This window comes from Brachypodium distachyon, chromosome 5, assembly GCF_000005505.3.
Source record: "Brachypodium distachyon strain Bd21 chromosome 5, Brachypodium_distachyon_v3.0, whole genome shotgun sequence".
NCBI classification, from domain to species: Eukaryota; Viridiplantae; Streptophyta; class Magnoliopsida; order Poales; family Poaceae; genus Brachypodium; species Brachypodium distachyon.
In genome coordinates this window covers 7,221,334-7,293,422 of record NC_016135.3, presented here as the reverse complement: position 1 = coordinate 7,293,422, position 72,089 = coordinate 7,221,334, and the positions used below count along the sequence as shown (strand labels likewise).

The window sequence follows — 72,089 nt, the reverse complement described above, 5'->3', positions numbered from 1 at the left end:
CGATCTCTGTGCTTACTGTGCTAGTCCCTGGATCGACTCACTAGCACACACAGTTTCATGATGAAATATACATAAGCAAAGGTGAAAAGTACATTATTACATCGCATCATCTAGGATTTAAATAGTACTTACAACCTCGCATGACCTCTTGGGTCAGCATAAAGCAAATACTGTTTGAACATCATAAAACAATGTTTCAAAATACTGCAGCGGAAAAGGGTAGAACATAAGGGCCACAAGTACTCCAAGGTGAGAGCATGTTGGAATGTAAGCACATGACCCACAACATAACGACGAACCTCACTCATCGTCGGATCCACCTGCATTGTTAATTGCAGCCCCTACGTGGTCGATACATTTGAATTTATTGGCAAGTTCACCAGAGTTATAAAGGACCTACCAAGTACATGCATAATTTGGCTAGGAGGGTTTGGCTAGTTGCATAAAAGCATCATTATTCAATCCTATCATTTTTAAACAAATAGTTTTGAATTCTATTGGACACGGGGTAGAAACACCCATGCTCCTATTAACCTAGGCACATTGAGTACATACATCAATGCTCCTCTTAACCTAGGCACATTGAGTAGATACATCAATGCTCCTTCCCAGTTCAATCCATTCATTTTATTAGGAAATTGGAATGAGTGAGACCTTCCTTACAGCCCAATATCTAGTTGCTCATAATTGTCCGTAACCGGGGACAAGGCTAAGTACTTAGTTTGACACTCTCGAGAGGTGGTACACTTTACCCACAAGAAATCGACGTGTTAATCCCTTGCTGTCCTAAGGGTAGAGTAGCAACGGCATCGATTACAGGAATTTTCAGAACATATTCCCCCAAACCACCTGAGGGACGCGTTCCGACCTACACTGCTACATACCGATGTCACCTCGGATCCAGGTTCATATTTCTTACGTCCATCCTGGCAGAGCCCATAATACCATGTGGTTGTACTGGAAGCTACTAAACAGGAAACTAGTCCAGTCTCTGGTTACCCCGGGTGGCATTCCACATTGTGACGCAAGCGCTCCCCGAATCTCACGGGGAGACGACCATGGACGCTCCCCGAATCTCACGGGGAGACGACTCAGTGGGCCCCATAGAAATGGACCTAACGTCACGACATCCGAAAACTCAAAGCCGCCCACCCAGAACGATTCATTGAATTACTTGTTTTGCCATACACTAGGAAAATCATATTGGAATTCAATAGTATCACATTGTAATAATACCACCCTTGTATATTATCATAGCATGGCATTTTACTACGACGATGGCAATTGGTGGTAAGAACATGGCAAAGGTATCCGATACTACTAAGAGAGATCATAGCTAGCATAGATACCATAATATTCCGAACAATGCAACTAATAAAATCTAGTGCATAATAAAATAATGGGATGATGGTCAAAGTGAACTTGCCTTGGTAGCGGTTGGAGTTCAAACACTCGTCACAATCACAAGGTTCGCTATCCGAGAAAACTATTCAAATACAAACAATGGATACATAAACACAAAATTCACATCATGGCAAAAGAAAATATCCTATGATGTGATGCAAGCATGTGACATGATTGGGTTTATTTTATTTGGATGATCAACTGATCCCAAGCATTGGTAATTAAACATTAATGCATTAGGGTTTTAAACAAAAGGCAAAAACAATTTACCAAAACCCTAAATTTTAGTTTTATTGGCATCAGCCAAATAATTTAGTTCAAAACATTTGGTGCTCTGTCCCAATGGACAGAGGATAAAAAAACAAGTTTTTGGGCACTGGTTTCATTTAAAAAGGACTTCTAAATAATTAGTTATGATTTAAATGGCACTAAACCCTATTCTGTAAATTGACTGTGATTCAAAAACTCAAATTTGAAATTGCACAGTGCCAAAAAATTATACATTTCTTAATGATTCCAGAAAGGTGTGGATCGTCAAATTTGGCCAAACAGATTAAAAAATATGATCATTTGAAGTTTCGAGGGCTTTTCTGCAAAAGTGCCATTTCTAATTATTCTGGGAATTAAATTACATTTTTTGTTTTATAAAATAGGTGCCACGTGTCACAATCTCATTGGACGATAGCGGTTCGTTTTAAAGGGCGCGAGGGCTTCTAATCTTAGCCGTTGGGATGAAATGGACGGCCGAGATGCGCCAGGGTTTACCTGGCGGTGGCGGCGGTCACCGGAGACGGGGGGGACCGCGGCGCAGGCACGGGCGGCAGCGGCACGGGCGGTTCCGGCGACGCGGGCGGCTCAGGGAAGACATGGGTGCGCACGGCGCGATGAGGCGAAGACCGTGACGCGGTCCGCACGACGAAACGAGGTCGAGGGCGACGTCTAGGACTACGGGGACTCTCGACGGCGAGGGCGCGGGCTCCGGCGAGGACGTCGGCACTGCTCCGGCTGCTAGGGCGCACCTAGGACAAATCCGCGCGTGTCAAAATAGGCGCGAGGACGATGCAGTCCAGAAATTGCAAGGTTCGGGCGAAGAGGCTCACCGGTGGTGTCGACCCGAAGCAAAAACGGCGGCGGGGGGGACTCCTTGCCCCGGCAAGGTATTCCGGCGGCCTGGCGGCGTGGTGGCGAGGGGGTTTAGGGGAAGAGAGAGGAGGCGGTGGCCTTTATATGGACGCGGTCGGGGCTGCGAAATCAGGAAGGGGGGGGAGGAGATTGCGGCGGAGACGGCACGCGGCGGCGAAAACGGCAGGCGGCGGCGCGGGCGGCGGAAATCCGGGGCTTTCGCCGCGGAGAAGACGACCCCGACAGGTGGGCCCCACCTGTCGGTGGCTCAAGCGCGCGCGCGCGGCGCTGGGCGGGTCCGGTTCGGGCGGGCTTGGCCGAAGCGGGGCCGGTTCGGCCCAAAACGGCGGGGCCGGTCCGGTTTTCCCCTTTTTTTTTCTTGTAGCCTTTTCTTTTTCTCTTTTTCTTATTTCTTTGATATCTTTTGATTTTGAGCCCCAAATTGGTCCAAATAAATTCCAGAAAATTTGTAAAATCATGTTTTATCATGATACAACTTTTGGGAGTAATTTCCCCTCAAAATAAAATATCTAAAAATACATTTTCCCTATAAATGCCTTTACGGCTATATAACTATTTAAATAAAATAGTTTTTCAACTCCAAATAATTATGGGATGGCTTATTTATGCAATAAACCCCTTTTATAAATAAACCCTATTGGTTTGAAGATCCAAAGCTCAAATGGGTGTAAACCCTAGGGTTTAAATTGAAATAAAATCTTTCCGAAGCCTTTTGAGATTCAAATTTGAATTCAAATATGCAATTGTGGCATGATGCTTATGGATGCAATGCACATGTAAAAGTTTGAAATTTTTGGGATGTTACATGTCTCTTCCGATCAAAATCAGCATGCTTGCACGCCTCCATATTCACACGCTCTTGACTTGGAAGTGGCAGCAAATCAACTGGCGTAATGGGTTTGAAACTATATACCACCTCAAACGGACAAAGCTGCGTTGATGAATGTACTGCCCTGTTATATTCAAATTCCACATGCGGCAAACACTCCTCCCATGCACGCAGGTTCTTCTTGATCATTGATCGCAGCAACCTTACCGGTGACCGGTGGAGGAAGACGTCGACGTAGCCGGCTGTACAGAGGTTTAGAGGCGAAGCTTTCCACATGGGAATGGGAGAGGAGAGGCAAAGGCTCAAAGTGATGCGCGTGGAATCCTTTTATATTGGTCGAGGAGGGAGATCGGGCGTGGATGTCGACGGGCGGCATTCGGAGCGCCTCTTTTGGAAACTGCGATTATGAGAGGAAACTTCAAATTGATTGCCTGAATCGGTTCCTGGGATGGTGAGAATTGATGGGGTGGTTTCCTTTCAAAGAGAGACGCACGGGAAGGAAAAAAATCAAAGGAAGAAAATATAGAAGGAGGGGTTTCCTTCTTGTGGAGAGGAGGAAGAACACGATGGGCCAGCCTAGTTGGGTCGGTCCATTCTTTCTTTTTTTGTTTTCCTTTTTTTTTCCATTTCTGTTTTTATTAATAACTTTTGATTCCTAACTCCAAATAAGTCCAAATAAACTCCAGTAAATTTGTAAATTCAAATCCTCCAAACTGTGAACTTTTGGGACTTGAATCCTTTCAAAATAAAATAAGTGAAAATATTTTTTCTTATATAAATGTCATTAGGGCTTTATAAGTAATAAATAAAATAGGTTTTGAAATCTATTATGAAATCTTTGTTTCATAAATTAGTTTAAACTCCAATAAAATATTGGAGTGGCATACTTTGCAGTAAAACCCTTCCTTAGCTAAGTACCTCATTGGGTTGAACATCAAATAAAATCCTATAATATTTATATGGTTCACTAAATTCCCAAATAGCTTTATAACACCAAATCACAAATCATCTAAACCATCGCAGATGTTTTCAACCATATATATATTTGGGAAGTCACGTTATCCCACTCTCAACGACGGAATAAATGTTCGAATAACATTTGCACATGAGGATGTCACGTTATCCTCTTCTCGAATATTTGATAACTTCTTATCAAAAACAATATTAACATGTCAAAATAAAAATTGAGAAAACATAGGTGCATCATTAAATATGTTTCCAACCTTATAACTAGGAAAGTCATATTATTCCCTCTCTTTATTATTTAGATAAAAGTTGGAGAACATTTCTAATCAATTTAAATATTCCAACGATGCTCTCAAATGGTCATGGCATCCAAATTGGAAACTTAGTGTGCTAATAAATCCTTAAAAAGGAAAATAGGATTTATTAAGATGCGAATAATAGTCCGATAAAATCATAATATGCAAATGGTTCCAAATAAAATACTTTGAACTTATATAAATGATACGGGTGCGGGTGGCCCGATCTTTCGATGAGATTGGTAACTCTCGATTTGGGTAGAAGGTGACGTTGACGATCCGACTACGGCCTAGGAGGCAGCGCCTTAGCAATCGATACACCAACTCCAGAGGGTTATTGATCACGCGGGGGCACGATCAACCTGACCACGAAGGTCTTTGTTCCTGCAAGCAATCAAAGAACAAGCAAGAACAAGATAAATAGCAGATGCAATCTAAAATTGCGAATATACTATATCAAACCAATGTCTCAATGAGACGATAAGTTGGAGTCTTGACGATAAAACAGGTGGTCTAACCGACACACGCGATTACACGAAAGTAGCAAAGATGGCTAAACTTTATCTAATCAAAACCCAAAGCTCCTTAGGGGGTTCATGGGGTATATAAAGGAGGAGGGAGAGATATTTTCGTCCACCTTGATTAAGGAGTCCGAAATCCAACTCTATCTCTAACTTTCCTAACAAACTACAACTCTTTAGGAAACAGAAAAACAGATCCGTCAGCTTGTTTTGTCCGCCACGGTCAGCACGAGTCGAATCTCTTGATGGGGCCAGATCCGTTGGAAAGGTCTTGTAATTAACTTTCCAACAAGTACTTTTTTGCTTGATTTGGACTCCAGATGCGGCCTGGGTGATTAAAACAAATTCGGGTCTCCTGACAGCTCGGACCCGAATCGGATTCAACTTTAATTCGTGATATCTTTCTCTAGCAAGCTCCGAATCATGTGCCGTTTGATTTGTTGGAAAGTAGACTTGATAGGCTTCACTTTGAATCTCCCTTTGCAGGCTATAACACTTCATCTTCACTTTGGACTTGTAAAGTTCAATAAGATGCCTACATAATAAGATTACACAAGATAGTAGCTCCGCCTCTTTGCAAGTAACATATTGAAAACATTTTGTAATTGAATTCACCTGATTATAATTATTAGAGACACCAACAATTAGGGTTCTAATGGTCGTATCCATGGTTAGCATGTCCATATCATCCTCCCTTTCTTGAAAGGAAAGCCGTCCTCGGCGTCGTTTATGCTGAAAATATGCAAACAAAAGGGACAAGGTATGCGCATGGTATATGTATATATCGTTATTTTTAACTCCACTCCCATGTTGCACAATTAATGTTTTATAACACAATCTCATGAGATAATTAGTCACACAATCATCATGAATATCATTCCAGCAAGAAGATTGACAATATGTTTTGCATATATAAGTGAAACAACATCTTGTATTTGGTTTGCACCGCTCACCATTATACCATCCCAACACTGGAGAATAATAATTAATAATGTTACCCAAATTAGTTACTACAAGATGCTGAAATTTAGAGCATGTCAAAGCACTAATATTCGAACAATCGTGTAAAGAACTAATTGGCAAATAATCAACACCAATATTGGAGGTCATATCAAAATGGTTAAGCATATGCAACATATTATTTTCTCTCAAATCAAGAAAGTTATCACAAGCAATGCAAATCTGATGCACCCAAAATTTATTGTTCACGTCATGTTCTCCAATTAATTGAATAGTGTATCCATGGGCATTAGCAAAAGATTTTGAAATTGTTAACTCGGAACCTTTATCCATTGCATGTGACAAATATATAGGTGCATCAAGTTTAATAGAACACAGAGAATTATTAGGCGGAACCATAAGAAACACTTCTTCATGTTTAATTAATTCAATGCAACATAAATCAAATTTAATCATCCCGTCACAAGTCTGTTCCAAAACAGCAGATAACTCATCACATAAATCATTATCAATTGAATCAATGGGTGCGCTCAAATCGGCAAGTAAATCAACAATTTTACAAGGGGCAGCATGTTCATCAAATATCTCATTTATTTCAATACACGTCATATTTAGTTCAGCAACACAAACCTCTGTAACATTACCTTGTGGGCTCGCCTCATTTGTATTATACCTTCTTTCTAACTTTCTCTCAGCTTCACGAGCAAGATTAAGCAAACACAATAGAGAGTCGTAATCCCCATATTCAATCACGTAAGAAATTTCAAAATTAAGCCCAGAATAAAACCTATCCATTTTTCTTTGTTCGGTTTCATCTAAACCAGATCGCAAGGTTAAAATTTGGAACTCATGGTAGTAATCATCAACAGTTTTATCATCTTGTGTCAAACGTCGTAATTTGGAACGCAACTCATAAGCATAACTTGGAGGAACATATTTTTCTCTCATGATTTTCTTCGTATCAATCCAAGTGTGAGGTATTTTGTTTTCTCTAACTATCTCACTCCACCATGATAATGCATCAAAACGAAATCTACTACTAGCAATTTGGACCTTACGACTATCTAGTACATGGAAGCATGTGAATTGCTCAATTAGAGCTATTTCCCAATCAATATAAGCTTCAGCATCATTATTTCCATCAAAGAAAGGTCCAAAACAATTAATGTTGAGGGGGTGATATAAGGATTGTGTGGTTTGGTGTTTAGTAAACAGGTCAATCACCTCACTTAGTAGACGCTTCTCATCCTCTACTTAGACGTTGTTAATAGAGTGTCTCTCTAGATATTGTTGCTGCTGCATAACCCCACTTTACCCTCCTTTGAGACATGTTGCATACTAGCATAGATCTCCCCGTAAGTCTTGCGAATACTTTGTACTCAGTTGCTTTGCAACATTGTTTTCTTCACAGGTTTCAGTAGAGCAGGTGAGCCGCTAGCTTCTTCGTGGAGCACGACGTTGGATTCGATGTTTAGCCAGGAGATCCAGATCAGGGTTCTGAGACTCGTGGCGGGTTTCCTTCCAGCTTCCAGCCTCTTCAGGTCATGTTGTATTCTTGTCCGTACTCGGGCATAATTCGACTTCCGCTGATGTAATGATGTAATGTTGGGACATGTGTCCTCTCTTTATAATATTTGTTATTCTGCTCCTTGTATGAGCTTTGTAATTACTCTCTTCTGTAGAGTTTTGGTCATGATATTCATGTTGCAAAATCCTGCGATGAGCACATTAATGCGTGTATGTATTGAAGTGTTTATCGTAGGTTAAGAACCTGACTCTTGAATTATGCAAAGGTTAGTAATGTTGGGCTAAATTTTATAATTCTGGTCCCGGGGTCTTACAACGGAGCACTTAGACATCTAGGATTTTTCCCCTTCTTCTTTTTCTTACAGCTCAAGGAGCGCCATTGTATAGCTTGTCTATCCTGGCTAATACAAGAAAGCAGGAGTAGGAGTCTTACCTCGGCAAGAGGGCTCCGAACCTGGGTAGGATCCTCGCGGAACTCTCTCAAATCTGATTTGGTGGCTAGCATTACTAAGGAATTCTCTCCCTCACTGTTCTGTTTACCACTCAAATTTGGCTTTTGGTACTCACTCACCGAATGTGGAGTCCCTCGCCTATCTAATCTCTCACGCTCATTCTCACGATTTACTTCAACTTTTTGATGAGATTCATTAACAATCTGTTGTGGTGTCATAGGACATAAGATCACCTCCTTGCCATGCCAATGGAGACTATAAGTATTAGCTCGCCCATGATGACGAACATCTCGATCTGATTGCCACGGACGTCCCAAAAGCAAATGACACACCGTCACAGGAACCACATGGGCGGCCTATAAATAGAACGTTACCCCTCTGTAGAGAGGGACGGAGCACTTAGACATCTAGGATTTTTCCCCTTCTTCTTCTTCCTCAAGAATACAGCTCAAGGAGTGCCATTGTATAGCTTGTCTACCCCGGCTAATACAAGAAAGCAGGAGTAAGAGTCTTACCTCGGCAAGAGGGCTCCGAACCTGGGTAGATCTGTGTGTGCTTGTGTGATTTGTGCGTGTTTCCCTTCACATTCTCCCTCCTCCGGATCCTCCATCGTCCATCGGCCCCAAGTTAACCCATCCTATGGCATCTGCCGTGTCACCACCACGATAGTTGGCGCCCACCGTGGGGCCTGTAGCGGCGCTGGCTGGAGTCTTCCTCCGGACGGGAAGCTTCCTCGTCACCGGAGAGCGCGTGGTCTCCGGTTTGGTCCAGAGATTCGGCTCTCTGGGCTTCATCGAGAACAACGCGGGCTGCTTCAACGACACACCGCTTCCCTGCGTGGGCCGCTTCATCAACTTCGGCATGCACGAGGTTTATGTTGATACTAAAAGCCCTTGCAAGTACCCAGAGCAGGGGGTTGGTCATCGAAGACCCCCCCGCCGTCCGCACGGTTCGCGGCCGGCATGTCAACTGTCCCGCTGACCGTGTGGAGGTCATGGTGACGACTCATGGTGCTAATTCTGGAAGGGACGCTGCAGGAAGTGGCACGGCCCCAACCAAATCCGGCAGAACGGGGAAACTCCCCTTGGAGAAGCCGAAGAACATCACCGCTCAAGCCGGCACGTCGGCCCTGCCGCCGAAGCTGACCCAGCTCCAAGCCTCCATCGAACGGCTGACTACGCCGGTGGCGTCGAACGCTAACCCGACCCAGTTGCAGGCAGAGTTGGAGTTGGAGCGACAAAAGCTGCTGAAGGAAGCTGTTGACGTCGCTCACACTCGGCAACAACTGGATATTTCACTCCGTGAGTATAACAAAGCCCATGGTCTTAGTTCTACGTCGTTTACTAACCCTAGCCGAGTTGGGGAGGTGCGTAACCGTGGAAATAAGAGATTCCCACCATATCATAAGATTCGCGTTCTTGAAAATCGGCACTTCTCCAAATCCGGAAGACAGACGGAATTCTAGGATTATCCTTTTGGGCAAAGACTTTTATGCATACTTCTTCTGGGTTATCTATGCCATACTGTATTCTCGTAAGATGATACACGCTAGCTAAAGATCCACCGGGTGCTACATCATAAGCACATTGGGAGCGTAAATAATTGTAACCATATACGTATAAAATGACAGCAATGGAATCCCAATCCCCCGCTTTTATTTGTAAAGTCTCTATTCCTCGGTGATCAAAGCCCAAAGATCTATGAACCACCTTATGTTTGACTAGCCAATTAGATAACCAACCCTGCTGCATTGTCTTGATCTCTCCCTCTTTGTTTTGTATAAATATTTCACATTTCGGATGCAAGTTTCAAAGATTGCCTTGCTTTTTATTTTTCTAGACAAAAGAACCCCCCTCCTAATTCACTAATTTGTAGGAAGGTACTATACTTTTGGATTTGTAAAAATTTTCAGAAGATATATCTAAAGTAGATGGTGATTGATAGAGCAATTCTTGCTCGTAAGTTCCAGTATGAGTACTGCGCCGAACATAAAGCTTGTGACTGGTAGTAAAACATCGGTTTTTATTTTGAGATCGAATTCGATCCTCAACTATTTCTCGCGATATCTTCTTACGAAGTTTTGTTAGGGCATCTATAACCGCCTCCGATTTAGGTGGGCAACCCGGCAAGTAGACATCCACAGGAATTAACTTATCAACTCCTCGAACAGTACTATAGGAATCCGTACTGAACATTCCCCCTGTAATAGTACAAGCTCCCATAGCAATGACATATTTTGGTTCAGGCATTTGCTCGTATAACCTCACTAAAGAAGGAGCCATTTTCATTGTTACTGTACCAGCTGTTAAAATTAGGTCCGCTTGCCTAGGACTTGATCTTGGTACCAATCCATAACGATCAAAGTCGAATCGCGAGCCTATTAATGAAGCAAATTCAATGAAACAACAACTGCTACCGTATAGAAGGGGCCATAAACTGGAGAGTCTTGACCAATTTGAAAGATCGTTTGGTGTAGTTGAAATAACAGAATTGGAACTTGTTTGGTCAAGTAAAGGAAACTCAATCAAACTCATAACTGTCTCAATGGAATCTTTTTCTTCTTTTTTTTCTTCTAAATATTCAGTTAAGACCATTCCAAGGCTCCTTTTCGCCATGCATAAACTAAACCAACAACTAGGATAAGCACGAAAATGAAAGCTTCGATAAAAACGGATACACCCAATACGTCGAAACTCATTGCCCAAGGGTAGAGAAAGACGGTTTCCACATCAAAAATAACAAAAACTAGCGCAAACATGTAATAGCGTATTCGGAATTGTAGCCAAGCCCCTCCCATGGGTTCTATACCCGATTCATAACTAGAAAGCTTTTCGGGTCCTTCACTAATCGGGGCTAAAAGCCCTGAAATCCAAAATGCCAAAATCGGAATAAGGCTTGCTATTATTAGAAATGTCCAAAAAATATCATATTCGTGAAGCAGAAACATAATGTACTCCCATTAATGTAGAATAGACGAGACTTAAATTAATCAATTCAATTATGCATTGTCAATTCATCCAGAACTTATCTCTTTTCCTCGGTGAAACAAGAATCTGTTTTGTTCAAACAAAATCGCTTAGTTTAGCCTTTGTTTTCTCTGTGCTGTGTCTTCTTTAAAGATTCATCCAATGGAATCCCAACTCCCCTTCTTTTTTTTCCATTCTATTTAGATATGGTATAGATCTAATTCTTATATAAAAAATACTTTATCCCTTCACTTTATTTTGCTTTCTCTATAATCTTTAGAACCTAATTAACATAAGAGGACTAGTCTATGCAGTAGACTGAGAAGTAATACTATAAAAAAATAAGGAACTCTATTTCAGAACTATGAGACATAATATTCTGTTTTCTTATTTACTCTTTACTTTAATTCTTTCTATATTTTTTTCTATTTAGGATTTTAAGTAGATCTATTTAGATAATGTATATATAAGCAAAGTAATATACTTAAAACAAAGTATAAATTCGCAAGATGGAGAAAATCATTGCAGTTTTTATAGGGAAGTCTAGAGATACCCTATTTGAAGAAGGGCGGGATTCAAATCAGGGAAGGGCTCTTTTCTTCTATTGATTTGATAGAAATCACTTTTTCGTTTCCTATCTCTATGATTTTTGATGAATGAGCCTGTGGTAATGCTTTTACGCCTATTCTATGTCGCAGGCGCCCGCCCAGTCTATAAACAAGTACTAATGTGAAAATAAAAGCTATACTAAGGAAAACATAGGATATCTATACTAAAATCCAAAAATAGGACATATTAGGGCTATACGGATTCGAACCGTAGACCTTCTCGGTAAAACAGATCAAACAGATTATTATCGAAATGATTCGAACTATTTCAAAGACCCAACATGCATTTTTTTGCATTGGGCTCTTTCATCAACTGATTTAAAGATCAGTTAGTCCACCATAGTTTTTCTTTACGGAAAGATAATGAGATGGCTCCCTGTGCTCTGATTGATTATTTGTATTATGGTCTATCTAGGAGCAATACCAAAGTGTTTCAAAGGAGGATTACCTTGACTTAGGTCTGCCTCCGGCCTAAATTAAATCAACCTAAGTGAAATGGAGTCTCTATCGTTCCACTGCAAGAGTTAACTATGAGACTTCATACACCTTAAAGTTCATAGAACGAAAGGAAGTTTTTTGGAGGCCCTTATCCTCATTATGCCTAGCATTTAGTGGGCTGGATATTTACCTTATCAACTAGCAAATCCATAAGGGTTCGATTTGATTAGGCACCAGAATGGGGACCTGAATCGGACTGAACTGACTCTTTGTCAGGCTACTGTTCTCCTATTCTGTCGAATCTATGAAGTAAGACATTGATTTTGCAATAAGATCCATTATATTCATTGCATAATAAGCTCCTTTGAAAAGCATTGGCGCACGTGTAAACGAGTTGCTCTACCGAACTGAGCTATAGCCCTTATCAGAGATATCTTAACATATAGATAATTTATTGTCAAGATGAATATTCTCTAATGCCAGAGGGTATCTCTTTAAATATGTATCTGTTTAGTATATAACATACCAATAAGGAAGCGTTATTGCTTAGAAAAGGGATTCGATATATAATCGATCGAAGTAATGGGTCTTCCTTTGTGATCATAAATTGCCTACTTAACTCAGTGGTTAGAGTATTGCATACGGCGGGAGTCATTGGTTCAAATCCAATAGTAGGTAGGTAGGTAGAAAAATTACTAGATAGCATTGGGCTTATTTCGCTTCGCTATCTAATAACTTTTTCTACCCCTCTTCCCTTTATCTTTGTATCAACTATAAACCATTGGATTGTCTTCAATTGGATGGGGGAATCCAATTGACAGCCTCGATTCGTATCCTAGCTCGTCTGAGAGCTAGTTTCGCTTCAACCAATTCTTTCGTACCCTCAGCTTTACTCAAGTTATCTTCGGCTATTTTAAGTGCCTGTTGAGCTTCTTCCGGATCAATATCACTACCCAGTTCCGCATCATTTCCTAAAATAATGATCTCATTATTAACTTCGCAAAACCGCTCCACAGAACCGCCGTTAACCATTGGTCGTTGAGGAGGCGTATTCTCAAAGGACCCATATCTACTGCTATATTAATGGGGGCATGGTTTAGTAATACCCCAATTTGACCACTATTAGTGGATAAAATGATTTCTTTCACTTCACAATCCCAAATAATTCGCTTAGGAGTCAGTACATAAAGATTTAATTTCATTTCTTCGATTTGTTCTCCTCTTCTAAGGTTATAGCTTTCGTGCTAGCTTCATCGATGTTACCCACCAAATAAAAAGCCTGCTCGGGTAGGCCATCTAATTCTCCGAAAGGATTAGTTGAAATCCCCTAATTGTTTCTGCAAGACCAACATACTTTCCTGCAGAACCAGTAAAAACTTCTGCTACAAAGAACGGTTGTGATAAGAAACGCTCAATTTTTCGCGCTCTTGCTATAGTTAAACGATCCTCCTCCGATAATTCATCCAATCCAAGAATTGCGATAATGTCCTGAAGTTCCTTGTAACGTTGTAAAGTTTCCTTAACTCTTTGCGCAGTTTCATAATGTTCGTTGCCAACGATCCGAGGCTGTAACATAGTTGAGGTTGAATCTAAAGGATCTACTGCTGGATAAATACCCTTGGAAGCTAATCCTCTGGAAAGTACGGTAGTAGCATCCAAATGGGCAAATGTTGTGGCAAGAGCAGGGTCAGTCAAATCGTCCGCAGGTACATAAACCGCTTGGATCGAAGTTATAGATCCCTTTTTAGTAGAAGCAATTCTTTCTTGCAAAGAACCCATTTCTGTACTAAGAGTAGGTTGATAACCCACCGCGGAGGGCATTCTCCCTAATAAAGCGGATACCTCCAATCCTGCTTGAACAAAACGAAAGATATTATCGATGAATAAAAGCACGTCTTGCTTATTAACATCTCGGAAATATTCCGCCATAGTTAGGGCAGTTAAACCAACTCTCATATGAGCTCCCGGTGGTTCATTCATTTGGCCATAGACTAGAGCTACCTTTGATTCCTCAATATTTTTTTCATTAATTACTCCGGATTCCCTCATTTCCATATAAAGATCATTTCCTTCACGAGTCCGTTCCCCTACTCCACCAAATACGGATACGCCCCCATGAGCTTTAGCAATGTTGTTGATTAATTCCATGATGAGTACTGTTTTACCTACCCCAGCCCCCCCCAAATAGTCCTATTTTTCCTCCACGTCGATAAGGAGCTAAAAGATCGACGACCTTAATACCTGTTTCAAAGATGGATAATTTCGTATCTAACTCGATAAAGGCAGGCGCAGATCTATGAATAGGGAACGTTGCACTACTATCTACAGGACCCAAATTGTCAACAGGCTCCCCAAGAACGTTGAAAATTCGCCCGAGAGTAGCTCCGCCGACCGGAACACTGAGAGGAGCTCCTGTGTCAATCACTTCCATTCCTCTCATCAACCCATCTGTAGCACTTATAGCTACAGCTCTAACTCGATTATTTCCTAATAATTGTTGTACCTCACAAGTCACATTAATTTGCTTATCGGCAGTGTCTCTACTCTGGACTACCAAAGCGTTATAAATATAAGGTAACTTACTGGGGGGAAAAGTGACGTCCAGCACGGGTCCAATAATTTGATCGATACGGCCTGTACTTTTTTCTTCAATTGGGGAAACCCCGGGACGAGAAGTAGTAGGATTGGTTCTCATAATTATCACATAATAAAAGAAAAGGATTTTGTCAAAAAATTTAATTTTTTCTTGTTGAATAATACCAAATCCAAAAAAATATCCAAAAATCCAAAAGTAAAAAGGAAATCAATTAGTTAATTCAATAAGAGAAAAAAGGGGAACAGGACTTGATTTCGTTGCCCAAGCGAATCCCTTTCAACCCTTTACTCATGGAATGAGGCCGTTGGAAAGTTCAATCAATCTTTTTTTCATAAGATAGATTTTTCCTTTTGTGGAGGATCCGTGCCTACTCTACTTTCCTATCTAGGACTTCGCTATACAAAATATATACTACTGTGAAGCATAGATTGCTGTCAACAAAAAAATTTCTTAGTATTTAGTTAGGTATTTCTTTTCAAAATAAGAAAGGGGCCCTTTAATAATTTGTAAAAAAAAAGGTTAAGGATTGATTTGGGTTGCGCTATATCTATCAAAGAGTATACAATAATGATGGATTTGTTAAATCAAATCCTTGGTTTAATAACGAACGGTGTTAACTTACCATAACAACAACTCAATTCCTATCGAATTCCTATAGTGAAATTCCTATAGGATAGAACATACACAGGGTGTACGCATTATATATGAATGAAAAATATTAATTAACTTAAGCATGCCCTCAATTTTCTGTAATGAGTTGCTATTAATTGAATATCTCTTTTTTTTATGAGATTTTTGCTAAAGTTTCATTTACGCCTAATTCACATCGAGTAGAACTTGTTATTGTGAGAATTCTTAATTCAAGAGTTGTAAGGAGGGACTTATGTCACCACAAACAGAAACTAAAGCAAGTGTTGGATTTAAAGCTGGTGTTAAAGATTATAGATTGACTTACTACACCCCGGAGTATGAAACCAAGGATACTGATATCTTGGTAGCATTCCGAGTATCTCCTCAACCTGGGGTTCCGCCCGAAGAAGTAGGGGCTGCAGTAGCTGCCGAATCTTCTATTGGTACATGGACAACTGTTTGGACTGATGGACTTACTAGTCTTGATTGTTACAAAGGACGATGCTATGACATCGAGCCTGTTCCTGGGGAAGACAGTCAATGGATCTGTTATGTAGCTTATCCATTAGATCTATTTGAAGAGGGTTCCGTTACTAACATGTTTACTTCCATTGTAGGTAACGTATTTGGTTTCAAAGCCCTACGTTTCCTTTTCCTAGTTCTTCTTCCAAGCGCAGGATAACCCCAAGGGGTTGTGGGTTTTTTTCTACCAATGGGGGCTTTCCCTTCACCGCCCCCATGGGGGTTCATAACTACCCCTCTTACTATGGGGCGTTTACCTAGCCAACACTTAGATCCGGCTCTACCCAAACTTTTTTGGTTCACCCCAACATTACCCACTTGTCCGACTGTTGCTAAGCAGTTTTGGGATACTAAACGGACCTCCCCAAATGGTAATCTTAAAGTGGCTGATTTACCCTCTTTTGCAATAAGTTTCGCTACAGCACCTGCTGCTCTAGCTAATTGGCCACCCCTTCCACGTGTGATTTCTATGTTATGCATGGCCGTGCCTAAGGGCATATCGGTTGAAGTAGATTCTTCTTTTCTCTCAAAAAACCCCTTCCCAAACTGTACAAGCTTCTTCCAAAGCATACGGCTTTCTAGATGTATATGACGATCTCTAGACAGATGGATCTTATATAAATCATATGATGAAGTACCACATGAGTGGATATATAGGAAAGGAATCCAAATCTGCCGAATCGCTCATGTTAGGATCTTCCACATCCTAGGTCTCCGCGTTCCGTCATCTGGCTTATGTTCTTCATGTAGCATTCAGATCGAATGACTCTATGAAATTACGTTGATACTTCCACATATTATGGGTAACGTAGGAGACATCCCTTTTTTCCCCGGGGGTCTTAATTACCACTGCTTAGCTTTCAATTCGCCTCTGACCATCAAATTAAATGTGAATAACCCGTCCTACTCTCTTTGAAACAAGGGGCGCTTCCGGTTTTGTGCGTGCTTCAAACAATTTTGTCTTCTCCATATTACCATATCTCTAGAGTCAATAATTTTCTATGAGGAACTACTGAACTCAATCACTTGCTGCCGTTACTCAACAGTTTTCTGTTAAGGTCTATCCCGTAGAGATAGTCAAATTGGATCAGTGATCGATTTCTAGGTTTCGTCGTAAACCTAATTGGTTACTTCCAATTACGTAAATCAATAGTTCAAACCGCACTCAAAGGTAGGGCATTTCCCATTGTTATAAGAACTTTTGTACCAGAAACAATAGTATCTCCAATTATAGCCCCTCTGGGATGTAAAATATATCTCTTCTCACCATCCCCATAGTGTATGAGACAAATGTATGCATTTCGATTAGGGTCGTATTCTATGGTTACGATTCTACCAGATATGTCTTTTTGATTCCGTCGAAAATCGATTTTACGGTATAGGCATTTATGACCTCCCCCTCTATGCCTTGCGGTAATGATTCCTCTGGAATTACGACCTTTACCACAACGGTGCCGTCCATGGATCAAATTATTTCGTGGATTGGATTTCACTTGCCTGTCTACGGTTCCCTTGCGTGTACTCGAGATAGGTGTTTTATATAAATGTTTCGCCGTATTATTAAGTATTCTCCTTTAGTTTTTTTCTCTATCTAGAAGTGGAATAGAATAACCCGGTTGAAGGGTAATGATCATACGTCTGTAATGCATTGTATGTCCCAGAATAGGTCCTATTCTTCTACCCTTTCCGGGTAGTCGATGGCTATTCACAGCTACTACCTTAACACCAAAGAAGAGTTCGACACAATGCTTTATTTCTGTCTTAGTGAATCCTGATTCAACATTAAAAGTATATTGATTCTTTCCCAATAAACGAAGACTTTTTTCTGTAAATACTGTGTATTTGATTCCATCCATAAATCGACTTTCCCTCCTATGCTCTGAGTCCCAGTATCGATAAGAATTCGAGTTCTTATTGTTCTTATGTTATGGTATGAATATACCATACCAATTCGTTATGTATGGATGATGGATGAGATTCCATGGATAGAGAGCCAGTTCCAATAGACTTATGGAACGTTCCCGTTCGCGTGCATCCAGCAGGAATTGAACCCGCAAATTTACCAATTATGAGTTGGGCGCTTTAACCATTCAGCCATGGATGCTTAACAGGGATCATCCTACATCGTAAATAACCAATTTTCATATAGAAAGACATATCATAGAAAAATGAAATCGAAAATATTCGGAGATGGCAAATATTCGGAGATGACTATGAAAACACCTCTCTGGATCCTCGAATTGAAAGAGAGATTGAGAGGGATCAAGAATCCTAATTCTCTCTATTTGGAATGGATCCAATTCTATTGAGTCTGACTCATAGTGATCATTTCTCTTTAGCAAAGAATGACCTTGGTTATCAAAGGATTGAACAACCGAGATCCATTTACTTATGATACCTAGTTGGCATTGATAACAAGGATCTAATGAATTATGAGTTTAATAGATCCTCTTTAGCAGAAAGACGTATATTCCTTGCTCATTATCAGACAATCACTTATTCCCAAACCTCGTGTGGGGCTAATCGTTTTCATTTACCATCTCATGGAAAACCCTTTTCGTTCCGCTTAGCCCTATCGGGTATTTTAGTGATAGGTTCTATAAGAACTAGACGATCGTATTTGGTCAAATACCTAACGAAAAATTACGATTTTCCTTTCATTAAGGTACGAGGGCTTCTTAATCCACAAGAACGAAAGCACCTTTTCATTCTTTCAGATACTAGGGGTTTTTACTTAGAAAAGACAATGTTCCATACTAAAAGATTCGGGTGCATAACCACGAGTTCCAGTGCACTAGATCTTGTAGCTAACTTGAATGCCGAGATGACAAGAGATGGCAGGGGTGTGCCAGCAGTATCGGCAAGTTACGCCTCGGCGCTAAAGCCGAAATACAATACCCCTGTCAAGAATCTCAGAGCTGCTGAAGCTGCGGCCGAAGAGCTACCAAATCTTATAGGAGAGGCACTCCGACAGCAGCTGCTGCGCATGAAAGAGCTGCTCCGCACAGCTAATGAGCAGAATGAGGCATACATGAGAATGCACGGCAAGCCCGGTGCATCTCAGGTTATCCACTCGGCAGCGGATGTCGGAGGCCGAGTTGAGAAGCAAGCGTCTTCGCCTGTGGCAAGCGAGACAAAAGTGTCAATTCAGGCCGGGATAAGCAGCTGGAGCGTTATGACCCAGCCATGGTCGAGAAACAGATAGTCAGAAGGGTTGATGACAGCCAGAGTGGTCTATGTCCCGGCGACAATCGCCGTGACCAGCAAGAACGCTACTCATTTGATCATGGACACCGACCTCGGGGTCCGGCACCCAATACTGCCGCAGGTCAGCAGGGTGTCGGGCGTAACCCCCTTATCAAGGTGAAGATCGCCGGTACGACCATTACGACAACAGATATTCGGCCATGGGCGACGAGGGTTATATCAGGCGAGAGCGTGATAATCTTGGTCCGCTTGGAGCCTAAGTTGGGAACAGGCAAGTGTCGCCCCTGGATGCCCGACATCGGCTTGACAGAATTTATATGTCTGAGCTTCTGGAGGAGCAAGGCCCTCCGGGACCGTGTTGCTTTGCACATCGGATCATGAGAGAGAGACCAGCCCCGGGTTTCCAGCTGCCCAGGGGTACAAGAACATATGACGGCAGTACTAAGCCGGAAGATTGGCTGGACTATATCGCTGTAGTAAGTGTGGCAGGCGGCAACCGCAGATGGGCGGTATGTTATGTACCCTAGATGTTGGTAGGGCCGGCAAGGATATGGCTGAACAATTTGCCGGAAGGCAGCATCAATTTGCTGGTATAGACTTTGAAGAAGCTTTCGTCAGCCATTTTACTTGCACTTACAAGAGGCCAAATCGCCCTCAGCAGTTGTCCATGTGCAAGCAAAGAGACAACGAGACTGACCGGGATTACCTGACAAGATGGAACAATCTCCACAATTTCTGTGAAGGGATAGTGGAATCACAAGTCATAGCTTGGTTTGCCCAAGGATGTCGGCACGGCAGCATGTTGTGGCAGAAGCTGCAAAGAAAGATGCCAGCTACCCTATCTGAGATGATTCGGATCGTCGACATGTATGCGCTTGGCGATCCAACTCAGCCATTGCTGATGCCGGCAGAACCGCAAAGGGAGCAGCCGACATACAATCCAGTCGGGGCATTCCGGAGGAACAATCATCAAGATCACCGCAACAAGAGAAGGGATGACAGGCCGGATTACCGATATGGGCCAGCCCATGTCGCCGCTATTCAGGATCAACCTGATGCTGGCCCTAGTCAGCGTCAGAAAACAGGAAATCAGCAGTGGGTCAAGAAGGGAGAACAAAAGAAGCCCTGGCAAGATAAGCCAAAGTATACGTTTGAAGTGATGCTGGATCAGCCTTGTCATTTCCACACGACTAACCCCAACAAGCCGGCGAATCACACAACGCGGCAATGCAGTTGGATGTAGCGGGCCGAGAAGGGCAAGGCAAGTCGGTTACCCCCCCACCCCACCCCTCCACCGCTCACAGGCGCTAACGCACAGATCCATGGACCCCCTCAGGAAAACAATGATGTCAACCAGGTGGAAGACCAAGATATCCCGGGTTATGTCAGAAGAAATGAGTACAAGGAGCATCACTGTAACATCCCAAAATTTCAAACCTTTACAAGTGCATTGCATCCATGAGCATCGTGCCACAATTGCATGTTTGAATTCAAATTTGAATCTCAAAAGTCTTTAAAAGATTTGGTTTACACCCATTTGAGCTTTGGAATTTTCAAACCAATAGGGTTTATGCATAAAAGGGGTTTAATGCATATATAAGCTATCTCATAGTTTTTGGATAATTATTTGGAGTTGAAAAAGTATTATATTCAAATAGTTATATAGCCCTAACGGCATTTATAGGACAAATGATTTTTATATATTTTATTTTGAGGGGAAACTACTCCCAAAAGTTGTATCTTGGTAGAAAATGATTTTACAAATTTCTGGAATTTATTTGGACCAATTTGGAGTTCAAACACAAAAGATATCAAAGAAATGAGAAAAAAACAGAAAAAGAAAAGGCCTAAAAGAAAAAAAGGGGTAAACCGGACCGGCCCGGCCAAAATGGGCCGAACCGGCCCAGTCCGCCCGCGCCCGACCGGCCCCGACTGCCCGGTCCGCGCGCGCGCCCTGCACCCGCTGACAGGTGGGGCCCAACTGTCAAGAGGGCTTCGTCCTCGCGGGGAAAGCTCCCGCAATCCCCGCACCGCCTGCCATGGACGCCGCCGCGCGCAATCTCTGCCGCCCTGTCTGCTCGGACCTTCCCGAAGTGCTCCTCTCGCGTCCCTTTAAAGCTCTCGCCCCTGCTCGCACGCCGCCAGGCCACCGGAATCGCTCGCCGGAGTAGCTCCGTGCCCGCCGCCGTCCCGAGCTCGCCGTCACCTACACGGTACGCCCAGAACGACCGGACCTCCCCCATATTCTTTCTCTCCTCCTCGCGGTTCGTTTGACGCGCTCCTTCTCCATCTTTGTGCCCTGCAGCACCGCCCGCACCGCCGCCCGAAGCTTCGCCGGAGCCGCCCCGCGCCGTCGCGTCTTCCTCGTCCTAGGCGCCGACCGTGTCATCCCCGAGCGCCGCCGACCGCGCCCCCGTCTCCGTCGTGCCGCGCCGCGCCGTTCCCGACCACCCCCGCGTCGCCCGCCTCGCCGGAGCGCCCCGCGCCGCCGCGCCCGTGCCCGCGCCGCCGTCTCCTCCAACTCCGGCAGCCCGCCGCCGCCCGGTAAGAAACCCTAGCCTCTCGTCCGTCCGATCTAGATCGATGGCTAGGATTAGATCACTTATAAAACGAACCGGTACGCACTTTGGAGCGTCCGATCTTTATAAGTTAGATCTAATGGCTCGGATATATTTATAAACCGAACCGGTACCGTCCAATAATAACGCGCCACGTGGCCCCTGGTTTATAAAATGAGAATGTAATTTTAACCCCCCCGGAATAATTAAATGGTCTTTTTGCAGATAGGCCCCTGTAACTTCAAATGATCATAACTTTAAATCTAATTGGCCAAATTTAGTGATCTTTTGGCACTTTCCAATTTCAAATTTGATTATTTGAATCACATTCAAATTACAGATTAGGGTTTTATGCCGTTTAAATCATAACTAATTATTTAGAGATCCTTTTTGAATGAAACCAGAGCCCAAAAATTTGTTTTATTGTGCTCTGTTCAATGGGGCAGAGAAATAAATATTTTGAATTAAATTGCTTTGCAGATGCAAATAAAACCTCATTTTAGGTTTTAAACCCTAACTTTTGCTTTTGTTTAAAAACCCTAATCGCATGTGCTTAATTATCAATGCTTTGAATCAGTAGATCACCCAAATAAAATAAACCAAAACTCATGTCACATAATTTGCATTGCATCATGGCATACATATTCTTTGTTTGTATGGTGTGTTTATGTATGTGTATGTTTGCCTGATTGTATAGTTTTCTCGGAGAGCGAACTGTGTGATTACGAAGAGTGTTTGAATACCAACTACTATCAAGGCAAGTTCACTTTGATCATTTACCCATTATTTTATTATGCACTAGATTTTATTAGTTGCATTGTTAGGGTTATTATTGTATCTATACTAGCTATGATCTGTCCTACTAGTATAGGATACCCTTTGTCATGACCTTACCACCAATTGCCATCGTAGTAGTAAAATGCTATGCTATGATAATATACGAGGGTGGTATTATTACAATGTGATACTATTGAATTACAAATATAGTTTTCCTTGTGTATGGCAAAACAAGTAATTCAATGAACCGTCCTGTGGGCTGCTTTGAGTATTCGGATGTCATGACGTTAGGTCCATTTCTATGGGTCCCTCTGAGTCGAGTCTCCGTGGATTCGGAGATGGATCGTCCATGGACGTCTCTCCCGTGGATTCGGGGAGCGACTTCGTCACAATGTGGGATGCCACCCGGGATAACCAGAGACTGGACTAGTTTCCTGTTTAGTAGCTTCCAGTACAACCACATGGTAATATGGGCTCTGCCTGGATGGAGTAAGAAATGTTTACCCAGATCCGAGGGATTGTACTGAGGTAGTTGTGTAGGTGGGAGCGCGGGTCCCTCAGGTGGTTTGGGTGAACATGTTCTGAAAATTCTTGAAGTCGATGCCGTTGCTACTCCACCCGGAGGACAGCAAGGGATTAACACGTCGAATTCTTGTGGGTAAAGTGTACCACCTCTCGAGGGTGTCAAACTAAGTACTTAGCCGTGTCCCCGGTTACGGACAATTATGAGCAACTGGATATTGGGGCTGTAAGGAAAGTCTCACTCATTCTAATTTCCTAATAAAATGAATGGTTAGAACTAGGTAGGAGCATTGATGTTTCTACTTAATGTGCCTAGGTTAATAGGAGCATGGGTGTTTCTACCCCATGTCCAATAGAATTCAAAACTATTTGTCTAAAAACAAACGATAGGATTTGAATAATGATGTTTTTATGCAAAGTAGCCAAACCCCACTTAGCCAAACTATGCATGTACTTGGTAGGTCCTTTATAACTCTAGTGAGCTTGCCAATACATTCAAATGTATTGACCACGTAGTGGCTGCAATTAATAATGCAGGTGAAACTGACGAAGAGTGAGATTCGTCGATATTTCTTTGTGTCATGTGCTTACATTCCAACATGCTCTCTCCTCTGGGAGTAGATGAGGCCCTTTTACTCTACCTTTCCACTGCAGTTTCATCATACATTGTTATCATGGTTTTGAACATTATTTGTTATGCTGGCCTAGGAGGTCATGCGAGGTTGTAAGTATTATTAAATTCTGGATGATGCGATGTAATAAAGTACTTTGACCTTTGCTTCTGTATATTTCATCATGAAACTGTGTGTGCTAGTGAGTCGATCCAGGGACTAGCACAGTAAGCACAGAGATCGAACCGTTGGTGAAGGGGGATCGCTTCAATCACCAAAGCTACATGATCTTCATCACTGAGCCAACTGACAAGCAAAGTCAGCGCAGGCGAGAGATGGAGGTCAATGCTGTTATGCCGGTTGTTCCAAAGTTCATGTATTGGTCGGAGCAGGAGATCAACTGGAACCAGGCAGACCATCCTAAGGTTATGCCCAACCCTGGTGGATATGCTCTGGTGGTCGACCCAACACTCATCGGGCCCGACATTAACGTCAAGTTCACTCGGGTTCTCATTGATAATGGGAGCAGCATCAATATCCTGTACCGGGACACGATGCTTAAGCTCGGCATTACTGATACATGCTTGAGCCCAGCCGGACTACCTTTCACGGTATTGTGCCGGGAGTGTCTTGTGCCCCGGGAGGCAAGATCCTAGTGGATGTCTTATTTGGCACCAGGAAGAACTGTCGGACTGAGAACCTAGTGTTCGAGGTGGTGGCCTTAGCAGTCCGTACCATGCGCTGCTTGACAGACCGGCACTTGCCAAGTTCATGGCTACTACTCACATTGGCTATCTGAAGATAAAGATGCCGGGACCAAATGGTACCATAACCATTGCTGGCAACTACAAACGCTCAATGGAGTGTGCAGCGGACGGATTTGCTCTAGCCGAGTCGCTTGTCATCGCTGGCGAGAAGAAGAAGTTACAAGAGGCTGTTGCGATGGCTCAGGCGGCGCAAATTGGCCTGCCGGATATGACCAATCCCCATGGAAGTGTGGCTTTTCAAGCAGCCAAGGAGACAAAGAAGGTACAGGTTGACAGCGAGTTCCCGGACCGCACCGTCATTGACGAAGGGTCATCTTTGACAATGCCCATGTTGATGAGCTTTAGATCAGGGAGAAGACACGTAGCGTGCGTATCGGTGACTCCGTCGGCTAACAAGGACACAAGGGACACGATTTACCCAGGTTCAGGGCCCTCGGAAGGTAATACCCCTACGTCCTGCTTGTCTGATCTTGATTTCGATGGAGAGATTACAATGGAGCCGCCGGGGCTATGATGCGCAGAGTAGATCTGGCAAAGGGGAGTCTCGCGACTCTAGGGTTCTACGTGGAGATGGGTGTATGCGAGAGGCTTGCTCGTTGTTGCTTGTCCTGGCTCCCCCCCTCCTAGTCTTTTATATATGCAGGAGTCTAGGTCTCAGGGAGAGTCCAAGCCCATTACGATGATGAGATATGTTATATTTAAAGCTTCCTTATCTCGAGTCGTCAAGATTGGCATGTTGACTCCAGGAGTTCTAGTCGTTCTCCTCATGGACCCCGTGGTGGGCCATGACGGGTATCCTTGAGTTGAGTACGTGATTAGTCATAACCACGTCAGTCATCATTGGTGCCGGCCTGGGAGAGAAATAGGAAGGCGAGCTCAGCAGCTTCCTCCGTGAGAATCGGGATATCTTTGCATGGTCAAATCAAGACCTGTCGGGTGTGCCGAGGGAGTTGGCTGAGCACTCATTACATGTCAGACCAGATGCAAGACCGGTGAAGCAGCCCCTTCGACGCTTCGCCGACGACAGAAGAAAATTCATATCGGAAGAGGTATCCCGGCTCTTAGCTGCCGGCTTTATCATGGAAGTGTTGCATCCCAACTGACTGTCGAACCCGGTCATGGTTGAGAAGAAGAAAGATGACCCAACTACTGCCAAGGTATGGCGCATGTGTATCGACTACCCCAGCTTAAACAAGGCATGTTCCAAAGATCCATTTCCGTTACCTCGGATCGATCAAGTGATCGACTCCACTGCCGAGTGTGAGTTGCTGTCTTTTGTAGACGCCTACTCTGGTTTTCACCAGATACCACAGAACCCTAATGATCAAATAAAGACATCATTTATCACCCCGTCCGGGGATTATTGCTATCGCACTATGCCATTTGGTTTGAGAAATGCAGGGGCCACTTATCAAAGATGCATGCAGAAATGTTTGCACGATCAGCTCAGCAAAAATGTGCAGGTATATGTCGACGATGTCGTCATAAAAACCAAGGAAAGCGCCACGCTCCTGGATGATATCCGGAAAACATTCGCAAATCTGAGTCGACGACTCGCCTGATGAAGATGAGGCCGCTGGAATCGTAGATCCGACACACGTCTTCCCCACGGTCGGCGCCAATGACGAAGGGTCACCTTTGACAATGCCCATGTTGATGAGCTTTAGATCAGGGAGAAGACACGTAGCGTGCGTATCGGCAACTCCGTCAGCTAACAAGGACACAAGGGACACGATTTACCCAGGTTCAGGGCCCTCGGAAGGTAATACCCCTACGTCCTGCTTGTCTGATCTTGATTTTGATGGAGAGATTACAATGGAGCCGCTGGGGCTATGATGCGCAGAGTAGATCTGGCGAAGGGGAGTCTCGCGACTCTAGGGTTCTACGTGGAGATGGGTGTATGTGAGAGGCTTGCTCGTTGTTGCTTGTCCTGGCTCCCCCCTCCTAGACCTTTTATATATGCAAGACTCTAGGTCTCAGGGAGAGTCCAAGCCCATTACAATGACTCAAGGCCTCAAGGTATATGTCGACGATGTCGTCATAAAAACCAAGGAAAGCGCCACGCTCCTGGATGATATCCGGAAAACATTTGCAAATCTGAGGAGGTTCCGAATGAAACTGAACCAAGCCAAATGCACATTCGGTGTGCCGGCAGGAAAATTGCTCGGGTTTCTGGTATCAAGCCGAGGTATAGAAACGAACCATGTGAAAATTGCCGCTATAGAAAGAATGAAACTGCCGAAGTGCCTCAAAGATGTGCAAAAATTCACTGGATGCCTAGCATCGCTGAGTTGTTTCGTTAGTCGGCTAGATGAAAAGACTATGCCCTTATACCAGCTGATGAAGAAAACCGACAAATTTGTGTGGACGCCATAGGCAGACCTAGCTTTCCAGGAGCTGAAGAAAATGATTGCTACGGCACCAATATTAGCCTCGCCAATGGAGAAGGAGCCAATGCTGTTATACATAGTAGCAACGAACCGAGTCGTTAGCGCCGTCATGTTGGTGGAAAAAGATTAAAACGACAAATCGGTGCAAAGGCCGGTATATTACTTGAGTGAGGTGCTATCGTCGTCTAAGCAGAATTACCCCCATTACCAGAAAATGGCGTATGGCGTGTATATGGTGGCAAAGAAGCTGAAGCATTACTTTGAGGCACATCAGATCCGAGTTATATGTGAGGCGCCCGTCTCGAAAATCATGAATAACAAAGACGCGAGCGGCCGGGTCGCAAAGTGGGCCGTCGAGTTAGCACCTTATGCGCTGCAGTACGACAGACGAGATGCGGTGAAATCTCAGACTCTGACGGATTTCTTGGTGGATTGGGCTGAGATGGAGTATGAACCACCGCCCCCGGAAACTAACTACTGGAAAATGCATTTTGACGGCTCTAAGATGAAAAGTGGGCTTGGTGCCTACATAGTTCTGACCTCGCCAAAGCGCGACCAACTTAAGTACGTATTGCAAATTCACTTCGCAGCATCCAAAAATGTTGCCGAGTATGAGGCACTTGTGCACGGACTGAAAATGACGAAAGAAATTGGAGTCCGCCGAATTCAATGCTTTGGTCATTCCGATCTGGTAGTCCAGCAAGCTTCCGGCAATTGGGATGCATTAGATGCCAATATGGCGCTATACCGTTTCCACGTTCAGAAGATCAGTGGTTACTTTGAAGGGTGCGAGTTTCACCATATACCGCAGACGAAAAATGAGGCAGCCGACACACAATCGAAACTCGGCTCAACGCGACAGGCTATTCCGGCTGGTGTGGCATTAGAGCATTAACGCAAACCATCCATCAAGCCAACACCAAAATCGGAATCGATATTTATCCCGGCGAGCTCAGAAGCCGATGTCACCCCCATGGACATTGACAGCGGTGACAGTTCCGGTAACCCGGGGACTGAGCGCCTGAACACGGCAAAAGCAATGGCAATTGAGCCAATGGAGGTAGACGTACCGGATGAACCGATTTTCACTACTCGTCCTGTGCTGGCTTGGGTGCAATCGATAATGTCCTCCCTCAAGGATGTGAGTCTCCCAGAAGAGGAAGTGACGGCAAGACAAAATTCAGAGAAGGGCGAAGGCGTACACCACCATCAATGGAGAGCTATACAAGAGGAGTGTCACAAATGTCCTGTAGCGATGCGTCGATCCAGAAGAAGGGCAAGAAATACTCTGGGATATTCATCAGGTAGAGTGCGACCATCATACATCTTCACGAACGCTAGTGGGCAAGGCATTCCGACATTGTTTCTACTAGCCAAGTGCACTACAGGAAGCAGAAGACATGGTCAGGAAGTGTAACGGCTGCCAGAGATATGCCATCAAGATTCATATGCTGGCATCCGAGCTCAAGACTATTCCAATCACTTGGCAGTTTGCTGTTTGGTGTTTGGATATGGTGGGACTGTTCAAGCGGGCGCGAGGAGGCATGACGCATATCTTGGTTATGGTCGACAAGTTCACCAAGTGGATTGAGGTGAAGCCGATACGAAAGTGTGACGGCAAAACTGCGGTATCATTCCTGAAGGACATCATCTTGAGATATGGGTACCCGCATAGTGTCATCACGGATAATGAAACGAACTTCGCAGAGGGACCTTTCGCGCGATTTTGTGCGGAAAAGAAAATCCGCCTGGATATCGCTTCCGTAGCACATCCTCAGTCCAATGGACAAGTGGAAAGAGCAAACGGCACGGATTTAGCCGGCATAAAACCTCGGCTAATCAAACCATTGGAACGTACTCCGGGATGCTGGCTGGACGAACTCCCGGCTGTGCTATGGAGTCTCAGGACGACTCCCAATCACTCTACAGGCTACACGCCATTCTTCCTCGTGCCCTACCAGCCGACATTGAACATGACTCTCCACGAGTAACCATGTATATGGACGCCGAGGTAAAAGAGGCCCGAGAAAATGAAGTCGACCTGCTCGAAGAAGCACGGGAATTGGCTCTGTCTCGGTCGGCCTTCTATCAACAGCACCTAAGGCATTATCACAGCCAAAAGGTCAACCCGCGAGTATTCAGGGAAGGGGACCTCGTCCTCCGACTTGTGCAGCGCACAGCCGGCATGCACAAACCATCACCCCCATGGGAAGGACCCTTCATTGTGAGCAAAGCGCTTCACAATGATTCCTACTATCTTATAGATGCACAAGATCCCAAGGCGAAAAGGATGGACCGGTCAAGCGAGGAGACCAAGCGGCCATGGAACGTCGCTTTGCTTCGTCCGTTCTATACTTGAGAGCTCAGTATTTGTATCGTTTTTTTCTTATGCTGAATCTTTTAAGACAATGAAATTATCCGTCGGGTTCTTAAAAGAAACTCGGGGACTTCCATATCATTTAAGTGCTGTATTGCAATTATCTTTCGTATGTCGGCATGGCTTAGTTGTGTAATCTTATGTCAGTTTAGTAATGTGTCGGTGTTGAAAATCCCCTCTATGACTTCGCTGTTGTCCGCAACTCGGCTTCATGGCAAGCTAGAGACGGGTATAAGATAACCGAACACATGAAAAGTGATTGCGGAAACAAGCAATAAAGCGATCCAAGATGCACGTTCTTTTAACTCGGCATTTCTTTCTTAACTCGGTTATTGCCAAGCGAATCCATCGAGTTACTTTTTTCGAAAGGGTGGTTTTATCACTTTGCGATTCATACGTCGAACGCCGATCAGGCAGACAAAAGAACCGAAGTCATAAAATTTCACTAAGAGAAAAGATGAACTCGGGGACTCGGTCGGAAATTCGATAAACAAAAGACTTAATTAAATTAAAAACATGGTGCCTTGCAAACAAAAGTATGGTATTCCGGTTACATTTGCACCCGGCATTCCGAGGATCTGATAATTCTAAAGTTTTTTCTGACATAGCTAAAAAGAGACAGAAGGGTTGTTGGCGCCGGAACTCGGAGCATCCATCACGGTGGAGGCCGACTCGACGGCGATCTCCTCATCCACTGCCTTTTCCACGTCTCCGTCGGTCATCTCGGCCTTTGCTTCAGATGTCGGGCCCTCCACAAATGTATGCACGTCGGCATACTGGATGAAGGAATAGGCCCGCTCCTTGCGCTTCGCAACCAGCTCGGGGTTCGTGAGGTAGGGGGAACCGGCACGCATTGACTGCAGCATGTCAAGGTTGATGCCGTCGTACCAAGATAGTACGAACGACAAGGCCTCGTCGGCGCCGTCGCGCGCGGCCGATTCCCGCCACTCGTTGAGGCGATCCCCCCCTCCAGCAGGCGCGTTGCCAATTCGGGGATGCCGGTCGAAGCCTCCTCTCCCGGCCACAGAGCCCGGAATGCACAGATGCCGACGTTCAACATGTTCACCCCGAACGATTTTAGAGGCTTTACCCGGCTAGCAATGCTAACCAGATAATCCTCTAAGTCGTATTCGAAGGGGTTGTCCAGGCTGGATCCCTCTTCCTACGCACCTTGATCACGGCGGCTTGGGCGGTCTCGACCGATTGTGGGAAAAAGTCTGACAAAAAGCGCAAAGGATAGTAATGAGTCTCGGCATTTTATTACTATTACTCGGACAAGTGATCAGATGAAGAAATTTGTGTCAAGGCAACTTACTGGTCAGCATGGTCTCGATCTCGATGAGCTGATGCCGGACAACCTTGAACCGTCGGGTCTTCTCGGCATCCTCTTTCTCGGCGGCAACGGCGCGGGTCTCGGTCTCGGCGACCAGACCCTTGCACTTCTTCACCTCATCCTCCAACTTCTTGTACTTTGCTAGCAAAGTCTTGAAGGTAGCGGTGCGCTTGTTCATGCAGGACTGCAAAGCAATAATTCACTGGTTTGTTTAGTGCAATAGGAGGTCGGCAATTACAAGCTTCAGGCCGACTATTCTAAACCTGGCCTGAATCTCGGGGAATAAGTGTTTGAAGCTTCTAAAGCTTCAGGCCGGCTATTCTAAACCCGGCCTGAATCTCAGGAAATAAGTGTTTGAAGATTCTAAAGCTTCAGGCCGACTATTCTAAACCCGGCCTGAATCTCGGGGAATAAGCGTTTGAAGCTTCTAAACCTTCAGGCCGACTATTCTAAACCCGGCCTGAATCTCGGGGAATAAGCGTTTGAAGCTTCTAAACCTTCAGGCCGACTATTCTAAACTCGGCCTGAATCTCGGGGAATAAGTGTGTGAAGCTTCTAAAGCTTCAGGCCGACTATTCTAAACCCGGCCTGAATCTCAGGGAATAAGTGTTTGGAGTTTCTAAAGCTTGAGGCCGACTATTCTAAACCCGGCTTGAATTTCGGGAAATAAGTGTTTGAAGCTTCTAAAGCTTCAGGCCGACTATTCTAAACCCGCTCTGAATCTCGGAGAATAAGTGTTTGGAGTTTCTAAGTGTTGCAGAGTGTTTGAAATTTCAAGGGGATAAGCTTCACACCGATTAATTCTTACTCGCCCTAAACCTCAGGCACTAGGAGTATGGATACTATGCTGGAATTAAGAGCAAAATCTTTTAAGAAATTTTTCATAACTCTGCAGATCGGTTGGCCTCAAACAAGGCCACCCTTGCTTGGTACATCCGGGTAGCCACCAACTCTGGAGTCGCCGCAGGTGGAGGTCCCACCAACGGGCTTTGCCGAGCCGCCTGAAGGGTGCTGGAGGTCACCTCGTAATTGTCGGTGCTGTTCCAGTCCGTTACAAACTGGCCCAGCGACCCCCAGCTGTGCCCACTGGACGTTCGGAGGGGAACTCCCTGGTGCCTTCCAGAAGGCTGTGGGCCAGAGGAACCCGGAGGGGCCGATCCCGTCGCAGTTGCGGAGCTCTTAGCCTTCTTGGCCTTTGCAGGAGCGATGGAGCTGTTGAAGTCGGTTGCGGCCCTTGGGTTTCTTGAGGCCCCGTTGCCAGCTGTTGCGCTGTCTCCGTGGCCTGCGGCTCCGTCAACGTCTCGGTTGCTGCCGAGGAGGGGGCAGTCCCGGCTGCGGATGTCCCGGCTGAGACGACGTTCGGCGCGTCTGCGCTCGGGCCGACATCCTAGACGAAGGATGTCGGATCCACTGCGGTCTCGGGCTCACTCGTGGCTTGGGTCGCAGCCTCGGCACGGGGAGATGGAGCCACCGGAATCTCCGACGTGATACACGTCCAAGATTGCGTGGCCGTCAAAGCCGCCCTACAGAAGTAAAAGTTAGTCGCTGGCATGGCAATAAAGAAGAAAACTGATATCAACGATTGAGGTAATATTGGTCTTACCCAGCAATCAGGAGCTTGGGTTTGGGTCCACATGCCGCAGTTTTCTTCCGCTTCACATTCTGCGGAAGATCTTTCTCGGCGGCGCGCTTTATGACTGCGCGTTTCTCCCGGACCGGTGCCACAGCAGCAGCCGGATCCAACGCCACAGCAGCACGCTCGCCCGAGTCGGCTATTTCCGGGATAAAGCAGGAATAAGCATTTTGGTGACGAATACTATAAGGACTGCGAGAAAATGTTGGAGAGCCTTACATTTGACACAACGAGGGCGGCATGGGCAATCGGCATGAAGTCCTCGGAGTCCGGATCCTCGGCGTCAACGGACCTGCGAGGGGCCGCAAAGCGTTTGTCCGGGGAATTCCCGACTTCGCTATGCTGAAGAGACAACCTCAGCATAAAGAAATCAGGTTGAGCAGAGATAAGCCTTTGCCGGATAAATGCCGGCATAACCATGTGTCGGATATGAACAGGAGTTAAATGAGAACAAAAACTTACCGGAGGAGCGTGGCGATCCCGGCTGAATGCCGGCATGCCCCATGTCCATTGCTCCGACATGTTTGTCTTGGCGATCGCTTTGACCCGGCGCCGGACTTCAGCATGAGTGAGCTTGAAGGTCAACACTCTGTCCGGGTCGAATTGGCCGCCATAAAAACACATCTTGTGTACTCGGCGCTGGAGCGGACAGAGACGCCGATACACGAAGGTGGCTAACAGGTCGTCAGCCATCATCCCGTTATCCTTGAGTTCAAGGATGCCGGCGTGGATCTTGTTGACCTCCGGGAGGGTCTCCTTCGGGTCATAGGTCTAGTTGCTCTTCTCCTCCGGAGGGCCGACTTCGAATCCCGGTAGGTTGATTCTGTCGGTGTCGGAGGTGTTCTTGACGTAGAAAAAGGTCTTGAGCCATTTTTTACAAGACTCAAGACCCTGAATCCGGGGGAAGGCAGAACCCCGGCGAGGAATGACGGTGGCGGCGCCGCATTGGGTCATCGGCTTCGCGGCGCCGGGATTCTCCTTGTCAAGGAAGAAGCTGTGACCGGAACATGAAGTACCGGGACCACAGGTCGATGGAGGGCCAGAGGCCGAGATAGCCCTCGCAGCAAGTGACGAATGCCGAGAGAGTGAGGATGGCATTCGCCGGAAGGTGGTGCGGCTGGAGGCCAAAGAAATCTAGGAAATTCCTAAGAAAATCGCTAGCAGGAAGAGCGAAATCGCGTTCGAAGTGAGCAAGGAAAACGACATGCTCACCAAGCTCAGGAGTCGGCACGGTCTCGTTGCCGGGAACCCGGGATTCGACGTCCTCCGGGATCCGCCAGGAGAGGCGGAGCCACTCGATGTCCGCCGGAGTGACATCGGACCCCTCCCAGCCGGCTCGCTCGGAATCGGTCCTCTCCTGAGCCTGCTGAGCAGCAGGGTCGACGGCGGGGTTCTGGGAAGAAGACGCCATGGATGGAGAGTAGATCTAGGGTTTGGAGTTTTCGGTGAGGAAGGTGCTTGCGCGAGGCTCAGGCAAGCAAGCAAGTGCGGCGGAGACTCAGGCGGATGCGAGCGAACTAGCGGCGGCAAGCTCGATGGTGAGAGCAAGAAACCGTAGCGGCGGAGGAGTTCCGAGCTAGCAACGGCGGCAGAGTGCGCAAGGAGCGAGAGAGCAGAGGAATGCGAAGAAGGCGAGGAGTGCGAAGGGTTTTTTACCCTCGCCCTCCCCCTGTTATTTATACCCGCGGCACAGTAATGGGGTGCGGATCCTCCGCACCCACGATCCCCGTGGCCAACGGGAAGAACGCGCACGGTTCTTGAGCCGTTAACCCCATTAAAGCGCACAAGCTTGGTTACTGCGCGGCGTGGCGCCGAGAATCCCGCAAGATCCGGGAGGATAAGTGTCTGCGTGGGAACTCAAATTCCCCTCTTAATGGCTCTGTCGGCTTTACTGTCCGATGGGACGACGCGCTCACCTCAAAAAGCGCAACGGCAGTAACTCGTGTCTTATCCTCCCGTTATTTTAGAAGAGCCCAGATCACAAGCAACAGGTGGCATCAAAGTCGGCAGGAGTGAGTTTTCCACTGTCGGGCATGAAGGAGAAGAAATCTCGGCCAGGGGCTGGATAAGAGCGCCGACCCGATATGTCAGGATAACTTGATCTCGGTAAGAGAACTCGGGGTTGTCTCGGCATCCTCCTCGGCTAAGCCCTCGTAGGCTTTAATGGTTTGTCTATGGGAAACTGTCGTGGCCCAACATTCTTCCCTGCCGAACCGCAACAGCTTCGGGACTAGTGTCGGGGGTATAACCCCGGGTAGGGTCATGACGACATGCTCTAGCCGAGATGACGGAGGCAAAGCCGGCATGGTTATGCATGCCGGCATCGTAACGTCAAACTAACACTAAGCCGGCATCCCGGGCGTATGCCGGCATGACTATCTTGTCTTATGAGTTTGCAGGATAAGAACGAGCACCTTCATCTCGGCGATGGCCGAGATCTCTCAACGGTCTTATCCTGACCACACAGTGCAGAGTAAAGCAGCGCCATCATTATCTCAGAAAAGCAGTCAGCGCTTACGTACCGGTGCCAGGTGACTGCACAAAAGAAGCACCGAAAGAGAATCTCTGACGGAAGCCGGCAGAGGATAGCTATACTCGTTGCAAGATGCCAGGGAAAAGTAAAGTTGTCTTGTCCCCTGCGGTGCTACCTGGAGGGAACCAAGCCGCGTGCCCGGCGGGGCCCAAAGAAGATGACGTTAGACTCGACCCACATGTCAGTGTGACATGTCTGTGGAGAGGGACTGAGCACTTAGACATCTAGGATTTTTCCCCTTCTTCTTCTTCTTCCTTAAGAATACAGCTCAAGGAGCGCCATTGTATAGCTTGTCTATCCCGGCTAATACAAGAAAGCAGGAGTAGGAGTCTTACCTCGGCAAGAGGACTCCGAACATGGGTAGATCTGTGTGTGCTTGTGTGATTTATGCGTGTTTCCCTCCACGTCCTCCCTCCTCCGGATCCTCCATCGTCCATCGGCCCCAAGTTAAGCCATCCTATGGCATCTACCGTGACACCGCCACGATAGATATCGAATAGTGATGTTATTAATCTCTCTACAATCTACACACATGCATCAAGTACCATCTTTCTTAGGCACTAAAATAACAGGAACAACACAAGGACTTAAGCTTACGCGAATATAACCTTTGTCGAGAAGCGGTTGTACTTGTTTCTGAATTTCCTTCATCTCGTCGGGGTTCGTACGGTATGGTGGACGATTGGGCAGCGACGCTACTGAAATCAAGTCAATTTGATGCTCAATCCCTCTCAATGGTGGCAAACCAGCGGGGACTTCATCCGAAAAACATCGTTGAATTCCTGCAAAACATGAGAAACACTAATAGGCAGCGGGGTTATATAGTTAGTAGAAAGAAGAACACCTTTGCACATAAGCACAAAAGGTTCCAAAGTAGGATCCTCGCTGAACTCTCTCAAATCTGATTTGGTGGCTAGCATTACTAAGGAATTCTCTCCCTCACTGTTTTGTTTACCACTCAAATTTGGCTTTTGGCACTCACTCACCGAATGTGGAGTCGCTCACCTATCTAATCTCTCACGCTCATTCTCACGATTTACTTCAACTTTTTGACAAGATTCATTAACAATCTGTTGTGGTGTCATAGGATGTAAGATCACCTCCTTGCCATGCCAATGGAGACTATAAGTATTAGCTCGCCCATGATGACGAACATCTCGATCTGATTGCCACGGACGTTCCAAAAGCAAATGCCACACCGTCACAGGAACCACATCACACTCAACGGTGTCCTTATATGGTCCAATCTGAAACTCAACACGCACCATGTGGCTAATCTTCATCTCGCCGTGATCACTAAGCCACAGAATATAGTATTGTTTGGGGTGCGGTAAATACTTCAACTTCAGTTTTGTGCAAAGCTCTTTACTAGCTAGATTGTGACAACTTCCTCCATTGATAATCACCTTGCATGCCTTGTCGTGTCCCACAATGACCTTGGTGTGAAACAACGGCGCTCCTCGGCCGAGCTAGGCACCACACTCAAAACTTTTGGCGTACAAACTATGGTTGGAAGATGTGTAGCATCAGCATAAACAATAGCATGGGGATCCTCCTCATCTTCCTCAAAAACAGATTCGGGATCAACCTCATCACCGGATTCATATTCACCGGTTTCTTCATTCACAAGCATAATCCTCTTATTGGGGAAATCTTGCTGGATATGGCCTCGTCCGCCGAAGGTATGGCAAATGATATCCCTGTTACGAGCAGGGGAATTAGAGGACGAGGCAGAACTAGTAGCGGGCTACACCGGCTTCTTGGTAGTAGAAACAGCAACCTCGGGCTTGGTGTTGAAAGTGCCACGTGACCTGGATACCGTACTAGGAGTAGACACGCTGCTCGTTGTCCATGGTGTAAAACGACCCTTGGCAGCGGTATTACGTGCGGCAAACTTCGCATCTTCCGCCAACTGAGCCTCTGCTTCACGTGCTTGATGCAGCAACTCTGTGATGTCATGGTACTGATAATGCTGGACAATGCGCTTAATATTGAAGTTCAGACCTGAAAGAAAACGATGCATGGCTTGTTCAGCATCTTCACGTACGCGGGCACGCTGCATAATAAGCTCCATCTCCTGATGATAGTCATCCACTGACTTGGTACCTTGCTTCAAATTCTGCAACTTATCATAAATAGAACGGGTGTAGTTGCGTGGAATAAAACGCTCACGCATCTCTCTCTTCATAGACAACCAAGTGACAATAGCGGGCAATCCTTCCTCTTCTCGTGTTTGCACAAGGTTCTCCCACCATAGCAAAGCATAACCATCAAATTCAGAGGACGCCAACTTGATCTTTCTATCTTCGGTGTACTCATGCATGCGCCATAACTTCTCAACCTTCAGCTCCCAATTGAGATACTCTTCAACATCAGTGGAGCCTTCAAACTTTGGAATTGTAAACTTGGGCATGCCCAAGCCATCATCATCATGATGGTGTGGCTTCCTGAAATCACCGTCAACATCATGATCAGCAAATCCACGACCATGCGGACCACCACCACGACCACCCATCCAGCGACGATTGGGAATGTCATCGTGCACTCGGCAATCACGATTGACTTGCTGAAACCGTTAACGTTGACTGCCGTCATCCTCACGAGCATGGACACTCTCTTCATCGCCTTGCAACCCATCCAAAGTGGTTTAAATAGCATCAATGGACCGCTGGAGCGCGTCAACCGATTGCTGCAACGCGGTGAGAGATTGATGCGTGTCATTCACGGTCTTCTCTGTATTGTCCACCTTCAGCTCCATGTTCTACACTTGCTCTGCGAGGGGATCAATATTGAGGCCGAGTTGACGCTGAAAGTGCATACAAAGCGCCTCATATTGATAGAACTGCACCAGGGCTGTAGCATCTTGCTTCTTCGCCACATCGTACTGATCAGCTTCTATAGCCATGGTAGACACAAAAACAGCAGCAACCAAGTGTGTATATATATATGTGGAAACACTCAACTCACTCAAAATTGAAAATAACAAGGTATCTTACCGTTCCGAAGTGAATTGAAAAAGCTACTTATCACCGCGGTGGCTGAAACACACGGGTGTGTGATCAAGCGAATTTTATGGGTCAAGACTATCACACGACAACTAAGGTGTATAAGGTGGAGCTTGGTTGGGATACCTAACAACACCAAATTACAAGGCCTAGTGCTGATCGTATGACTCAACTCACAAGGGAAAGACAGACGGTGGAGATAATTGGGGCAAATGCAACTACATGGAAGAGCTGAAAATATGATATACGTCGGAGGAAAGCTCGTGTTGCAATGCACAAGGAGAGACACTAGCAAAAGCTACGTCGCTGCGTGAAAACAACAAATTTTGGATCACAAATTTTCCGCTAGAACGGCGGATAGCTAAAAACAATTCCGGAAGTGTAAAAATAGTAGAGGCTCGAAAAAATTTCGGAGAGGTTTCCAGACTCTTTTTTTTTTGGCTCTCCCCTCCTCTTTCCTTGTGTCCGAAACTTTCCGGAACTCGGATCAACTTACAGATCGGATACTAAAAGGAAAAACAAGAGCAGCCCGTAGAGCAAAAGATATGCTAGTCTCAAATAAGTAAGTTTACACAAAGAAGAAAAGGCTATCACTCGGAAACCAAAACGTATTCGGACTCGACAACTCGGATTGGAAAGGGAAACCGACCCCCAACTGAAGCCAGATAGAACTCGGATTGGAAAGGAAAACCGATCTAAGTGTTGGACACAGAAACAGCAAACCGACTTGGAGTAGGACTCGAACACAAACTGATCTCGCCGACTCCGACTAGAACAAGGAGAAAAACCAATCTGGTGGATCCGAACAAAGACTCGGAAACAAACCTATAAGATCAACTAAACGGAAGAAAAGGATACGCAAAGGAAAACGACCAGCAACTAAACACAAGTAAAAACGGTGCAACTAAGGCTATGGCAAAATCTAACCTAAATTTTTTTGTATGTCCTTTTCTGGATAGAATGAAAACCAAATCTAACTACGGGTAAAATTATGCTCACCGAGTAAACAATGGAAATCTGATACCAAGATGATAAGGGTGGCCCGATCTTCTCAGAGAGCAACGTGCATAACTTGTATGATTCTACAAATCTTCCGGCTGTTCACTCGCCGCCGCACGACAAACTTGCAACCCAATGGAAATTCGCAACATCACACATTTGCGTAGTAGTCCGCCAACCACAAGCTGTTTCGCAATCTTCCAATTCTCAGTGGAACGACAGATTACGCTCGAAATTTCAGTAGATAAAAACACCCAATCGAAACGAGTATGGTGTATAGGATTTCAGATGAATGCTTCTCACAATTAACCATACCCTCGAAAATAGCTAAAACGTGATCTAACCCTAACCCTAGGCTTTCCCCTTGTATATATAGGCGAGGGGCAGCCAAACACGCAAACGGACTCAGACTCAGACTCAAACTAGGTTCGACTCAGACACATACAGGCAATCCGAATGGGACTTGGCTTAAACGAGAACTCGCAGGTCCGGGCACCCCTTAGACGTGTCGGACTTGTCGTAGGCTGTCCTGGTGCGCCTCATACTTGTACTCAACTTGTGGTGGGCAGATCATTTTTGTCGTTGGCTGCCCCTTGCACACAAGTTATTATTCTAGCGATTTGTATCCTCCATCTTCATTTGTGGTATGCCTGCCTCCCTCTCCTCGCTCACGCATATCTTGATGTTGGATAACAACACATGATAATCCTCGCACGCGGCCTACTCTGCTCCACGCTCCACGGTTGCCTCAGCCTCAAATCTGATTACACAAAGATACAAAAACTTAGACAGTATAAAATTCTCATCAATAGAAACATTAGGTGCAGTTAGGAGTGAGTTCACCTGTTGTTCTAATAACTTGGCACGTGCTCGTGTAATTGGTCTAATGCGTAGATCATTGGGTTTATCTTGAACAGCAAGATCATCATTAGACAAAGATGACAAAGGACTAGTGATGCCCTCGTCACCCTCTGTCAATCCATCCGATTTGGCAGAGAAATCCAGATCCGTACCTTCCTCCCCTGCAGATGCAGTTTCTTGAGGTGTTCTTCCAAGCTCGGTTCAGATCTGTCAGCATGGTTAACATCATCGCCCGCCAGGGGCACTTCATTCGTCTGGCTCGCCATGCAGGCAACACGGCAGAGGCAGAGCAGGGGCGCCGAGGTGATCAGCGCAAAGCTTCCCTGAACTAATAAACGTGGAGAAAAGTAGAATTTGTGGACACAGACGTCGGCGCCGTCAGAGTATATTGGAAACCCTAGGTACACCCCTAATTAGGTCACGACTTAAGATGGATTCTTTTGGCTTAGCACATACTGGATACGGGTGTTGTTTCTAAGGAGCCCGCTGAGTCTGAAAAATTACGAAGGGACAAAAGTCGGCCTGCTCAAGCGGAACTGATGTTGAGTGTTCTCTGGCCCGCCCCCGCGGCCAGTTTCGCCCGGAGCAGCGCGGCGCGGCGCACGGAATCCAGAAACAGTAGCGGTCGACGGTCGTGCCCGCAGGCCGGGCCTGCTCGGGTGTAGGCCGAGCAAAACCCCTTGACCAAACCCTAGAGTTAAATACCGTCCCCCCCCCCCCTTCCCCCACCCACACCGATCTACTCCTCCCTTTCTCTGCCTCGGGCACGCACGGCCCCGCGCGGCGCGCACGCACGCTTCTCTCCTCCGAAGTCTCCGCGAGGCCAGAAGTGTGAGGACGACTCCACGCCCCCGCCCACCCACTCTCAATCCTCCCTCGTCGCCGATCAAGAACCCTGTCTCGGGGTTCCGGCCTCGCCCACGGCCCTGGCTCCTCGCCGCCCTGCCGCTGCTGCCGTCGGTGCTCGAGGTCAGCCTGGCCGCGGCGATGGATCTGACCAACCTGACACTAGTGCTTCGTGCGGCGCTCAGCCACGCCCCCGAGGAGCGCAAAGCCGCTGAGGCCAGCCTCAACCAGGTTAGCGCCCCACTGCCGCCTTGATCACGCTCTATTCTCTCTCGCCCCGCTGCTCGTGTCGACGCACTATCGGGTTTCCTGCGGTGGTTGCCGCGCTGTAATGGATCGGATTCGACTGGGGTGGTGGTTCGTTCGGTCACTTTTTGGCGAATTGGTTTCCAGAGCATTCCGCCACTTTTTGGCGACTTTCACTTTCAACCCGATTCACTGCCGCGTTTCTCCGTGCTTGGGTTTGACCTTGAAATCCCGCTCAATCGAATCACTCGCATTACTACATCAGTAATATTTCTTGGTTCCATATCCACTCGGTTGTTGTTGCTATATTGTATGAGCTGGACTTCTGTGCTGGTTTGTTGCTTGCTGCACAATGCCATGTAGTTGGATTTAATTAGTTTCCTAGCTCATACAGATGTTCTAGTTCGCATATTGACATCCAGCTCATGGACATCTCATAGATGGTGGCTTATCAACCTGTTCAATCAAGTAGACTGGCATTAAAGCTGAAACATGGTAGGATCCCCAAATTTTATATGTATTAAGGGGCCTCCAATGATTCTGCACAAGTTATCTTATTTCAATCATCATTTTTGCAGCAAAAGGCTTTCTACTGTGATAATACCGTATACTTAGTGATTGTGCCGTTTCTAAATACCATATACTCAGTGATTACTTGGTAAATACCCAAAGGAACAAAGTAGAGTGTTCTAAATGATGCGACCTTACCTTTAGTACTGGTCATTGTTATTCAGAATTTATCTGTGTTTTTCTTCTATAAATCATGTTGCTGCGATGCTTTACATATGTGCTTTTTAGTTTGGACCATTGTACTGAAGCTCCTGTGGTTCCTGCAGTTTCAGTATACCCCACAACATCTGGTGAGATTGTTACAGATAATTGTGGATGGAAATTGTGATATGGCTGTCAGACAGGTCGCAAGCATTCACTTCAAGAACTTTGTTTCAAAAGCCTGGTCACCTATTGATCCTGGTGCGTCAAGGGCAGTAGTCGAGCACTAATTCCCGTATGTGTTTCTACAGCTTACGATGTTTTCCCTTTATGTAGAAGAAACGCGAAAAATTCCAGAAGATGACAAGTCCATGGTTCGTGAGAATATACTGGGCTTTGTAACTCAATTGCCTCCGCTGCTAAGGTAAATAACTTTGTTGCAATCCACCTTTTTTTCTTCTAAGATTTTTTTTTCCTGTCATAGCCTCTTGCAAGAGTTGTGGTGCCAAATGTGTCTGGTATATGGGCATTTTTTTAACCAGATAAACTGAATTCTGGGACACTGGCCATTGCCCCCCACCCTTGCTGCTCTCTTCTCCTTCCTGTTGCTACAGCTCCCATCTGCTCCGCGACCGTGCCTGCTCTCTCCCTCCTCTCAGGTGGCCTTGCCAGCTGGAGGGTGAGGAGGAGGGAGGGTCTGGCAAATTCCCTCTCCTTTTATATTCCATCGTTGCCTTAGGGGCGTTTTTTTGAAGGAGTATGCTACCGGAGAGGTGGGTCTGGCGGCTCTTCTTGACTGGAGATCTTGCCCTCGCGTTGGCGCCGGTTTTGCCAGAGAACACGCCCTAGGCTTGGTCTCTACTCCTTTCTCCTTTCTACTCTATTTGGTGATTGTGGCGTTGATCTTGGTGTTAGTGAAGTCAGATCCATGTGTGCCCCACTTTTCCTTTTTATTCTTCAATAAACCCCCTTGTTCAAATTGATTCAAGCTTGTGGTTCTTCAAATCGTTGATGCCTGTTAATCTTTGCACTGGCCTTCTTGTACAGCCTTGTGGCTAGGCAGGTTTGAGTTTGATCTAAGCCATGGTTGCATCTTATTCTTCATTGTTGATGTTAGGGAAACATATGGATAATTGACAAATCTTTCATAACTATCTTAGAGCACAGCTTGGAGAAAGTATCAAGACCTTGATCCTTGCAGATTATCCTGAGCAGTGGCCTAGTCTTCTACACTGGGTTACACATAACCTTGAATCACAGGATCAAATTTTTGGAGCTCTATATGTGCTAAGGATCCTGTCCAGGAAATATGAGTTAGTATATGCTCCACCTTTTCCTTCTATTTATTTGCTTAATAGTTGCATTTCCAGTAATTCTGCTTTGACATGTTTTGATTCCATAACTCAAAATAACTAAAGATTTATTTGTGTTGCTTTTGTTGTGAAACTTTGTCTACACATTTTAATTTTTTCTGGAAGAGTGCTGTGGAGATTGTCTACAGGGAACACAGAGCAATATTGTCAAGATAGCATTGTTATTTTAGATTTCTGCTTAGATGAAGGATGCAGAACATAAATTTTGTACAATGAAGCTTTTGCTTGATGACATCACAAAACGATGATTGTGTTCCATTTATATGAACTAGCACAATTATCTTATTTATTCATGGCTTAGGTTCAAGTCAGAGGAGGAAAGGATACCCTTGCATCAAATTGTTGAGGAGTGTTTCCCTCGTTTGTTGAATATATTGAGCACACTTGTCCAGATTGCCAATCCTCCAATTGAAGTAGCTGACTTGATCAAGCTGATCTGCAAAATATTCTGGTCCTCAATTTATGTATGTTCCTGGCCTTATAAAATTATGTTTTCTTCCCAGTTTTTCTACTCTGCTTATGTTCTTGTCATATACTTTGTGCAGCTAGAAATTCCAAGGCAACTGTTTGAACCAAATATCTTCAATAGATGGATTGTTCTATTCTTAAACTTGTTGGAAAGGCCAGTTCCAGCGGAAGGGCAACCACTGGATGCTGATGCTAGGAAAGCTTGGGGCTGGTGGAAAGTCAAGAAATGGATTACCCATATCTTGAACCGCCTATACAGTCGGTCAGTATGGAATTGACTTGTTACTTAAGTTGCTAATCATTGTTTTGACCTTGTTTTCTGATTGTTATTGACAGGTTTGCTGATATGAAGGTTCATAAACCAGAGAGCAAAGCTTTTGCTCAAATGTTTCAAAAGAACTATGCTGGAAAAATTTTGGGATGTCATTTACAGCTGCTCAATGCAATCCGTACTGGTGGCTATTTGCCCGATAGGGTTATCAATCTCATCCTTCAATATCTTACAAACAGGTATGTCAGGTTTTTCTTTTCTAGCAGCATGATGCAATTCCAAACTAGCTTGCTTAATTATGATTGCATTTTATCCTTTGTCTCTGTCTTTACTTATTTCTGGATGTCTCTCAGAGCTTGCTGTGAGCGTCTCTCTAGCTCTGTTACATAATTCCAGTAACACAATTTGCTATGCTGAGTACTAATGTCACAAATTTGGCTTCGAATTTCCTAAGGATGAAGAATTTGGCATGCAGGATGTGTGTTCTGTAACTAGTTATATGTTCTTAATTTCTGTTGAAATTTCTGTTCATCTAAAAATAATGTTGAAATTTTCTAATGCTGAGTTGACATTTACTAGTTGCATGTTGAAATTTTCCTGGACATCTTTTTTTATCTGAATCTGACTGATTCTTGCATCAGTTGTTTTGTCTACCACATTTATAAAATATATATGTATCTTTGAGATGATAGGTGACTGCCTGTGGTTGCATTTTTCTTGCAGTGTAACAAAGAACAGCATGTATCAGCTGATGCAACCACAAATTGACATAATCCTGTTTGAGATAATATTTCCACTGATGTGCTTCAATGACAATGATCAAATGTTATGGGATGAAGATCCGCATGAATATGTCCGGAAAGGCTATGGTAAAATTAGCATGATCGTTAACTCGCACAAATTATTTCAGGTAGCATGCACTATATTCAGTTGCTTTTATTATTTTGCATTCAGATATAATTGAAGATTTGTATAGTCCTCGAACAGCCGCTATGGATTTTGTGAGTGAATTGGTAAGGAAACGGGGAAAAGGCAACCTACAAAAGTTTGTCCATTTTATTGTGGAGATATTTAGGAGGTATGTGTCATTCTTGTGAGTTGTGACCTATTTTGTGTGCCTCAGCCTTTATGAACTATCTTATACCAGAAAACCTTGGCAGGTATGATGAAGCATCTGTTGAATTGAAGCCATATCGCCAAAAAGATGGTGCACTTCTTGCCATTGGGACATTATGTGATAGATTGAAACAAACAGATCCATATAAGGCTGAGCTGGAGCGAATGTTGGTTCAACATGTCTTTCCAGAATTCAGTAGTCATTGTGGACACTTGCGCGCGAAGGTACTGTGCTCAAACATGGCTAGCAGTTCGACCTCTTTTGTGTATACCACTTCCCATTTCTGCTTCCCTTCTTCACTTATAGAAGTTGGAAATATACTTCTATGCCCCTGAAATTTGTACCACCTCAAACCCGAAATAGTTAGAATGTTTACTTACACTGTATCCAAGATCCTAATTTTTCAACTAATTTTCTAAGTACTATGCTTGTTGTGATCGTGGGTGCACAGAATAGCAGAAGATAGGCATAAACGTGAACGCATTGGATAGATTTTGTTGGAGATAGGAAGACTGATTAAAAGGAATAAATCAAGTAGTATGTATCTTCGTCGGATATGATTGAGTCTAATAGAAAGGGCATACTTAAATTAGGAAGAGTGCAATTAAACTAGGAAAGTAGTGGTATGGTTCAGTCTTGAGTTTGAATTGAGATCTGACTTATGGACAAGTGTGCTCAATATATTCACGCCCATGCATGGCCGTCTTGCCATCCCCAGCCACCACTCCGCCTGGCCTCCACGCTCCATCCCGCAGCACCACGCCACCATCCCGCGCCCCTGGTTTTGAAAACCGGACAGGACCGGCGGTCCGATCGGAAAAAACCGGAACCGCAGCTCCCAGCGGTCTGTTTCGTGCACTGCACCGGACGGCCAAGCGGACCGGGAAAAACCAGGTGAACCGGAACCGGGCGGTTTCGCTCGAACCGCCCGGTTCACTTGCCGTTCCCCGTCTCGCCGGATCCCACGCCCGCCCGCCGCCGCGCCTGGCCGCCCCGAGCACCGGCAGCCGCGCGCCAGCGGCGGCCGCCGCCCCCTCCCCACACCCGCTCGCCGCCACCAGCACCGGCCGCCGCGCCCCTCCCCGCGCCCGCTCGCCGCCACCATCACCGGCCGCTGCGCGCCTCGCCGCACCCGCTCGCCGCTCTCGGCGCCGGCCGCCGCGTGCCTCGCGGCCCGCAGCGCCGCCAGGCCGCTCACTGACGCACCTCGAGTGGGAATTTTTTTTGCAGTATTTAGTTAAAATAGATTATTTTATATATCTTAAAAAACCAGACCGGTTCAACCGGTGAACCGGCGGTTCGACCGGAAAAACCCGAACCGAGAGGCTAGCCGGTTCGATTACCGGTCCGGTTTTCAAAACTAGGCCCGCGCCCCAAGTCGTCTTATATAAATGACTAGCAGGTAAGGGCATACGCAATAGTAGAGTCAGTACTGGCTCTCGATGTCAGGTAGTCAACAGTAAAATAACGCGTGCAATGGCTTGTGTCTTTAAACTGACTCTAGATGAGTTCTTAGCATTAAATGCGATGTTATACAATGGTTAAAAGGTCGACTCTTAGCTGACTCTTAATTGATTCCTGCCTTAAGTGTCTGACTATTCACGAAGAGTCAATTCTCTCCTCTCCTATTTCTCTTACTTCCACATCAACTAATGTCAAATAGGAGTCAATCAGAGTCAGCCTTTGCAGATGCCCTAAGAGCATCTTCAGCAGTAGCCCCTAAAACAGGGCCCCTAAACAGCATAAAGGGGTTCTCCTATTTTTTAGGGTTTCAAAAATTACAAGGAGCTTCAGCAATGGCCCAGGCCCCTATTCCACAGCCCTTTTTTTCTTTGACATGTGGGACCTACTTGTCAGGGACTAGTATTTTATTTATTTATTTATTCTTTCTTCTCCACAAGCACTCCTCACATGTGGAGACGATGCGGCCAGAGGAGCGTAGGGGGTGGGCCGGAATTGTGACGTCGTGGGGTGGTGGCAGTGCTGCAAAGGCATCTGCAAAGGCTGACTCTGATAGGGGCATGGGCGGAGGGGAGGATAGGGGCTCCCCAAGGGACCCCTAGGAAAGGGGCTTCAGGGGGTGTTTTAGGGGCCTCCCTAAAATAGTGACCCTAGTAGGGGCCCTGCTAAAGACATTTTTTGGATCTGGCCCCTAAAAAGTGAATAGTTTTAACCAATCAACCAATAATGAAAAGTTTCCCAAAGCCTCGGAGCCTCTCTAATCATGTCAAGGACAAGCCTGCCGCTAGATTGTTGAGGGTGAGTGCCCTATCCTGGTCAGAATACGGACTGAACTATTTCCTAATAGACCCAATCGTATCAAACCAGGATACATATTACTTGATCTAAACATGATCTATCCAATGCCTTCACGTTTATGCCTATCTTCTGCTGCCCCCATGACCGTAACACTACACCCCCTTTCGCCAGAGAGCATGTCCTCGTGCTGTCAGCTAGCTCCAAGGACCAAGGCCTTGATGGCCCCACTTTTGTCAGAGAGACCTGCATGAATTTTCCATGTGGATGTTGAAAATGGAGATGATGGCGCACCCTTCATTCTCTTGTAGTCTTGTGTGCCCAGCTCATCTGCACTCTCTGCCTTCTTCAGTTTGTCCGGATCTCTTTGTGGCATGTAGTTCCTTCCTCTAGAAGTGCAACATGGCTTTATGTAGAGATTGATACTATTTCTGACTCCCATGCAAAGAGAAACCAATGTACAAATGTATGGGGCTGCTTAATGCTCAGCTTGCACACATCCTTGTTCAAGCCCTCCAGCTCCAAAGCATCTGACACGGGCCATATGCGTGCATATGCCTCTGCATACATGCCTGCATGTGTGTTGCATGACCGGACGACCCGCCACTCGAGCGCACCCTGTCTGAGACGCTGCTTGTGATTGCTCTAACGCCGTCGGAGATGATCGTGCCGCTGCCCGCTGCACGACTGCCATCTCTCTTGACTGCAAATTGTGACCGCTGTTGCCACATTTGAAATGATTATTATCTTTAGGAGACATTTTATTCAAATTCGTCTACAGAGCACTTAATTTGCTCTGTTATAATTAATATAAGTTTGCTATCTACTCCCTCCGATCCATAAAAAGTGTCGCCACTTAGTACAAAATTTGTACTAACTTAGTACAAAATGGACGATACTTTTTATGGATTGGAGTGAGTACTATTTAGGATCGATTTTGTTATTTTTCTTTATTTCTGTTACGGTGTTCTAGTTTAGTTAAAAAAAATCATTGCTCCTAATTTTTCCTAGATATACTCACTACTTTTGTTCACATCAAGCTAATGCATTATATGGGTAATAATAAATAGGCAGCATGGGTTGCTGGGCAGTATGCGCACATCAACTTCTCAGACCAGGATAATTTTCGCAAAGCTATGCATTGTGTTATATCTGGTTTGCGTGATCCAGAACTTCCTGTCAGGGTTGATTCAGTCTTTGCTCTCCGTTCTTTTGTCGAAGCATGCAAAGGTAAGTTTCATTCCATTTCCTAGGTTCTTAGTCACTTGTTGATCTTGTTTTATTTGTTCATTACAAGTCCTATCTTGTTCTACAGATCTAGATGAGATCCGTCCAATTCTTCCTCAGCTTCTTGATGGTAGGAACTACTTTCTTCAACCTTGTTATGGATGTCGTTTTGTCTTGGTTTAATTGTTTTTTATTTTATTTGCAGAATTTTTTAAGCTTATGAGTGAAGTTGAGAATGAGGACCTTGTTTTCACTCTTGAGACAATTGTTGATAGATTTGGTGAAGAGATGGCACCATATGCGCTTGGATTGTGCCAGAGTTTGGTATGTTGCTCCTTGATTTATATTTATCTCAATATGGTTATGTGCTGCAGTGCTGCTACCTTGCTGAAACTTCATGCTTACTAATGTTGATAGGCTGCTGTCTTCTGGAGATGCATGGCTAGTTCAGAAGCTGATGATGAGGTTGAGGACTCTGGGGCTTTAGCTGCTGTAGGTTGCTTGCGTGCTTTAAGCACAATCCTTGAGTCCGTTAGCAATCTTCCCCATCTTTTTATCCAAATAGAGTCCACTTTGTTGCCTATTTTGCGCAGGATGTTGACTTCAGATGGTCAAGGTATATGTATTGTCTGATTATTATAATGGATGTGTTACATTTCAAGGATAATATAGTCTCAACTATAGCTGTTTGCAAATCAATTTGTAGTTACGCCTTACTTGAATTCTTGGTTGTTTAGGGTGTTGGTACTTTTGAGGTGTAGTAAAAGCAATCTTTTTTAAGAAAGTGAGAAGCAAGCCTTTCAATTCGTTAGAAGCCTGTAGGTAGTTACAATTACTCAATTAGCTTCTATCCCTTCCCCTGTATTAGCTACTCCCTCCGATCCTAAATTGTTGTCGAAATATTACATGCATCTAGACACTTTTTAAGAATAGATACATCCATATTTGGGCAAATTTGAGACAAGAATTTAGGATCGGAGGAATAGTAAAGATGCAAGAACTCAAATAATTATCAGATGTTTGATAGAGATATTTTGTTTATATGTTAATATCAGTTTTGATTTTATAAACTTGACTGTTCCTTTTACTTCAAATTTGCTGATGCAATTTGACTCTGTTTTGCAGATGTTTATGAAGAAGTTCTAGAAATACTGTCCTATATGACGTTTTACTCCCCAGCAATATCATTGAACATGTGGAGCTTGTGGCCGGTGATGATGGAGGCTCTAAATGATTGGGCCATTGATTTCTTTGGGAGTAAGTCTAGTTTTGGATGGGTTGCTGTTAAATTTGCTGTATGCTGGATTGCTGGAAATTAAATTTTAGATCATTCACATTGCAGGCTTTCTGGTAGTTACACCATCTGTGTCGTAGTAGTTAGCACTCTTGACCCAAAAATTTCTGTCCAAATGTGTGGCACTTTCATAATTCTGAGTCATTGTTCCTAGATCAACCTGATTACACCCCTCACTGTACTTTCCTTGTTAAGTGCTTGAGATATAACGGGATTGTTTGTCACATTTCATCCAAAACTTGGATTACTTTGTTTGTCTGGTTTGGTTAAAAGTGCTAACTAGTTGGGAACAAAGGGACTATACTATCTTTGTGTTGACGTCTTCATTGAAATTTTGAAATCATGCTACTTCTTTTTTAGTGAAAGACACCATGCTACATGTTATTATATAATTTCTCATTTCCTTTGTTTTGTTCTGCTTCTTTGCTAATTTAATATTTTCATGATTTTGCCATCCTCATCATCAACCTTGTAAAATCTTTACTTGAAAGTATTTATCTGTTTATTTAGTGATTGTATCCTACATTATCCATTGAATGGGTTTGTAAAGTGTACATCATAAGGTATATCAAATTGGTAAGATTGATATATTCACTGTTCCGTATATAGGCTTTACGCTAGACTAAATAACGAAAACCATCGGGTTCATGTCACATATGCCGCTGTGAAGTCACATGTCCACTCCAATCCGTGCTATAGAGAGCGCAGGGCTGATGCCGTGTAATATCGCTGGATCTGCATCAGCCTGCTCGACCAAACAGCACTTGCTGTGACATTTTGGGACCATGCTGTACAGCACCAGAGCGACACTGCATGTTGCTTTTCCATCTTGGTAGCAACTTAGCACCTAGTGGTCTCCCCAGAACAGGCTTCTTACCTAATGCCAAGAGTTATGTACATGAAGCAAATAATGATGCACACCCAAATTATGTTGCAGTGGCTACACTTGGGCGTGTCCTGCCCATAGCAAGCCACATCTGATTTTGTCCACCTGTTTGACTTCCTTATTTAACATGGCTAAAACCAGCAGCTGATGAATTGGGATCACCGAGAGGATGACACTAATGATAATCAACCAACCCACCTTAGTAAGAATTTCAACTTCCGGTTGGGTAATCGATTGGCAATTCTGTCGATGAGTGGGTGGAAGGTAGCAGTTGCCTGGAGACAAGGAGCATGGAGAGGCCCATAGGGGACTACGCAGTGTGCGCCTGCAAATCCCACTTATCGTAGGCAGTGTCTGTGAATCTGGAAAACAATATTACGCGCGCGGCCTATGCGGGCCTGCGGACGCCTGGACCTCTATCCATACAGGCCTAAACTGGAATCATGACGTATAATTTAGCATCATGGTATCTAATATCTATTGCTCGAAAAGGCTAATCCATCGGCATCGTGTTTCTCTTTTGAGATGTGAACATCAGGAATGATCATGTCTTTTGTTGCACTGTTAAACATGTTTGATATTATATATATATATATATATATATATATATATACAATTCAGGTCTGCAGGCTGTTATTATGAAGTGCTTACTTACTAACTACTCATGTATCTGCTAGGAAGCTTGTTTGCCAGCTGTTAATAGTCTTTCAAATGTAACTGGCTTGGTAGCCACTGGTTGCAATTATTATGGTGGACATTCAGAAGCAATTGCATTATACGTTATTTTGGAGACCATTTTGCAGCTCATTGTGAAATATTTTTGTTGCCTTGCAGATATTCTTGTCCCACTAGACAACTACATTTCTCGTGGTACTGAACATTTTGTTGCCTGCAAAGATCCTGATTATCAACAAAGCCTATGGAAAGGACTATCATCTGTGAGTGTGGATTAGGTGCATTCTTTAACTGCAATTTGTTCTGAATGTTTCATAATTTTGACTTACGGTTTAATGTTCACACTTCAAGGTTATGACCGACCAAAACATGGAAGATTCTGATATTGTGCCGGCACCCAAACTCATTGAAGTGTTTTTTCAAAACTGCAAAGGTCAAGTCGATCATTGGGTTGAGCCGTATCTCAGGCTTACGATTGACAGGCTCCATCGAGCAGAGAAGCCATATCTTAAATCTCTCCTTGTGCAAGTGGTAAGAAATATGTGCCTTGCCCTTCTCTCTTTGATCTAAACATGCTAATCAGCTAAAATGCTTGATTGTAGTGCAGCTGTGGGCATTTGTTGTACTCCCTGCGTCCCATATTAAGTGACTCAAATTTGTCTAAATATGGACGTATCTATATACTAAAATACGTCTAGATACATGTAATAGAAAGTCACTTAATATGGGACGGATGGAGTATTATTTTGTTTTCAGCTTTCTGTATCAGTTGTTGTGTATAAAAGTAGCATCATGTGTCACTGTAGAGTAGATTATGCAGTACTCTATAAGTAGCATCAAAATTGGTTGTGCAGCAAGGTTTTACAATCCTGAGCCAGTTCACTCTGGGCCTGCCTGTACCTCATTATTGGTCCTAATCAGTGAGAACTAGATAAAATCTTGTGAAACCTAAGCTAAACTCAAAGTATTACCAAATATTACAGTTTAAGTGCCATGTTTGCAACAAAAGGGTAATAATGAAGAAGTTTTAGCTTAGATTTGGCCTAAATTGGTGAGGCACAGACCAAATCACCATTTCTATATAAGTCCCTGTTTGGTATTTCGAGTACTTTTTGGAGTACGAAATCCACTCTGGTCCAAAAAAAGTTCGCTCTTCATCCTTTCTTCATGAAAATTGAGAAAGAGATCACTCGTACCCTTTCCTTTGCTTGGTGTGATTGTACGGGTCCCCACATAGTTTAATTGGCAGGCTGCTAGTTTCCTTCGGCTGCTAGACTTGTTCGCGAAGTTTCACATGTCTTTAGCGTTCACATTATACAGACCTTATGGATAGAGTTGATATATGATTTACGAATACACAAGTATAAAGTCAGCTAGCCAAATGCAATTGGGTAATTACATCTATTCATTTGCATGCAATCTTGTTTAATTATTTTTATATTGGCTAGTGACAAATCTTCAAAGAGTTTGAAAACTAAATTACCCTCCTAAATACTAAATGCTTTGATTCTTGCAATAATGCAAAGCTATAGTATTTGCAAGTTCGGGTACACCATAGTTACCAATTCCATGGGTTATAGGCCCCTTGATAGTCATGTACTCATGTTAAGTCAATCTCATCAGCGAAGTGCATGTTCTAACCATTAGTTCAAATTTGAACTAAAACCATGACAAGAATTATGGAACGGAGGGAGTAAGAACCTATATCTAACTTCATCCAATGCCAACTGCAGATAGCTAATGCGTTCTACTACAATCCTTCACTGACACTGGCAATGTTGCATAAACTTGGAGTTGCAACACAAATTTTCAATCTTTGGTTTGTCATGTTACAACAAGTAAAAAAAAACGGCAAGCGGGTGAACTTCAAAAGGTTTGTTTTGTTAGCTCATGATGGTAGGATTATATATACTGTTGTGTTTTATATGACGTCTTGGCTCAAGAAATGGTGTTTTGCTTTATTTGCAGAGAGCATGACAAGAAAGTCTGCTGCTTGGGATTGATTTCACTTATTAGCCTTCCAGCTAATCATATTCCAGCAGAGGCTTTGGAGCGCATTTTCAAAGCAACACTCGAGCTGCTTATCGCGTACAAGGATCAAGTTGCAGGTGCAAATCTCTTGTTTATTGTATAATACTCCGCTGAACCGCTAGCCCTTTAGGAATTATTATGCTCCTGACATTAAACATGGACTTAAGCTGTTACCTTGTACAGTATTCTTAAAAAAAATAAAAACAGTAGAGTGGTCTACCACTGTATATTCATTAAATTAAATAATAAGGTGATTTTGTTAGAGGCAAAGAAAAGAAAGAGCATCTAAGACTTCAAACATTATTTTTACTTGTATACTAGTACTATAGTACAAAAATTTAGTGTTTATATTTCTTCTTCTGTTTAATCTCAATCTTTTGCTTTTATAAACCAGAATCTAAGAGGCAAAATGATACTGCTACTGATGATCTGGATGAATTTGATGCCGATGAAGAAGAGGATGAGGACGATAAGGATATGGGGGTCAATGATGAAGATCAGGATGAAGTAACTAGTCTCAGTATACAGAAACTTGTACAGGTTTGTGTTGTGATCTTGATTCAAATATAATTTACATTCAGAGACCTTATTGTCTTGCTTTAATTTTTATTCCAGATGCTTACCATGTTAATGTTATCTTAAAATGATTGTGATGACAGAATAGTTAATGGAAATATTGCAGTCTCTGGTGAAGAGCATACTTGATGTGTTTTTCCTTCAAACTGCTACACATTAATACATAAGCCATGTTTGGTAGAGCTCCAGATCCCTCTTTTTCAGCTTCCAGCTCCTGATCCACTTCAGGATGCCGTTGGGGAGGGTTTGGCTTAACCTGTATTTTACCCTCCCCATACTCAGAAAATGAAATCCCCATGTCTACCCTCCCCGTAATTACCCATTACCCTTTTTACCCGTGACAAATTTCTCAGATCGCCGAGCATGATCCTCCTCCTCCTCGCACATAGCGGCCACGGTCCTCCTCGACCCTGATGCTTTACGCGCTGCTGGCGTGCGCGGAGGCCAGCAGCAGGCTGGTGCAGGCTAACTTCTTGTCGCCTGCAGTGGCGCAATCTCGTCCAAGATCAGCATCATGAGAACTTGTCGACCGATGCAGCGCTAGTATCGCTTGCCGCGTCCCAGGGAGGCGCCAGGCGGCGCGGCGCCAAATTCGACGAGGCCTTCGCTCGCCGTGTCTTCCACTTCCGCCCGAGCATGACAACCCCCTCCTCAGCGGTACTGGCGATTTTGATTTGAGGATCGAGGGGCGGAGCGAGTCTGATTTTCAGATTGAGGGATGAAGTGATTTTGATTTGGGGATCGAGGCAGGGACGAGCGAGCTGGATTTGGGGACGAAGCATTTGGGAATGGAGGCCTGGCGACCTGGATTTGGCGATTGGGGAATCGTGGATAGTGCCCATACCCTCCCCGACTTGGCTGGGCAAAAAAATTCTCGCCCATACCCGACTCGTTCGTTTGGGTATGGATAAGGCAGTGGGTATCAGGTACCCAGCGGCATCTTGAGATCCACTCTTTAGGATCTGGATCAGTCTTATGAAAGCATTGGGTTATCAGGTTGGTTGTAGAAACCATGGTTTTCAAAGCGTCGAAGCGCCCAGCGACGTCAAGGCGTCGTTCTCGCCTTAGAATTCGAACTAAAGCGTCCAGGGGCGTCGTTTAGGCGCTGAAATTGCCGCTTCGCTCGTTTCTGGACGCTGTCGATAGAAGGTTGTCGGAGCACGGGTCCCCGGCACCGGGGATGTTGGACACCCCCTTGTTGTTCGGTGAGGGGCGAGGCGAGCGCTCCGGTGATCGCCGACGTGACAAAAGACACGAAGTGTAGACAATCGGATTTACCCAGGTTCGGGCCTCCCGGAGGTGTAACGCCCTACGTCCTGCCTTTGGTTGTATTCACGAATTAGTGCGCTCGGTAAGCTACTTGTCCTTCTAAGGGGTTCTGCTACAAGTGGATGCAATATTACTTGTTACTGACTAGGGTTCCAACCCTTTGACTGGTCCTCCTTTTATAGACAAGGGGATACCACAGGTGCCGATGCATGCTGCGTGACACGTTTGCTACACGCGTGTCATTGCCACAAAACTTACTCTACTGTTGATCCACGCTAGGCGCCATGCAGCGCCCAGGCCACTGTACACGGTAAATAAAATGGACTTATAGGGTAGCCGCTCTAGCCTTGCTGAGCAAGACTAGCCTTGCTGATGTGACTCCTGTCGGTGCATTAAATGCACTGCTTCTGCTGTCTCGTCCTGTCTTCACTGTTCTGCGGGTCCCACCTGCATGCCCGAGCGCGGGTTGCTGGGAGCCCCTTCCCGGCAAGCACACCCAGCCCATTGCCGGGGCAGCGTGCCTTCCTCTTTCCGGTACCTGAGTTCCCGGGCACCCACCGAAGCGGGCACCTCTCCTGTTCCAACTCTTGGCTTTGCCGTAGCCAATAACCGTCTCTTTGGGGTGGGCTCCCCGGGCTTATCCTTCCCGGGAGGCCAACCTGTGGTGGGGCTTCGTCACTTGCGACCCATGCGTCCCGTATCAGTGGGACCCCGTGGGCCAATAGTACGACAAAGGTCGAGCGGGAAACAGAAATCGGCGGGAGAAACAGAGAAATTGGGGGGGAAACAGACCGGGGGGAGAGAGGGGAACACAGCAGTTGTATAGATCGAGGGAAAAGAGAGAGAGGAGCTAAGAGAGAGAGGAGCTCCCGCCAGATCCCATCCTCCTCCGCCGCCAGGAAGCTTCCTGCCAGATCCCATCCTCCTCTGCCGGCCTCTCCTTCTCCGGCCAAGCCTGCTCCTCCGCCGGCCCTTCCCCTCTCCGGCTAGGACCTTCCTCCGCCGGCCCTCCCTTGAGTGCTCATAGATTTGGTGGTCTGTGGGGGTGGCGGCTGCAGTTCGTGGGGACCGGGGAGCACGGGAGAGGAGAAGGAAGAAAACCCTCCGTTCAGTCCACTTAATGGGCCTTGGGCCATATTCAACAGTTCCAAAAAATGACTAAGGCGTCACCTCGCTTCGTGCTTTGAGCGCCTAGGCGTTGAGGCGCCCCCCGTCTGGATGCTTTAAAAACCATGGTAGAAACACTGGAAGAAAGGTCTGGGGGCAAAAATAGACCATACTATCCTGGCTGTAACACTTCTAATATGGTTATGTCTTGCTTCTCTTTATTTGTACATGTGGTGATGTTATTCCTTTTAAATTTTAGAATACCATATGAAATAGTCCCTCCGATCCATATTAAATGTCTCAAATTTGCCCAAATATGGATGTATCTATGCCTAAAAAGCGTCTAAATACATGTAATATTTCGACAACTAATATGGATCAGAGAGAGTATTATGGATGAGACATATACATGCATACACTAGCAAGATATATAAGTTGATTTTCTCTTCATGATTGCACTTCTCAAGGATCACATGAGCAATGCTTGTAGACATACACGGATCACCCATGTATACCATCATTGAAATTCTAAACTGTATCACGGTTAGAATATTGTTTTGCAATCTCATGGTTGCTGCAACAATCATCTTTATGGAGATTGGGTAGCGTAGTGTCTTAAGAATAATTTCCCGTTACATCTTCCGGACACAACATTTACTCTCCTGGTAAACTGGATGACACTTCTCCACAAAAGTTCAAGCAGAACAAGATTGCGTATAATCGATTCGTGTAGATGCATCATCTATTTTTGCCATACTTAACATCATAAGTATTACATGTAAACCAGCAGCGTGTCGCACTGTTAAGAAATAATTATATGGGTTAATAAGTTCTAGGATGGAAACGGTCAGTTCAAACTTTTGATAACTGTTCTTTAAAAGTAGAAACCAATCCCGAATAAAAAATAATGTAAGTCTACAACCAAGACATACTGTTCAGTGTTCAGTTATTAATTGTAGCATGACCCCACAAGAACTTGGAAAGGGCATCCAAGTGGTTGTCTGCAAAGGATGAGTGAAAGATCCCTGGGGCAAAGATGTTGCATGCTCCGTAGTATTTTGAGTATAATTTTATTTTTTGTTTTTATTAGCACCTATGCTTACTCTTTGCATGCTTCTGGTAATTCAGGCTAGAGGTTTCCAGCTCCATGATAATGATGACGACGACAACGATTCTGATGACGATTTCAGCGATGATGAGGAGCTGCAAACACCGATAGATGAGGTGGATCCATTTATCTTCTTTGTTGAAACCATCCAAGGTAAAGAAATTTTTTACCTACAAATTGTTTTTACGCTATGTACCTGCCCAAAGCTGCCTGACAAGGTAATAGTAATTTCTTTCAGCTATAAAAGCATCCGATCCAGCTAGGTTCCAGAACCTTATGCAGACTCTGGATTTCAGCTACCAGGCACTTGCTAATGGCATAGCTCAACATGCTGCGGAAAGAAAAGTTGAAATTGAGAAAGAAAAGTTGGAGAAAGCAAATGCACAGTGACAAAGTTATAGCATGGTTGTTTGTCTTTGGTTTTGTGAACAATACACAGGTCAGTATCCTGTGATTTGGTGATTGCAAGCATCGGGTTTTTGCAGCCTTGGTCAACTTGTTTTTGGAGGCCAATTTTGAGGCGCAGTTCTTGCAATAGAAGCCAGCAACAGAATCGTCGTGGATAATGTCTTGCCGATGTTGGCTTGTTGTCGGGTCGTAGTGGGATTAGAACACTACGTACTTGTTACGATGCTGTTTTGGTCCCGAGCACCATCTCCCATTGATTGATGAATATTTGTTGATGGGCCCTGTGGTGGATGCATCCCCAAGTTTGCTTAATAGTTTAGGAAGGTCGGTTGTAGAGTGTATATGATTGGGCAATCGCAGGTGGATTACCCGCAGATGGTCCATATAATTTTTTGTTTCGGGATTTAGTCAGTCGAATTTTGCCCGTACGATGTATTCAGATAGCTGAACCATGTCTCTGTCATGTGACAGCGTGGGTGGTGAAATAAGCTTTTTCATGCATGTGGTTCAGTGAGCTTGTAAGCCGGATCTGGTTATATTACCTTGCAATACATAATAGCTTTGGTAACTTAACAAATCAGGCGATCTTGGTATGTCCAACAATGTTAATTAAATATTAATTACATTTTTGGGAAGTCGAAAAGGAAACCTACAACAGCTCTTTGCATTTCACGCAGCTTTACTTTTAACCTATTGTTGCTGATATGCGTATATTCTCTAGGTTTCATAATTCTTGTCTTAAATTTGTTCAAAAATAGATGCATCTATTCTTAAAAACGTCTAGATACATGTAACATTTCGTCAAGAATTATGTATTATTCTCTTGGCTTCATAATTCTTGTCTCAAATTCTTGTCTCAAATTTGTCTAAAAATACATCTATTTTGATAAGCGTGTAGATACATGTAATATTTTGACAAGAATTATAGAATGGAAACTAGTAAGGCATGTTCAAATATTGATAACATGAAATATAATACAGGTCAGCTAGGAATCAGTTTTGTTGGCGAGGAAACCTACAACAGCTCTTTGTTCAATGACCGATAAGGATGTCATTTCACCTTATTTGGAGAACCATAAAACATAAAATATAATACGGAGTAGCTAATTTTTTGGGGATAAGTAACCTCACAGGATGGTGAAGTCTTGCCCTTCTTGGAACTGCAGAACCTGCCATGCTCAGCGCGTAGAAGGAAACAAAAACTTCCTCTCCAAACAATTCGCGCTAAAATTGATTATTGTTGCTATCCAATTCGAACTATCCATGGAGTATTAGGTGTAAAAATTTGGATATTCGTAGATGAAGAATAACTAATCTTGTCTTCGCATTCTGTGCAGTGATAGAATAAAAAATGACAAGAGCCTTTTTTTCCCGAAATCCCTAAAAAAAAAGAAATTATACCTCTTTCTATAAGATTTAATGAAAATTGATAAATCATTTAATATAATTGCTATGCTTAGTGTGTGTCTCGTTATTTTTTTCTTTAAAAAAAGAATTTTTTTGGGTAATTATAGAAAATTAACTAATAACCAACCTATTGCTTCGTATTGTCGAGATCCTAACTAAGAAGCAGTCACTATCCGCTCAAAACCCGTCAATATGGGTATTTGGTTTGGGTATGTTGGAATAGTTGGACATATTTTGAGTAACCAAATTTTCTCTCTCTCCTACCCATAATGGATTTGGGTACCTAAAATATGGGTGTGATGTTGAAGATGCTCTTATGCACTAGTAGGATGCGAGAAAATGTCACTCGATGCACATGCCATTTCACGGTTCTTACGGGTTCTTACCATGCAATGCAGTAGGAGGTGAATAGAAACCAACAGTGTCTCATCACTTGGAAGATTGGATGGAGAGATTGCCAGATGACATGAATCTCTACGCTGGGTAGTTTAAAGTGAAGATTGGGTGGGTGTTATAAGTAGCAAGGAATAGGAATGAAACAAAAAAGCAATGCAATGTTTTGATAAGATGCCCACAAATGCTAGTACTATCTGCTGGACATCGACTAGCACGACTAAGATATGAATCGAAGCGCAGTTATTGAAGCTAAAGGTTGAAAACACGAGCACACGAACCCAAACTCAAAGGTTTTTCACAAAAGTACAGGGGTATTTCTGTGTTTTGAACCCTTTTCACAGCTCCAATTGAGTTAAAATGTTAACAGCAGCTTCCTAAGATTGTCCCTGATTTTACAGGATTTTCCAGAATTTTTGAGCTCAAATGCACTTTGACCAGATTTACCCCTAGTTTGACTGGAATTTCTTACAATGCTGAACCAAGCTTAAATATCTTATGTTTCTTTTCTGACCAGAAGGAGACAACTTGCTGACACGAATTTTTTTGGGTAGAAGGTAAAAAGGAGAAGCACGATGCCCTACGCTACACTCGCTAGGAGTCGGAAACCACCTTCCCAAAACCCTAGCCCATCACTGCGAGCAGGAGGATGAGCTCCGTGTGGAGGCAGCCTCGTTAGGGAGCTCCTGTTTCTTCTAACTCCTTGGGGATGCGTCGGAGCGCTCCCGCTCTAGCTAACTCTGGGATGCGCTAGAGAGCTTCTGCTCCAGCCCCCACCGCCGCCCGCACGACGCCATGTCCTCCTCCGATGAGGACGAAGATCCCGTCATGCGCCATGCCCTAGTTGCCTCCGTCCTGACTAAGGAGGAGGAGGAGGAGGCCCGTCGCGACGCCGCACACACAGTGGAGGGCCCTCAAGCTCTCCTCATCGGAGGTGGAAAGGGCGCTGGGCTGCGGAGCGGCTCCTCCTCTGACGAGAAGGAGGAGTGTGTGGCGTCAATGAGAATACGCGGAGCTCATTTTGTTTATTAGGTTAAATGCTTCTCTTACTGATATCTAGTTAACGTTTATGTATGAACTTGATGTATGTGTCGATGATGAACTGCATGAACTTTCAGATTGGCGATGATGCATCTGTGTTCTTGCTGATGTGTTGTTCGAGAATGCGATTTGACGGCCAAAGCTTAATTTTAGATTTACGTGTTGATAATGCATGACCGGTCTTCGAGAAGTGAAAGTATTTGGAAGACTCGAACGATGGAATCGGCCCTTTTTTTCCTAAAAATATAGAATGGATAATATAGACAACCTGCGCTCTTGGAGAATTGTTAGATTAAACTTTTTCTTAATCATTGTCTAAATGGAGACATAGACAATAAAATAATGCAAAGTAAAGGTAGGCGGGGACTGTTTGGATGCTGTTTTTTTTCGGGCAATCTAACGGGGGGGCATGCGCCCACCCGTGTCTTACCGTGCGGCGCGTACCGATCCCTCTCTCTGTGCTTCTCCCCTGGATCCTGAGCGTCTCTCTCTCCTAGAACTCGAGCGGCGGAGCTGGTGTGGCCCAAATCGAGCGGCTGGGCGGAGCAGGCTGCGGCAGCGGCGCTGGGTGGCGCGGTGGGGCAGGGTGCAGGGCTGGAGCAGGTTGGCAAGGCTTGGCGGCACCGTAGAGTAGGGCGCGGCTGCGTGGCAGAGCGCAAGGCCGGAGCAGGCGAGTTGGGCGCGGCGGCGCGACCGGGCGCAGGGTCGGCGGTGGCATCTGAAGGTGGAGGGGAGGAACAGTGCGTCTTGAGGGCAGCCGCATGGGAGAGGAGATGGGTTCAGATGCAGGCGCCGCGGCGGAACGGGGCGCTGGATTCATGCAGCCTCTCGACCTGCCGGCAGCTCGTCTCCTACGCCAATGGGTGCACCGCCAACGATGACCAATGCTAGTACCGTGTCCAGTAGCCTGACGCGGGTCGGCCTCGGCCAACACATACATCTCGGATGTGTACTTCACCCGGCCAAGCCCATCCTCGGCAAGTTCTTGTTCGGCTGCAGTCACGCGCCAAAGATCCCGAGCGCTTCAGCAATAAGATCACTATGATCATGGCGCCTGGACAAGACATAGAGCAATAGCAGGTTGCGGTGGCGGAAAAGTCGTTGCGGTGGTATTAGCATGCGTGTAGGAGGAAAAGGAGCCGCCATTTGCTCCCTGTATGTGTCAAATGCCGCATTTCTTGGTAGTTAGACGCAAATAAGCTAGTTACCTGGTGATTTTTAACCTGGTAAAACAATGACTATAACCTGATAACGAAGTAATATTAATCTGGTAAACAAGTGACTAAAATCTGATAAACAAGTGATACTAACTTGTAAAACAGTGACTATAACCGGTAATGAAGTCATAGTAATCTGATAAACAGGTGATATTAATCTAATAAACAATTGACTATGACCTAGTAAACAAGAGACTATATAACCTGGTAACCAGGTGATATTCTAACTTGATAAACAAGCGGTTATAACCTGATAATCAAGTGGTATTAACCAAGTAAACAAGAAACTGACCCGGTAACCAAGTGATTTTAACCTGATAAACAAGTGATTATGACCTGGCAACCAAGCGGTCATAGTCTAGTGAACAATTGTTTTAACCTGGTAACTATGCCCAGTCAACCTGATTACTATGGCTAGTTAACTTGGTAAGTATGTGTGGTTAACGTGGTAGATATGTCCGGTTAACCTGATAAATGTGTACGGATAAATTGGTAAGTATGTACGGATAAACTAGAAAGTAGATGTCGATAAATCGACGCATAGGTAAAACTAAACAGGCTAATAGCCATGGACAAACTTATAAATTGGTAAACTCGCAGAGATAAACTAGTATGTAGACGTGGATAAACTGGTTTCCTACCCCTAGCGACTAGGGTATGCTTTTGATTAGTTGTCAGATTCTCTACCCTAGCGATCAAACTATTTTTGATTTTTTTACCATGTTTTTTATTGCTGGATTGACATTTTTTTTTATAGTGTGGCCCAAGGTAATCCTGAACGGTTATAAGCAAATTCAATATGAGGTGCTGAGCAAGACTAGCCCTACCGATGTGACTCCTGCCGGTGCATTAATTGCACTGCCGCTGTTGTCTTCACTGTTTCGCTGACCCCATCTGCGGGCCCAAGCTCTAGTAGCCGGGAAGCACCCCAGTACCGTTGCCTAGCCAGTTGCGGGGGCAGCGAGCTGCTAACTTGCCGGGATGATGCTTCTCGGGTTGCCGTTGGGATGGTTGTCTTTCTTACCCTGATCTCAATGGTGTCAGAGCTTTTAACCTCCTGTGTGATGGTTTTGCGAGTGAACGTCTCCTCGTACCCTTGGCTGTTGTCTCGGAGGCGAGAGGCTTCCAGGGTTTGCCCTTCCTGGGGAGCATTCCTTGCGGGATCCCGTGGTCGCGATTCACGCGTCCGGCATCAGTGGGACCCCGTGGGCCACCGGTGCGACATATAGACCAGGAAAATACCACCGATTTGTTGCCATTCAGGAGATTCTACATTCCATCAGGTATTGTGCACTCTACCGAGTCGTAACTACCGGAAATATTTCAGTTAGCTGCACATGAATTATTCTTATATGTGTTATTTATGTACGATTTTTGTGTAATCACGATGAATTTCCCCTTCCTTGGCACCATGTCATGTCACCTAGCTATTCAATTTACCCGGGTAACCATCTATGCCAAGACCATTAGTTGAACACAATCTTTTTTTGACCGAAGTTGAACGTAATCTTTTGATGGGTGTTCTGTAGTTATCAATGTTCAAATCAACTTTTAACATATGCCTATTACAGTCCTGCCACAAAAGGAAGAAGCCGGGTCCTCCACGAGCGTGCAAGATGCCATTGTAACTCAGCTTTTAAAGAGCCCTCACTAACTCGATTTCTGTATGTTGCGCGGCTGACAACCATGTTTCTCAATTGCAGAAGGTTGAGGATGAAGTATAACCTTCGTACATCCGTCAAGTCAGAAGTGAAACCTCGTTTTCTTCATCATGTGGGTGCGGTGTGACGTTTATACTGTTATTTTTTGCTTGCCTGAGCACTCTGCATCCAATGGAAGCCTTGCTAAGGCTCTGTTTTCCCGATCAAGAATCCGGAAAGGTAAGTAGGTACATGGAGCACGTGTGGTGCGATGTCTGAACTGTTATCTTTTGCTTGCGTGGAGGTGGGATGGTCCAGGTGCATGGTCGAGCTGTTATTTTGGCTGCCTGAAGATCGTTTGCCATTCACGACAATGGCACCCGTGTTATCTTTGTATGTACTGAACCCGCGTGTTGTAATTATCACGTGGGCCAGGTGTTGTGAAGCTCAGTCTTCAGGGCCCTCGTGGACTGTTTTATCTTGATCATGGTTTTTTTTCCAAATTTTATGTTGATCATGTAACGCATGAACGCATTGTTATGTTTTATCTTGATCATGGGTTTTTTTCCGAAGTTTTATCTTGATCATGTAACGCACAAACGCATTGTTATGTTTTATCTTGATCATGGGTTTTTTTCCGAAGTTTTATCTTGATCATGTAACGCACGAACGCATTGTTAGGCTGTAGCTAACGTGGGCCGTTGTGCTGCCGTGCAACCTAACGACTGGGCCGGATGGGAGCGTAACCGGGCCGGAAAAGAAATCATAAACGGGTCTGCACGTAACAAATGGGCCAAATGAACAAACCGTAAACGACCGTATCTAATGGGGCAGCCCATTACTTTGAGACCTGTTGTCAACAGGTTAACGGGCCGGCCCGTTATTTTCTGAGGCCTAGAGACAAACCGTAAATGGGCCTGCTGAAAAACCATCAACGGGCCGGCCCGTTACTGTAGGCTGCCAAGATAATTCATAAATGGGCCTTTTGAAAAAATGAAACCGGCCGGCCCAATGGGCCTCAGAACTGTTGGGCCTGCACACAGTGGATTATGGTGGGCTGGTCAAGTGGGCCTCGATTCTGGTGGGCCGGCCTAGGTAGCCTTAATGGGCCTGCTAATTTCTTGGGCTTCGAGGGACACGTATCACTACAAGAGGAGGACACCTGGTCGAATAGGAAGCTGACGAGTGGCCCGTCAGGATGCCGACGCGCGTCCCGTCAGGACGCTGACACGTGTTCGTGCCGGAAGAAGACACGTGTCATGGCAAGGTACCCACACGTGTAGGTCGGCAACTTTGACACGTGAACCTATGGATTTTTGGCCCATTATGACGGTTTCCGAACGTCATAATTCAGGTAAATTCTTGTAGTGAAAAAGTCGGGCATTCCAATTATGCCGTTCTTCCTGAGGAACGCAACATCAGTAGGGCCAACGACAAGCCCCACGAACAACAAGACAAAGCCTCATGATCCGAGGAGCCACCCGGCAGCGAAGGTCACGGCCCCCCAAGTCACCAAGGACCTCTATCGTCCTCTATACCGTCTTTGCATTTCCGGAACTGTCACTATCTCGCCTCTCCATTCTCTACCCAGGATGTTTCGAGGACCCTGGCACATAACGACCTCCCGCCCGCATCCTCCCATGTGACGTCCCCGGGTGTCACACATGAAAAGAAACCTCACCAACAAACGGGAGAGCAAGTCTCCAGAACTTTCCTTGACCCCCTGCTAAAAAACTCTCAGGGTTTCCTTCCAACAAGACGGTCTACAATGGCACCTGGGAACGCAAAGGTGGCGCCTTACGCTCCTAATCCAAAAGGAACAAACGCATTAGCCCTGTAATGGGCCCAGCCGGATAAAAATCACGCACGACAAAATAATCTAACAAAACACTAGAATAACAATGTTAAATCCAGAAGGGAAGCACACACTGGATTACTCCCGACACCAAACGAACGAATTCCTGGAGCACAATATAGATAGCAAAGAAAATGCGAAGTTTTTTTTTACTTGGGCGGGGTTGTACAAATAATGCCTGTGGTCAAACGTTCAAGTAGACAGCGATGTATTTTTCTGAATGTGAGGGGCAGGGGATGGGGGGGTTACACGCCTATGCCGAGTCCGGGTGGCAGAAAAAGCTCGGTGTTCGTCGGCCTACTCTTTCTCCCTGTGGGACGGCGCACCAGACACCTCCAGGCGAGTCATCGTTGACTGCACCTCCTCACAAAGAAGGCCACATCAGCCTGGTGAGACTCATGGTCATCGCCCTTGACCCAAGCACCGAGGAGCTCGTCGAATGGGAAGTCGAGGACAAAAAGACGTACCGGGGACAAGAGAGCACGTGCCACCTCCCCGGCGACCACGACAGCCTCATCCCTGAGCTTGTCAGACATGACACCAGCGATCTTCCCAAGCTGCCCAACCAAGTTGGCAAACAACAAAGACACGTTGGCCGCACCTGCCGTGCCGAACAACGGCGTCGCCAGCCCATGCTTCGGCGTTAGAACCAAAGGACAGGCCCTCAACGAGCGAAAACACCGTCCTGGCCCTGCTAGACGTGGAACTGACGATGGCACCGACCCCACGTAACCGTTTCACCGGACGTCCCACAACACGCTCAACGGAATCACCGCTGCACAAATAAAAAACAACTCAGAGCACCGCACAACTCAACAAGGACAAGGGCCAGGCAAAAACACAAACACACCAGCGAACCGTGCGAGAGACAACCCAACTTACTTGGGCACAGAGAACCGCTAAGACCACGGCGTTCTCGGGGACATCAGTCAACACGAGGAACACGCCGACCGACATAACGGGGACCACAACAGACGGGCCGCTGGCAGGCCCGGGGGAAAGAGCACTCGATGGCACATACGCGGTATCGGTGGATGACGCAATCGACACAGCTTGCGAGATAGCTTCGGGAACTGGTCCCTAGGGGCTCCCACTGCACGGTCCAAAAGCCCCATCAGAAACGACCCATCCCAGACAAGATGCCTCCAAGATGGAACCCCCCGCTGTCGAGAGCCCTAGACCGACGTTGTTGAACGCGCCAGCACCACCAAAAGCCCCACAAGCGTTGTCACCGCCGGGCAGGACACAATACCCTCCAACAGAAGAAGGGTCTTCGACGGACAACCGGTCGACAACTGTTCCAGCATCACCAATACGCTGCACACCTCCCTCGGTAGAGGGGCGAGCAGTCACCACCGGACCCCATTCATCGCAGGCAGGAAATTGGCCAACAATATCCGCCAGACCCTCGGTCCCAGCGCCCAATCCAACGACGCCCGGGGGAAGCGGTGCGACACCGTCCCTCCCCCCATAAAGCCAGTGCACCCTACACCTCACCACGTCTCCCGACGGTTGCATCCCTAGGCCGGGATCAAGCCGAGTCCTGTCGTCCAGCCCGTCATGTTCCCACGACGGACGCGATCGCAGCTGGAGTGGAGCGATGCCCCTGCTAACGTAATCAGCGATGATCTGATTGCCGGTCAAACCCGCTCGATGTAATGCCGATATCCTATCCACAATAGGCCCGAGAAGAACATCACGAGGATCACAGGTGCTTTAGCCCTCTAGCATCTTGGCATCTTCGGCAATTTCATCTAGACAGTGATGCCACTCATCTTAGCGGACATAACACCACTGATGGCGCCACTCCTCCCAGTTCTTTTTCCTGACGATAGGGAAAGCGACCTTTAGCCTGTCCCGAAGGCAAAAGCACACGCCTCCCCCAAGCGCAACACCCTCCCTCCGGACCTTGACGTAGTGCTGTAACAGGGCCACTGATGGTATGACCCCGACAAACGCCTCGCACAAATGCTGGAAAATTGCAAGAAAAACGAAGGAATTGGAATGCACCTGGGAGAGACAAAGGCCATAAGCTTCCATCACCGCGCGCAGAAAGAGCGACATCGGCGGCACCATCCCCGACAACAAACAGAGCTCATACACACAAACATCTAACCTGGTCCTATCGACAAAACCATCAGGATGGATCACGATCCCCCGTTCTCGTTCCGCCTAGAGGCATGAAACTTCGACAGCTCCGGGACGCCCTCCCCGTCCATCCCGGGCTCAAAAAATGCATGATCCAGCCGCCAATCCGCCCACCGCTGCTCGCGAGCGGACAGCCGCTTGTGGCAAATCACATCCGAACTTGCATCGCCCTTCCCGACAACAACGACGTCAGTTCCCAGGCGGACCATAGTGCATCCCAGCAGAGATCCCGAAATGCGTGGACGGCAGACATGAGAACAAGCGGGTAACTACCTCGACGTCACAAACGGGATTAGGCGTGTTGACGACGAAGACGGCGACGGCAGGAATGCAAGCGGAGGCCCTTCGACGAAAACAGGAAACACGAACCTCCGATAAGAGCCCGACGCTTTCCCGAAGCAAACCAAGCACGAACGACGGTGACGCGACCCAAAACGGCGGAAGGGCAAACGGACCGCCGGCGGAACATGACATGCCATAACACCGGAAAAGAGACACCATCTGCCGCGACGACACGCACCACGCGGCGGAACATGACATGCCATAACACCGGAAAAGAGACACCATCTGCCGCGACGACACGCACCACGACGATGAGGAACCTCCCGCGACCGACACCACCGGACCGCCATGCCATGATCCAACGCCGGCAAAAGAAACTAGAACAGCGCGACAACCTCGCACGAGCACAACAACCATGAGAACCGTCACCCAGGCAACCTGGACAGCGAACACGCAGCTATGCAGATCGCTCCCTGGGTTAGCACAACAAAAAATAACAGCAACTACCTGCGAAGAAACACCATCAAGCCAAGCACCTTATATAGGCGCAGATGAAACTGAAGACGCCCCCCCCCCCTCGGGCACCGCCAGCAAGCAGACCGGAACGAGGCAGAAAATAGCACCTCCGGGGAAGCAACGAAAGGATGCGACCCGGCCCTGGAAAAGGCCGCTGACAGTGGGCCTGTCGCATCAGTGGCACCCGGGGTACCACTGTTGCTCAACGCGTGGGTCGCCTCGCTTGCTCCCTGCAAGGACAGCCCCCGAGGCAGCATGGTGCGAGCTGCCTAGGAAGCCGCCAGCCCGGTAGGGCTGCCCGGGAAGCCACCAGCTCGGCAGGGCTAGCCAGGCTGCGGGGGTTACCCCGGAAGATAGCGTGAAGATCCCCGTCGGGGCGCCTCCCGGGAAGCTCGCTTGCCGGGGAAGGTGTCTCCTGGCGCTGGCGCCTGCAACAGGGTCGGTGCCCAGTACAGGCAGAGCATCGACGCCACGTGGCCGCCCGGCAGGCCCCTTCTGTGCAGTGCTGGTCGGAGCGTGGAGTGTGCCACAAGCCGAGCATTAAATGCTCCGACAGGGAAGAGGTTATTCATCTAGTCAACCTACAGTGAGTAGCTTACAGTGAGTAGCCCGCGGTGAATCTAGGACACGTGTGGCCCTAGCTACAGTGCATCTGTCCTTGGGTCTCTGTTCGACACGTGTCCTAGGGCGCATCCCCCATGCAGACCGTGGCACCTGTGGTATCCCCTTGAGTATAAAAGGAGGACCCGCGCCACCGGTCAAAGGGGTTGGGTTTTGGTTCTTCTAGGGTTGAACTGGAGCTGGGTTACAATCCCAAGTGATTGAGGCCAGAAGTAGCAAGTAGCCACTTAGCAAAAAAGGGAAGAGAGCACCCCGGGATTCCCCCGGCAACCTTGTAAACACTTGTTCATTGGCTAATAAACAATCAGAAGCAGGACGTAGGGTTTTACACCTCCGGGTGGCCCAAACCTAGGTAAACCGACTCGTGCATTGCAACCCCCGTCATTTGCCTCGCCGGCGATCTCCCGGAGCGATCCCCAACGCCCACTGCTGAACCAAAAAGGGGGTGCCTCGCATCCCCAGTGTCTAAGCCCCGGGCTACGACATTTGGCATGCCAGGTAGGGGGCACGTGCGGAGAGCTCGCCGGCGCCATCGTTTGCAGCCACATCAGCTTCGTCTTCTCCGACGGCAGAACTAGTCGCTAGGCCTCCCAAGCGGGCTGGCGACTCTCGGATCGATCCGCGTGGTGCCCCAGCAGCGAACACGCGGTCACACGACGTGCAGCCCATGTCGCAGGATCAGGAGAACCCTGACCCTGCCCAGGTGCAGCAGCAGCAGTAGTCACAGCTACCACCGCCACCTCCTCGGCCGTCGACAGACAACCGGCTGAGGGGGCCTGCGGCTCCCAGCGCCGGAGCCAGTCGCATGAGCAGCCACAATGTCGCACGCACCGGCCAACGCGTCCACTCGCGGGCCCTGGGAAGGAGGTGTTTGTCCTTCCAGATTTTCTTGAGTGTAGAAATAACCTGCAGAGATAGAGAGGGGGAAGAAGAGGAGATCTGCATGTTTTGGGCACAAAATTTGTAAGCCTCCTTAGCTGTGCAAACTCCAGAATCATTGTGCTTCCAGCAGAGAATGTCCTCCTCATCTCCTGGAAGAATTGGTGTCCTGAGAATTTCATCAGCTGCCGGCTGATCAAAGATCTGCAAAATTAAGTTAGTATTCCAAAGTTTATGATTCTCTATCGAAAGATCTTTAACCTTGGTTGGGTAAGTGAAGTGCCCATCCTGAATGTTTAGATGGTCATGGACAATTTCCCACAGAGGGAACCAAGGAGTACTCCAGATGGAAATATTGCCTTCTCTGATTTGATAAAAACAGGAGTCAAGGAGAATGTGTTTTATTTTGGAGATGGAGGCCCAAAAACCTGATTTGGGAGTGTTACCGTGGGGTCTCCAAAAGGAAGAGCTAGGAAAGTACTTAGCCCTGAGAATGAGAGAAAGATGGCTATTTGGCTCACTAGCAATGCGCCAGGCCGAAGAGACAAGCAGGATTTTTTGTTCATGGCTTGAATATTCCTGATACCTAGCCCACCTAATTTTTTGGGTTTACAAATATCATCCCAGGCTTTAAGACAAAGAGGCTTGGTAGAACTCCGATCCCTGACCCCAGTCCACCAGAAATTCCTAATGATAGAAGTGAGTTTGGCAAGGAATTTTCTAGAAAAAAGAAAAGTGGACATGTAATAGACAGGAATGGAGGAAAAAACCGAATTAATTAAGGTCAGTCTACCAGCGTGGGAGAGACTATTAGCTTTATAACCATTGAGTTTTGAATTGAACTTGTCAACAAGAAAATTATAAGCAGATGACCTATTTTTTGCAGGAAGAATCAAAGGATGCCCAAAATGCAGAGTAGAATTATCAAGATCTTGGACAGGGAAGATGCTTTTAATTTGGGCAACAAGATTGGGGTCCACCTGCTTACTAAGAAGGACAGCAGATTTGTTCTAGTTTGGAGTTTGACCTGAGCTACGGCAGAAATCATTGATAATACGAAGAATATTAGTTGCTTCCTGAGGAGTGGCCTGTCCACAAATCAGAAGATCATCTGCATACATTAAAGAATGAATGGGGGGACAATGGGGGCCAAGAGAGATACCATTCAGATGACGATTCTATAACGCTTCCTGTAAAGAAATAGACAGATCATTGGCAGCGAGGACAAAAAGACATAGCGATAAAGGACCACCTTGTCTTATTCCCCGACTGCCAGAGAATCTCCTAAAAGGCTGGTCATTAATGATAACAGAAAACGTAGGCGAAGAGATACAGGCCATAATGAGTTTGATGAAATTACCATGCAGCCCTTTACGTAGAAGCGCCCTCCGAATGAAGTGCCATTCAAGGCGATCAAAAGCTTTGGCAAGACCAATTTTAAGCATAAAAGCCTTATGATTCCTGGAAGAGAGACTGAAGGAATGAGCAATTTCCTGAGCAATTATGAGGTTATTGGAGATACGCCTGCCTCTAATAAAAGCTTGCTGCATGGGGTCAATATGATCAGGAAGATGACTTTTAAGTCTGTTAGCAAGCGCCTTAGAAATAATCTTGTAAACAATATTGCAGAGACTAATAGGTCTAAAATCACGAGTAGAAATCGGAGCCAGTTTCTTAGGAATCAAAGCAATATGAGTTTCATTGAGTTTTTGTGGCATCATACCTGAGTTAAAAAAATTCCTTACCATTTTGACGATGTTATCTCCAATCCAGTCCCAAGCCGCTGTGTAGAAAGCCACACTGAAACCATCTGGACCTGGGGAAGCATTTCTCTTCATCGACTTAAGGATCTGTAGAATTTCATCTTTGTTTGGAATAGAATAAGTATAGTCATCTGTAGGAGCTTCAGGGAAGTTTTGCTGCTGGAATTCTTCATGTTCAGTGTTAGAGGAGCCAAACAAAGAGACAAAATAACTTTTGAAAATGTTAGCAATCTGTTCAGGATCATAATGCACATTACCTGCCTCATCTTGTATGGAGACTATACAATTCCTCCTTCTTCTTTTGAGAACAGCTTGATGGAAAAAAGTGGTGTTCCTGTCATTATTAGCCGCCCAATGTTTCTTAGCTCTTTGCCGTTGCTGTTCAGTGAGCTTGGTTAGGGTTTCCTCATATTCGATGGCTAAGACCTCCTCTTTAGAGTGATCCTGCAGATGGATAGGTTCTGACTGAATCTTTAGAATTTGGTCTTGCAGTTCATCTAATTGTTGTTGTAGGGGTTTTTTCTTCTTGCACCATTTCCTTAAAGCACCTGCCAGGTTAGTAGATCTAGTGCAAAAATTCTGATGATAAGTAGCATTCCATTGAGTGAAAATCATTTTCAAGAAGCCACCAGTTTTCAAACTTGAATTTAAGTCGGGGCCTCCGGAAATTGGAATCGGTAATCTTAAGGATGGGAGCATGATCACTAAGCAAAACAGGGAGATCGTAAACATTAGTATTAGGGAAGCGATCACACCAACCAGCATTAGCAAAGCATCTGTCAAGACGTTCAAACACTGGCTTAGAAGTAAAACGTTTATTGCACCAGGTATAAGCAGGACCATTGAAGCCAAGATCAACTAAACCACACCTCTTCACAAAATGATTAAAGCAATGCATACGAGAGGTATTAACACGAGGAGTACTTTTATCACAGGGCAACATTATATTGTTCAGATCCCCCATACATAAAACTGGGATATCGAGATTATCATACACAAAAGACTCGATTTTATCCCAGATAAGGTT

General features: G+C 45.7%; 1 protein-coding gene across 3 annotated transcripts; it reads left to right on the top strand.

Annotated features, from left to right (window-relative positions):
* The first annotated feature begins 40,153 nt into the window (after positions 1-40,153).
* Positions 40,154-57,877, top strand: LOC100843521 (importin beta-like SAD2). Of its 3 annotated transcripts, none has more exons than XM_024455644.1 (22): positions 40,154-40,508; positions 41,360-41,495; positions 41,574-41,658; positions 42,395-42,547; positions 42,909-43,071; positions 43,153-43,337; positions 43,412-43,585; positions 44,070-44,215; positions 44,301-44,424; positions 44,507-44,687; positions 47,790-47,949; positions 48,035-48,076; positions 48,152-48,270; positions 48,364-48,562; positions 49,072-49,203; positions 50,961-51,064; positions 51,153-51,332; positions 52,535-52,674; positions 52,770-52,909; positions 53,227-53,372; positions 56,913-57,045; positions 57,131-57,877. In XM_024455644.1, the coding sequence occupies exons 1-22, from the start codon at positions 40,419-40,421 to the stop codon at positions 57,280-57,282; spliced, it is 3,084 nt and encodes a 1,027-aa protein (XP_024311412.1). In that variant the 5' UTR covers positions 40,154-40,418; the 3' UTR covers positions 57,283-57,877. The 3 variants fall into 3 exon arrangements, with proteins under 3 accessions (XP_024311412.1, XP_003579561.1, XP_024311413.1); XM_003579513.4 differs by having other exon boundaries at positions 41,571-41,658; XM_024455645.1 differs by having other exon boundaries at positions 41,571-41,658; positions 57,118-57,280.
* Positions 57,878-72,089: the final 14,212 nt, after the last annotated feature.

Bases quoted from the DNA above. Each gene is read 5' to 3' on its own strand.
- LOC100843521 (XM_003579513.4), top strand. From the start codon at position 40,419: ATGGATCTGACCAACCTGACACTAGTGCTTCGTGCGGCGCTCAGCCAC. The intron at 53,373-56,912 runs GTTTGTGTTGTG...CTGGTAATTCAG, and splicing joins GTATACAGAAACTTGTACAG to GCTAGAGGTTTCCAGCTCCA. The intron at 57,046-57,130 runs GTAAAGAAATTT...AATTTCTTTCAG, and splicing joins CTTTGTTGAAACCATCCAAG to CTATAAAAGCATCCGATCCA.